Source organism: Eucyclogobius newberryi, unplaced genomic scaffold, assembly GCF_026437365.1.
Source record: "Eucyclogobius newberryi isolate DKJ021-1_F unplaced genomic scaffold, fEucNew1.0.hap1 SCAF_3, whole genome shotgun sequence".
Lineage (NCBI taxonomy): Eukaryota > Metazoa > Chordata > Actinopteri > Gobiiformes > Gobiidae > Eucyclogobius > Eucyclogobius newberryi.
The window spans coordinates 14,890,898-14,962,986 of NW_027315945.1; the positions used below are offsets into that span (position 1 = coordinate 14,890,898).

At 40.0% G+C, this 72,089-nt stretch overlaps 2 protein-coding genes and 1 long non-coding RNA gene across 4 annotated transcripts; 2 read left to right on the top strand and 1 right to left on the bottom strand.

The window, feature by feature from the left end:
- The first annotated feature begins 11,873 nt into the window (after positions 1–11,873).
- LOC140373680 (polycomb protein SCMH1-like) lies at positions 11,874–21,230 on the top strand. Its single transcript, XM_072460302.1, has 17 exons — positions 11,874–11,985; positions 12,436–12,618; positions 13,181–13,250; positions 13,365–13,442; positions 13,537–13,607; positions 13,676–13,910; positions 15,020–15,108; positions 15,257–15,503; positions 17,417–17,640; positions 17,726–17,914; positions 18,276–18,402; positions 18,490–18,690; positions 18,773–18,941; positions 19,070–19,212; positions 19,585–19,716; positions 19,940–20,067; positions 20,518–21,230. Exons 3-17 carry the CDS (start codon positions 13,226–13,228, stop codon positions 20,635–20,637), a joined length of 2,178 nt encoding a protein of 725 aa, XP_072316403.1. The 5' UTR covers positions 11,874–11,985; positions 12,436–12,618; positions 13,181–13,225; the 3' UTR covers positions 20,638–21,230.
- Positions 21,231–22,120: 890 nt separating this feature from the next.
- On the top strand, positions 22,121–24,919 carry LOC140373580 (uncharacterized). Its single transcript, XR_011929035.1, has 3 exons — positions 22,121–22,228; positions 22,540–22,621; positions 24,879–24,919. It is a non-coding gene; the product is annotated as an uncharacterized lncRNA (long non-coding RNA).
- A 10,190-nt stretch (positions 24,920–35,109) lies between these two features.
- On the bottom strand, positions 35,110–37,649 carry cited4b (Cbp/p300-interacting transactivator, with Glu/Asp-rich carboxy-terminal domain, 4b). Of its 2 annotated transcripts, none has more exons than XM_072460188.1 (2): positions 37,417–37,649; positions 35,110–36,692 (listed from the first exon to the last, which is right to left on the bottom strand). In XM_072460188.1, the coding sequence occupies exon 2, from the start codon at positions 36,681–36,683 to the stop codon at positions 35,859–35,861; it is 825 nt and encodes a 274-aa protein (XP_072316289.1). In that variant the 5' UTR covers positions 36,684–36,692; positions 37,417–37,649; the 3' UTR covers positions 35,110–35,858. The 2 variants fall into 2 exon arrangements, with proteins under 2 accessions (XP_072316289.1, XP_072316291.1); XM_072460190.1 differs by having other exon boundaries at positions 35,110–36,688; positions 37,417–37,632.
- Positions 37,650–72,089: the final 34,440 nt, after the last annotated feature.

A 72,089-nucleotide genomic window follows, 5' to 3' on the forward strand; every position in this document is an offset into this window, starting at 1 on the left:
TACTCTTGTTCCAATGTGCAAGCCCGTGACCCATCTCGCCCTCAGAATTAAGAAAATGTCCGTCATTTCTATACACCTAATATTCAATATATTTTATTTTATTTCCTTTTTGCATATGAGCGACTTTGCCAAAGGAGAAGCCTTGGTGTAATTCACTGCTGGTGCGTTCGCTGTCAGTCTGTTTGTTTCTGCATCTTGGCTGCAGTGCATTCAACTCCTGTCTTTGGTAATGAGTGACCTACAGAAAGCAGCTACCGGTGAGCCGCCCGGGTCAAAGCCGCAATGGAAGGAACAAATCTGCATTGACATTTTAGTTAATTTATGAAATAATAACAAGCCAGCTGGCGTTCATCAAAATGGACAAGGACATGTTTTATCAAAAGTTAACTTAAGGAAACCAGGGACACGTAATTCTGAACACTTTTTTGTAGTGTAATGAAGCCTGTGTAAATTCAGCCTGGAAGACCTAAGTCCCAACGTCCACTGCTACGCCAGGGCCGCCTGCCCCTCCAGCTCAACCCAAGCCGGGCTTGGGCGCCTGTCCGTCCGTCCGTCCGTCCGTCCGTGAGTCGGGTCCCTCCTTCGCGCGGAACTCCTCCAGGTTTCCACTTTTCCCAAGGAGATTTTTTTTTAGTTTTTCCTGGCCGAGAAGGAGGGTTTAAGTACGGGGGACTCCCGGGACATCGGCCCTCGCACCTGCTCCCCATCCTCAATCAACGCACCCAGTCACTCCTCCCCGTGGCACGGCACCTCCTCTGCTCCCAATCAGCGCACAGCCGGTCTCATTTAAACCCTCACTCAGTTGGCTCGGCCGCTTCAGACCGTACTGCAACCCACCACCTCCCCTCCTCCTCCTCTGCATCCCTCTTATCCTAATCATCTACCCTCTCACCATATCTACCACCACCAGTCTTCAGGCCCTGGGGGGAGACATCTAATCACGATCAGATTACGGAGCGCTCGTAATCACAATGTCTGAGCGCCAACTAACTTCCGCAATAAATCTTGCTAAACTGTCCTCTCTGTGTCTGTCTGAGTCTGTTATTATATAGCATAAAAATGTCACAATTTGTCTGCTCATCCCAAATGTTGTGGTTATCTCTGCGTTCGTGCACAGTTCACAGCTTGGACACAAAGGTATAATTAAAAAATAGAAAATATAATGAGTCTTCTTTCTAGTCTAGTTCTATATCCTTAATTGAAAGTTTACAGCTTGGTTCTTTTTGGTGATTTTTTTACTACAAACAATCCACGCAATATTAACATTTTTCATATCTTCAAAACAACATTCACGATATAATCTAAATTTTGATATATTGCCCACCTCTAAATGATTGAGTGCTCCTCTTTGTAATGCAACTATATGCGCTAACGTAGACCCATATCCCCACCCACTCCTCCTATTGGTCAGCCTCTGTCATTAAGCACGTTTGTGTTCAGCTGCCCCTCATCTGGATAGTTGAGTGTCCTGTCCAATAAGGGTATAGAAAAAATGCCCAGCAGCCTCGTGCAAACTTATAGAGTTAAACCAGAAACTCCAACATCAATTGACGACAGCGTGAACTCTCTGAAGAAGAAGAAAGCTTCCATTACTGTGTATGGATCGTGATCAAATCGTGACAGGCTCTGAGAATGTCATATATGTTCTTGTTTTTACTATATTGCAGAACACCTACAAAATTCCTTGGACACAGTAGTTCTGCTCAAACATTAATATAATGATAAAGGGCAAAACTAATATCATAACAAATGCTATAATTAAAGTAGCAAAGATTTGTATCTAGGCTATGAACAAGAGGTGGGGCAACATCCGCTACATTACAAAATTGTGGATCACCTCAAAGGGGTGTACAAAGTCATCCCTTCCTTTCAACACTCTCAAGTTCCTAAAAGTCACAAAGGACATTCTATAACTACAGGCTTATGTTTGTGTGGTCAAAATATGCTGTCCCTCTCGGTCCGATATGTAAACCACAAATCTGTCCACTGTCTTCTAGAGAATGGCATAGGAGGACCAATGACAAGGCTACCCCCAAACTGTGAATCTGGGCTTACGCCGCTAGCTCCACACCAGGTCAAGGGTCAACTTCTCTTCCTCTGTCGTCTCCAGTGCTCTAGGCCCCACTAGACTCACAATAAAGTCTTCATAAACAAGGTCAAACTGAGAAAGACATTGATAGAGAGAGATAAAGAGAATGAGAGAGGAAGCAACTTGGTTGGAGGAAAAAATTAATTTGACGGCAAAAAAGCGAGGGAGATTTGAGAGACAGAAGGAAAAGGCAGTATTAAAATTCACAGACTTGCAGCGCTTCCTAAATATTTTATTACTTCCAGCTGTTTGATGTTAAGGAGACTCGCCAGAGAGCCCCCCCCCTTCGTTCATACACACACTCTACCACACAAATAAAAACGGACGCCATCGACAAAGCCACATGCGGGTAAACAGAAGACCCTCTCAAAGTCACCCGCAACAACAAAATGGCAGACGCTTTAGAAAACAGTCACATAGAGAAGAATGCAATTACATATAGTTTGTGCACAGCGGGAAGCGAGCAATTACTACATGCATGTTTACAGCCGCGAGCAAGCACCGGGCGAGCCACATGCCGAGTCAAGACACTACCTGTGCACCAGGAGAGGGCTGCTGCTTCAACTGACACAGCTAAAGTGTTGGCGTAAAGGTATTCAACAATATGGAATTATTATTAATGATTTTGTTTTTAATGTCTAAGGTTTGATATTCATTTTGATTTATGAGGCCATTCAATTCCATAAAGTTACAGTATATACACATTTAATTTGTTGTTTTAAAATGATGCCACACTTGCAGCCTCTGTTTCTGTTATCTTTACAACTAGCCCACAATTACTGCTGCACATTTTTGGGTTAAAATGTGCCAATGAATGTCTTGGTTGTGGTTCAAGTATAACAAAAATATGTGATTGGACATTAAAAATCTATCACTTTGTTATGAAGATTACACATCTTTGTTATCTTAAGAGGTTTCTTTTCAGGCAATATACTTGATATTGAACATTTCAATATCTCCAAAATAATAATTGCAATATAAATTATTTGTCTATATCTCCCACCTCTACAACTACTATATAGTATATATATTTTCTGTTACTAATCACCTAAACTCACTCCAAATTTTCATTTAGAGATTTTAAGTACAAGTTCAATCATGGTAAAGGTACAATATATACCTTTTCTGGTGGAATTTTACATAGTACACCTTTTAGATTTAAACATTCATACAGGCCAGATGGATGGAAGTGTCTTCTACTGTTTAGAATACTGGTACTATTTATTCCCATAGATAATTATGGTATCTTGTATTGAACTATTAAGTAGTTTTACATTTTGTTAATTGTAAACTGGAATATTGATCTAAAACAACTTACGGTAGTGATAAATACAGGTCAGTTGATTTCCTGTTAAAAACTGCAGAACTGACGTTTCACGGTAACAAGCTGCGGATTTTCAGTGACATGTTTTTATTTTTTAAATGTGTTAAATGTAGCTATGTAACGTGACATTTTAGAATCCTTCATGTATCACTCGGAATCTATATTTTTCAAATAATCTAAATACAGGGATGTGGGCGGGCATAGGGGGAAGGTGAAAATACCACTTTAATAATGAAAAAACAGCACTGTAACAAGGTTAAAGGCTCATTTAAGTTGACTTTGATACATCTCCTTTAAAAGTATCCAGTAAGTTTTCACCTGTTGCATTAGCTTACATCTGACAATGAATCACCATTAAAAGTGTGTTGGCGCATTCACATTACTGGCTCTTGGATTAGTGTGCGTGGTAGTGGGAGTGAGAGAACATGTGTGTGTTACGAGAGCAGTCATTAATTCAGAACAGACTCCTCTTCTCCCTCTGTCAGCCTCTGTCCATCACTCTGTCTCCCTCCGTGTCCGGGTGTGTGCGTGCATATGTGTGTAGTGTGTCCCAGCCTGCACCACTATCAGCTCCACTCCTCACTCCTTCTGCTCAGATCAACTGACACTCCTGCTCTAAGTTATTCACTTGATAACTCTATTCCCCACACCTCTCTGGAAACATTTAACTGGTGTCATTCTGCCAAATTAATTATGGAAACTGTTTGGTCTTTCAATAGAGGTTTAATGCTCCAGCAAGCTACTCCTGATGATAGAAGGGACCTGGGCAAGTTTCAATGCAAAAGATCCAAAAAATAAGTGTATTTCACAGTAGGTTTTATACAGAAGGAACTAGCGCACCAGAATATGCTAAATGTAAGCAAAAAACCTAAGCAAATAATAACTATATGCTATAAACCATTAATACAGATAAGATAACCTTTCATTGTCCCACAATGGGGAAATTTCAATGTTGCAACACAGAGTAGGGAACAATCTTGTGTTACAATTATTGAGACAAAAACCAACACAATTTAACGATTATTCACGATTGCCGGTACCTTAGCCAAACAACAGATCAATCTTTCATTTTCATTTATTCCCATTGTCTAACACATTGCTCTTCCTCAAGTTTGTGACCAAGTTGATGAAATCACTTTCTGAATGTCAAAATAACACCCAGATAAAAAGCATTTAACAATCAGATGCATTTTTCGCACTTAAGATTGAATTAAAAAGAACTTCCTCCACTCTACTCTCCCGTCTCGTCCCTCCTCCTCTGATGCGCTTACCCCCCGTGTTCCCTTTCCAGGCCTGTTAATCAGCAGATTGTTAATGAACGCCCAAGTTCAAAGACACAGAAGAAATCTCCAAGCTCCGAGACACATACAAGGAGGCGGAGTCTTGGCCGACTGAAGAAAAAAAAAAGCATGTCCGCACGTCTGTCTTCTCTCCCCGTCCTCTTCTCGTCTGATGCCAGTCCCTCTCCGATCTCCCCACACGGACCACAACACAGCGCTCGCTCTTTTGGGCTTCCCTTTCATGTTCCATTAAACGCGCAATGGAAGGAGACAGCTAGAGAGGGCGAAAGAAAGATTAATTACACGTTGCTATAATGGAGATTAATTAGTATTATTTAAACATTGACGCTATCTAGTAGTTGACGAGTATTTAATTTATTTTTTTGCCAAGCGCACACAGAAGCCCCCGCGCTAATGGATAAAATCACGTCTCCTGATGGCAGCCCACAAAGAAATTCCATATTTTTTTCTATCATACTTTTGCCTCTGCTGCTGTGTCTTCAATACAGTGTGTCAACCCCGCTGGCACCCCAAATTGTTGTTTTCGTGCATATGATTTGATGTTTATTCCTACCTATATTAAGCTTGGCAGGGCTCGCGAGTAATCTTTGTGACATTTGATTTTTTGCCGTTTTCTCATTACGCAGACAAAGCACGGCGACTATGACAGACAGCGGCACAGTGGATATTCAAAGTGGTCATCAACAAGTGCTGGTGAATCACAAGCTTTTAGCAGTTTCTTTTGATGGGCTCTAGAACATACAACAGACACGTGGGGAAGGAGGGATGGTGAGGCTGCGGTGAGAGAGATGTCGCACGATTCTACAAGTATTTTAAGTGTCAGGGAGTCCATTTTGTTTTCTGCGAGGGATAGAAATAATATAGAGCTGTGGTTTCCAAGTATCTACATTAGTTTGAATACAAATATGATCTTACATTTGAGTAACTTTAACTACTTGGATTTAATTACTTGTTGAAAGTCAATTAAATGAGATGCCAGGCAGTTAAAATAGCAGCACTTGAACTAAATTTGCTTTACCCACTGATAATTTTACTAAAAATTAGAGAAATATGCCAGAAAAGCTGAATGAAATCAGAATATTGCCTTGTTTGATGTTCAAGTATCACACAAATGTGAAAGGACTGAAACCTGAACTGAAAAAGTGAAGATTTATTTTTATAGTTTTATCTTTACTCAGCTCTTATTGCAGCTTTTGGATGAATTTCTTATTTTAGATAATAAATCTTAAATGTGCCTATCTTCAAAAAAAACAAAAAAACGGCTTTAATATCCGCTTGTAGACAGTGTATGTGATATTAAACTTACGGTCTATTCGTTCTAAAATGTTTACTGGACAGTGATCTTTTCTTTTCCGACTTTAATCTGAACAATCTCTTATTTGGCCGTCCCCTGGAGGCTTGAAGTCTTACAGCTCTAACCACAGCATCCCTTTGTTTGCCAGAGTGGAATTAGCCATATAAACAGTGACATACCGTAATTCAAGGGACCTTAAACTGAAATAAAGACACTGACCGTTTGTAAAGTGAGCTTTGACATTGTGGTGTGGTGTCATGAAGTGTATGAGTGAAATGTCTCGCGATAATTAGAGCCGATGAAAGCCGCAACTTGCATTTAGAGCAGCACATTTTACCAATTTGCATCAGTGTCTGCCACAACCTTAATTGGAACTTGATGTAACCATGAGTGTCTATGTTTAGTCTTACTGTACGCGAGACAAAACGCAAACAAATGTTTAAAAAGAAAACAATAAGTGTCTTTTTGAGTAAGGAAAGAGAACATAGTTTTAGGAAAAATATAGCAGGATGCATCGTTAAAACAAAAAGAAACGTTGCTTACAGAGATTGGGTTTGTGTTGTCACGTTTTTCCAAAGAATGAAGATGTTTAGATGCCAAACAAACATTAAACTTAGTGTTCATCGAAAGGCATAATGATACTGCAGTGTGATGAATGTATTTACCAGTAGTGACTCAGCAGTCGGGTTGTTCCACGGTTCGTTTGAATACGTTTTCATATTGTTTTTGGCATTGCACTTCTTTGGACAGTTGACGCATTCTACCAGTAATACTACGTGTTTGTCACTCAATCTCAAGCTGTATTAGAACATTCTCAACAGCACGTATTATTCTAAAAAAGTCCATTTTATTCCAGTCTAATCCATCATCTCATACCAGCACTATTTACAATGCGGTGGAGACCCTCAGTCGACTCTTTAGGTTCCATAAAATCCCATAAATAAACTAAATCTAATTCTGTCAACTGGTCAAACGTTTTAAAGGAGACGTCTTGCCACTCATCCAAGTAGCTTCTTCATCTGACATCCGTTTGCTCAGTAAGATGAGTGTCGAAACGTCCTCACTTGCCAATATATACGGGTGATTTAGGTTTTATCAACTTGAAACAATGCACATGGAAGAAATACGCTTTTATACCCACCATTTTGGAAACAATACCCACCTACTGTGTACTGTCCACAGCCTTCACACAATACATTTTGACACAACACTGCACCACACACTACATTTACGTACCGTACCTTGCCTTATAGTCTGTCTGGCACTTTGGAGTCGCCTGGTCTTGCCTTGGGTGTTTTACTTCTCACCTGTACGGTCGTTTTGTCCACTTCCAGACGCCGCTGTACTGCTGGCATGGAGGCCAGTGATGTACGCCGAAGCAACACCATTCACTCGACGAAAAAGAGAAAAAAGAAATGAAGGGAAGTCAAGAAAAAGCAAGCAGCATGCATCCGGTTCATACTTGGCTCTACAGGGTGCAATGTGTGTGTGTGTGTCGAAATGTGCAGTGTGTGTGTGTGTGTGTGTGTGTGTGTGTGCGGTGCTTGTTTGTGCATCCCTTCTCCAGCAGGACCCGCAGATCAAAACCGCAAAAACCCACTCTCCCTCCCCATGCTTCCCTTTCTCCGTCTCTCCACCCCCTCTCTCATTAAAAACTGCAGGCCCCGGCTTCTAATTAAATCCCACTTGAAAAGTCTTAAAGTCAGCCTCAGATTGATTCAATTTGCATTTCTGAACAGAGAACATTGCCTAAAAGGATTAATAAATTGGACGAAAAAATGCCTTCTTTTTCAAGCGCTCCGTTGCCGTCAGAGCTTGTAAGACAACATCCAAAGTGAAATTTCCCCCCTCGACACATGTCAGTACGCGACATATGCCCGTGCTCTGTGGCTGTGAGGAGATGGGACGTCAGGATGGCCACTGTCCCTCTTTGAAGGGTTTCTGGCAACCTCAGAAGCAAAATTGAACATTCATTTTGACTGCCTGTGTGTAGTGGTCCAACCGGATAGGCAGACATGCTTGACATTATAGTATTTTCCTATTAAAAGGTTTGTATTTATTATTAATAATTTAACATTTGGCCATACAGTCTTATGGATGACAGTAATTTGTATGTACATATAGTAGTAGTAGTAATAGTAATTATACAGACCCTTTAAAAGTTTGCAAATAAATGTCAAACATGTTCAATTCTGGAATAGGTTATTGTCTTAGATGGTGGGCGGGGTCAATGTATATAACTCTATGGGAGATTCAGTGTTTTTTAAAGAAATATCGACATCAGAAATCCATAAATGTTGAACCTTTTCATTATTTGTTAAGGATTGGCTTGCTCCACAAATTTGTCACATTGATCTAATGTCTTGAAGTCCTTTTAACTGACAACAATCATTCCCTTGTAACTGAATAACTAATAAATAATTATTTCACATTTGTCCACTAGGGGGTGTGTAAACTGTGGCCCTCAGACCACTTTTTGTTGGCCCTCAGGCTTCTTGCTGAATTGGCCCAATGAACCAAAATAAGTACCTTTTACTGTAAAATTTGAACTATTTTGCTATAATAACCAGAAGTACAAACATTTTCCAAGCCTTATTAAAGTTATGGACACTCATCAAATCTATGTCAAATGCAAGATTTTGAATGATGTATACGTTTCAATATTCGACAGGCCTCTTTGAAAACGTGTGGACAGGCCTGACTTACACTGACAGAGAAGACATTGATATTTGTGCCAGTTTTTGTTCAATGTGAATAGGCCCAGTAATTACAGAGATATAAACCATAAACCAGGTCAACAAATCTGCAATCTGCCAGTCAAACAGCAAATTCTTCCAATAAATATTCTTAAAATATAGGGAGTCTAGAATGTTGTCATGTGAACACAATGGAGGCAAAAGAGAAGTGGAACACAATGTGATTTCAATTACACACTTCGATTAACCACAGAATCCTCAAAATAATTAAGGTGGTTTTGGCAAATGAAGACCTAGTTTTAAGACATTTATTTCTTTATTTTGCATTATTTGTTTATTTAGCAAGTCTTTTTCCATTCTTTGTAACAGAAAGCAAACTAACTGATATAGCGGCCTGGGAAATTAAATGCTGTTTTTTTCCCCCTTTGCGTTATAAAGACTTAAGACATTAGCATTTAGATTTTACATCAGTTAATCGCTGAATATGTACTTCACTTTGCCTCCATTCTGGCATTTTCAACCTCGTGATGACAGAGCATTTTAGAGGTCTATAATAGTTTGTGTTGTTCCAGCAGTGTGGTTTCAGTTTTAAATAGTCAAAGTAATAACAAAAGTGCATTATACCAGCCGCAGTAACTGTAGTACTTTATGGCCACAGTTAGGCCTGTCACAATCAAAAGAAATTTGAGCTACCTTATAGTGTTTCATAAGGTATTAACAAAAACAGTAATATGCAAGATCACGACAAGCCTGGTAGCAGTAGTTGTACTAAAAGAGGTGCAAACCAGCGGTCCTCCAATTACTCTATTACTTCCAGTTCTAGCAGTGGTCCTCTTTCCGTTAAAACCGCACAGATGCAGCAATAGACCGACTCCCTTCACTTAATACTAACAGCGGCACGTCTGCCCTGAGAACTTCATCCACCTCTGCATGTGTGCGTAACTCTGTCTGCGTGGCCACTTTTTTTGGGAGTGCAGCCATCCAGGAGTGAGAGAGTGCTGAAAGAACATCCTTGTCTGATGCTGAAAAAGTCCAGTGGTAGTGAAGCGCTTCTATTGGCTCGTAGTGGACACCTCCAGCGTCATGTCTGAAGATCAAAAAAACAAAAAAAAAACTGTTTCGCCAGCAACTTGAGCCAGATTCAATTAGAGTGATAAAACGAAAAGAGCAAAGACAACCAGCACAACAAACCAGGACTAGAATCTGCTGCCATGGAGAACTAATGTGAGATCTTCCTTTTGCATTGCCACAATAGACGGATCTCAAAAATTGTATGGCATTTATAGCTTTAAATGTGAGGCTGTGAATCTCCACTAACAAGATAACAGAAAATTACCTTTGAAATTCCTTCTGATGGCAGCTATCAAAGACATTTGCATCTGCGAATCAAGTGCTGCAGTTTGTATAAATTAATTTGCATGTATTACCCAGAGTGTAGCATAAGCTTTTAGCCAGCCTTTTCCAAGTGCATCTCAACTCTTAAGGAAAATCAGACGAGGCTTATCTTGCCTTTCTTATCAGCGATGCCTACCTTTTTACATATTTGTACTTATCATAGAGTCACAGGCTGCGTATGGTACATTTTCAATATTTACCTCTTTGAAGTGCTGCTGATTTGTATGCACTTGGATATCCAGTGTATCCTGCAAAATATTGTTTAAGATTGCATGAAAATCTTCTGAAAGTCTTTCTTTGCACTGCTGAAATATTAAGACAATACTGAATAATTACTCCTTTGGTCATTTTAAATAATACATGATTTATGGTCCCAATTATCTTTTGGTTTTCTCTCAAAGTGCATTGCACAATAGTTGCTGGTCAGTCTTGGCTGCTGGTAGCGCTGTGGTTAAATTCGTATTTAAAAGTGCGACCGCAGTGAGACACCCTGCAAAAACAAACTGCCACACAGAATATACAGGCTCACCACAGCACGTGGGTCTGACTCGCTGAGAGAGAGGGTTGCAAACAGAATGAGCCAGCCTAGAATTTCATGAAAGGAAAAAAAAAAAGAGGTTGAAAAGTAGTGCTCATTATTTGAATAGAATAAAAGTTTGAGGACTTTAAGAGGACGGTGAATGGATGGATAATAAGCAGCATAAGTACTGTGCAGCATTCGGAGGAAATCATGAATGTATTATAATGACATGAATGTGGAGAAGTTGAAAAAGGGAAGCAGGAAAGTCTAGGCTTTTTATATATCAACACTGACCCCTTGTGGTAATGGAGTGAATTAGACATAAAGTGCACATACAACGTCAACTAAAAAATACCATGTTTGAGGATGAAAGACTTCCCAGCAAATCTTTGTGTTTTCTTTCGATAATTTGAGTGCATATAACCCAAGCACGATTTTTGTCTCATGCTGTGAATACAATTGTGAGAAAGCCCATTTTAGGTACAGTGCCATAGTAGATACTGACCATGAGGTGTGTGTTTGTGAGCACACTAATAATGGTGCCTGGAGGACTGAGGCTTCCTTTGATGCGATGAAGGCCGACAGGCGTGAAACAGGTCCAATCAGGCGCGTGGGCGCTGCCAATTAACCCTTTTCACCGTGTGAAACCAAACATAATTGCCTGGGGTGCAGGGGGCCACTGGGCCATGGTCTGCCCAGCGTAGGCTGAAATGGGCATTAGCACTGCTACCAGGTGACCAGTACACAATTGAACCGCTGGGTGTTTTTCCAAATCACATAGTTACAGTTGCTACCCAGATCTAATTGGCATGGCATTACCAAATTGCCCTTTTTCTATTTTTCACACTACACAATTTATGGGTATTGGGCAATAGTCTTTTTAGAGTTTACTGAACCAGGTGTAGAGTCTAAATGTACTATTTCAATGGTTGGTGGAATATCACTTGCAATGGATCCATCACAAGACTGAGATGGAAAGGCTTTTACTGTCTTGACAGGCAGGTGAGGTGAAACTGTTATTTTGTCAGATTCACAAACTAACTTCTGAATTAAAGTTCAATTAAAAAAAAAAAATACTGCTCTCAAGCCAAGTAAAGCAACTTTTAAGTGTTGTGATATGAATATTCAGAATACATGGCCTAAACATTATTTTAATAAATGGAACCCTATGATGTATCTTTTATTACAGCTGTGGCATGGACTAAACCCTCTCCACTTGTCCGCCAGAGGGCGCCAAAGGCCGGTGTTCAGCCGCAGACCCTTCAGTCGCGTGTTGACAGCCCGAGCTGTGGGCACATCGCCCCCTCCTCATTGGGTACCAAAAATGGCGGACAATGTCTGAAACAAACACGATTAAACCACCAAGGTAACCATATTGTGCTGCATCGAGGAAGGGATTTATGCGTCATAGAGCCTGTACATGTTTAACCAAAGCTCTTCGTTTAGGAGGATAGTGATTTATTTTTTTAAATGAGCACAAGTAGCTAGCATGCTACGTTAGCTCCTTCCTCAGCAGTGGGCATGTGTGTGTTTAGCCTTGTGTAGCATCATGTACGGACACTGCATGATCTGTCTGCACGCTGCATCCTCCACTTCCACTCACCATTACATCCTCTGGCGCTTTTCATTAGTTTTACATCAAGCCTTTGTTCGTTTGGCACACACATGATTAGGGTCGGCAGGGGAGGACTTTGTGTACGAACCGACCTAGCAATGGAAAGGGTCATCTTTCCCAAGTTGGAATACGCGCCTGATCTAAGCTAATTTCGTGTCGCTAGTTGATGAAATCCTGACTATGGTCCTTGTGTTAGCCCAGGCGTGACCCCTGCGTGCCTGTGCCGGTCCCGGTCCCGGTCCTCAGACTGAGAGCGGTGCGCGGGTCGCTTTAACTCAGACGCCAGCCCCCTTCAGCGGAGGAAAAAGGCGCACTTCTGTTGAAAAGAAAATCAGCCGGACAGGATAAAAACCTCTGATGCGGCTATGAAGCTCCAGGTCTAAGGTATGAAATGGAGCTCATTTGTAATCAGTGAACAAGGCTTTTACGCACGTGTGCTTTTATTATCTGCATTGCTGCGTCTGTCAAACTTGACAATGAATCAACATTCGCTTGATACAATTTGCCCCTTTGTATTTGTCTCCATTGTAGCCAAATTACGCTTAAAACATAGACGTTTGACCAATCAACCCTTGTTCTTTACCAACACCCGAGGTTAATCCCACCGTGTTTTGTTACATTTAGCCTGTGAGTTGATTCATTTGAATTATTGTACAAGCCCATTTGTTCAATTGCCATCATAAGTTAACTTTGAGTGATGCCTGACTGCTGCTTCTATGAATTATGGCCATAACTTTATATGGCCATAACCTTAAGTGACCAGCGTAACCAAAAGAGCCAGTGAAAAATTACTTTGATGTCCACAACTTTCATTCTTGCCTTCACAGATACTATTTCACAAAATAACTTTTGAAGTGTAAAGTTAATTTAACTGTGATAACTTGGACAATTTGTATTCACAACACACACCCCTGAAAGCACTATTTTTTTTCTATCGTTGCCTCAGAGAGAGGACCACAGTCGTCGTGAACTCGGTCAGTCTTATTGGAGCATGAAGAAGCCGGTCCCACAAAAAGGTTGTTGATTTATTTCTATCTAATAAAAAGATCACTGTATTCTCCTCTGTCTAGCTGCATGTCAGTGCAGTGTGTCAAATACGGTGGTATGCTCTTTAATCCCCCCTCTTTTAGCTTTAGAGTGGCAAGATGTCAGAAGAATTAAACATCCCAGAAGTGGACGACCCTCCCGGCTTCCCCCACAATATCAAGGTCATTTGCTCTTTTAGAATGATGTTGTTTCACAATTGACACAAGCACTTTGAGAGTGTATTTCACAGACTTGCGTTTTGTTTCTGTTTTTAAGGTCATTTCAGTTGGGAGAAATACCTGAAAGAGACAGGTGGCATAGCTGCACCTACTTCCTATTTCAAACAGGTGAGGAACAATGCAACATGTCTTCTTACTTTTCAGAAATCTGAGACAACTGTATTGTTGTCACTTAGAGCTTAACTCCTCCAGTGAATGAGTTCAAGGCAGGGATGAAGCTGGAAGCCCAAGACCCAAGGAACACCACTTCCACATGTATTGCCACAGTGGTGGGTTTGACAGGGTCACGTCTCCGCCTCCGACTGGACGGCTCTGACAACAAGAATGACTTCTGGCGCTTGGCGGATTCTGCTGAGATCCAGCCGATCGGCAGCTGTGAGAAGAGTGGAGGCATGCTGCAGCCACCGCTTGGTAAAGCACAGCTTTTAGTTCTAATAACATCTTAGATAAACAGATTGTCATGTCAATAACATGCTGGAAACATTCTACACTAGGGATGTAACAATATTCCTTTCGTGGTATGATATTTATTGGGATATAAAGAATTAAGATTTAAAATGCTTAATGTTGTCTGCACTGAAATGGAGCAAAGGATCATGGTCTATAGAGTTTCCTCTGTTTCTTTAACTGATGCTGCAACAAAACAATGCATTTAAAGAGCCTGTACCCAATATTTTTGCATGTAATGAAGTAACAATTCAGATATATTGTAAAAGCATCTATTCTGGTGAAAATGAGTCCGCAGTGCTTTCTTTGCATTTAATTATAGAACATTTTACTCTACGCAAAGCAGCAAGTGCACTGTTGGCATGCTAATGTTTGTTAGCTTTACCATGATGGTCAGAGAGTTGTAAAAAGTGAATATTTCGGCTGCTGAGAAGGCATTCGGTAAGTGAGTTATACACGTGGACCGCTGCAAAGAGTTTGAAATGAACTAGTTGAGTGTCTGCGTGATGTTCTACTGTTTTTTATTATTATTATTATTATTATATTTTCCATGATTTTCCATTTAGCCAGTTTCAACTCCTTAACGCTTCAACCGATTTCAACATGTTATACCTCATTACGATCGCTTGCACAGTAGTACGTGTGCTATTACTTTTGACATTTGAACAACTTGTACGTTTAGCAGTATTTTTAAAAGTATTAGTACTTTTTCCCCATTTAAATGAATTTGGGCATTATGAGTGTCTGCGTAATTCGTTAGGCTTTATTCTTTAGACTTTTGTGATGGAGCCAGTCGAGCGAGACAGAGAGAAAGGAGGGGGAGAGAGGGAGGGGGGGAAGGGAGAGAGAAAGAGGGAGAGAGGGGGAGACACAGACACTCTAGAATGGCTTCAGCTGTTGCAAATGATCTAGTTCTGTTTGTCATTTTTACATGTAAAAATCAGGTACAGCGCCTTTAAGCAAAGGATCTTGTTATTTGCTATATTATCGCTTATTAACAATGTTATTAAAAGACTTGCAATATAATTTAACTTTCTTTTGGTCATTGTTACATCTCTACTTTACACTCACAGGTTTTCGTCTGAATGCTTCTTCGTGGCCCATGTTTCTTCTGAAAACTCTAAATGGAGCTGAGATGGCGCCCTCTCGCATTTTCCACAAGGTACTTACTCACTGCTCACAGCCTTTTATTGCTACACACACATGAATGATTAACCAGTGAATTTCTGCTTCTGATTTTAGATGATTGACCCATAATAGTGGGTAAATCTAAATTTTACCTTTTACCCTTTTATTTATGGTTTTCCCAGCAGGAGCCTCCCACTCCAGAGCAAAACCTGTTCCAAGTGGGCATGAAACTGGAGGCAGTGGACCGCAAAAATCCGCACTTCATCTGCCCGGCCACTGTGGGTGCACTTCGCGGCGTGGAGGTGCTGGTCACCTTTGACGGCTGGAGAGGAGCTTTCGACTATTACTGCCGCTATGACTCGCGGGACATCTTCCCTGTGGGCTGGTGCGCACTCACCGGAGATAATCTACAGTCACCTGGCACCAAAGGTATTACCTCTGAGCTTCCAGCTTACGAAAAACATGGCAAAAAGGAACATTTATAAGATAAGATAAGATAAGATAATCCTTTATTGTCCCACATGGGGAAATTCCATTGATGCAACGCAGGTAGATACAGAGGTAGATACAGAAGAAAAGAACAAATAACTTATAGGAAGTTTGAAAAACACTCTCAGTAGAAGATCTCTTATAAAAATCTCAGGATGTCCGCCGGGATAACGTGACGATCTCCGGGTAAGACGACTGTTCTCATGAAAGGTGATATAAAAAGGTTAATGATTTTTGAAGAATGGTTTGAGCACAAATATCTTCTTCATACATATCTTATTTAGAAGATTTCAGCTTGTAGGCGATTTTGGACTGGAGCACAGGTCTCTTAGTAACAGAAACACAAGCAAAAAGCTGACCAGGTGTGTGTATTTTCTCTTTTGACAAATTTGAAACAAAAACAAAAAGTTAACATAAGGAGTAAAGAATGGCACTGGGAAACAGACATATACATTTTATTACACACGAGGTAGCTCAAGTCTAAAGTGTGAAAGAGTCAAAGAAGTTTGTGGATGGGAGGCAGGATGGGGCCTTGTCGTTGCAGTTGTTTTATGAAGGCCTGGCGTTCACCCAATTGGCTGGGCTGGAGCGTGACGTGGTTTAAGTGGCTGGGTGCCCCGCTCCAGGCCTCTTGTTGGCAGCTAGTCTAACTAAGTCTGCTTAGACATCTCAGACTGAAATGAGTTAAGAAAAGAGAGAGAATGGAGAGAAAAGACAGACACTGTCAAAGCCAGACAGTTAACACTCTGAGCAGATGGTGGGAGGTGGAGAAAAGAGGAACATAAAAGGAAGGAGGAGCAAAGCAGTGGAAGAGAGGAAAAGAGGACAGGAAAAGAAGGTGAACGTCAGGACAAGGCCGAGCACAACAACATACTTTAGACTGTTTCAGCCAGCGGGGTGAGTAAAAATGAGCATGCAGAAATGTAAAATGGAGGATTGATAGAAAACAAGTGGTTTTCCTGTAATATGAGTGTGGAACCTCAGCCTGTGAACTCGGTGTACCCAGGGCACTCAGCTGAGTGGGAAAAACAAAGTGTGGCTTTTGGTTGCTGTGATTGCAAGTGTTTCTTCTGTGAGACACTTTCAATGGTGATTATCATAATTATGAATTATGTTTTGAATTGTGATAAGAATGTTTCATTGTTAACCCATAAGAACATCTCACCTCAAATGTTTCTGAGGCATGACGAAGTTAGCTTCTGCTTTGAGGTCATCTCCAATAATAGTGATGTGGTCTACAGTGTGGAAGTGAGTGTAATGAACTGACGAGGATGGCTTTGGTTTTGGCTTTTTCATGTCCTATTCTTCAAGTCAAGCCTTACTATTTAGGGTTAAAATATTAAAGTAGTAGTGGGGTTCCAGAGAAAAAAAAACTGCATGGTAAAACGTTAATTATGGAGTCTTTCAATTATGGTTTCAAGAAATCAATTTATTTCAGACCACCTCCTGCTGGTAGGACTGGGTACTGTGTTTGCGGGTATCCAGTACCCAGGTACTTTTTCAGTTCCTAATGCTCTATTAAACATTATAAAATAGTATTCTCCCACAAGGCATCAAAATCTCTTATTTACCGACCTTTGTCTTTGGCTTACTTTTTACCATACCGATACCCCGTGACATTTGAAACTAAATGTTTTAGCGCTCCTACTCCCATGTTCGACACAATTACATCCAATTGCAGTTTATTATTTTACCTACTGAAAGAACTACAATTCAAAACTGCATTTTGAATTGTACAATTTGAAAACACTTGCAATAGTAGCCACATATAATGACTTGGCGAATAGCTATGGCCCAAGCTGGTATGTGTTTATGTTATGATATATTTGTCTAAGCTGTTATGTGTCATGTAGTTGTGTTGCTGAAGAGCCTGGGAGCCACAACAGACGGCAGTGTAGACAGTCCAGCTATGCCTCCCAGCCCATCGGTGGGCAGACCTCCAGGCCAGAGGGGGCGAAGACCAGGACGCAAGAAGGCCATTGTCGAGCCTCTACAAGGACCACAGAGCATACAGACGGGCAAAGAGCTGGTGCCAGTCAAGATTCCCAAGAAACGAGGACCAAAACCAGGTAGTAGGGTAAGTATGTTGTGCTTATAGATGATAACTTAACACATTTTATTGGGCAACATTAAGTTTATGGCCCACACGTACCTCTTTGCAGCTAAGTTGGACCAAAAGAGCAGCATGGTTTGAAGATGTCATGACTGGACCAGGACGGCCTGTTGGTCCGGGGCGACCAAGGGGCAGGTTACCGACCAACTGGGCCCAGAGGATAGCTCTGCAGCAGGTCCATGCTCAGGCACTAGCAGTCAAGATCCCAAAGAAAAGAGGCCCAAAACCTGGAAGCAAGGTACCGCTATTGCTGAGCACACAAGTACTTTATGAAGACCTGGGAGGCATGACACGGTCTAAAGAGCTGCCTGTGCCAAAGACATAGAGACCAAACTGAGTGAGCAGGGATTGAGTAGTACTCTTGCAACCTGAAGCCGATTGATTGTAATATTTTGTTGCGGATCAGTTATTTATTTCAAGAGCCAGACCAATAAAGTTACTTGCATTTACCTAATTGTTTACCTACTGAAAAGCTCTCTGTACTTATTGAAATGTGTATCTAAATGGCCTCCACATGAGCTCACAAGCTGACTGAAACGCAAATCACAATTATAACAGACCATTAAATGCATTCACCTTTATTGTTCTTCTCTTACCAGAGAAAACCTCGTCTGATGCCAAATCCAGTCCCCACCTCTCCCACCCGCAGCACACCAGAACCTGACACCAGCACTGTGCCTCTGGACCACGCCACCATCCCCAGCTCTGCACTACAGGCCCCCACAGGTGCACAACTGCTTGGCTAAGATGGATTTCCCATACGTACACTTCCTGTGAAAAAACAGATTTGAACTCTCTGTTGTTTTTGTTTAGTTTGTGTGTATTTGAACAAGTACGGCAAAGTGGGCCCTCACTTAGACTCGCGACGGATTCAACATCTACCGGACCATTTTGGACCAGGCCGGGCCTCGTCTGTCCTGCAGCAGTGTGTGCAGGCCTGTGTCGACTCATCTCACAACCAGCGCACCGTGTTCTCCTGCCTCAAAGCTGGCCAGGGAGGAGAAGTCATTTCTGGTGCACATTAGACTGTTGTCATCTTCACTATTCTCTGTTTACATATGTAGAATGCTAACGTTGGATCTGTTTGCTCTGTTAGCTTACTTTGACCAGCAGCAGCACACCCTGACGCTGCCCACAGTCAGCAGTGTGACCTATGTTCTGCGCTTTCTGGAGAAACTGTGCCACAACCTCCACTGTGACCCTTTATTTGGAAGTCAGCCTGTGGCCCGAGGAGCCACGCACTTCAGCAGCATCTCACTTCAGCAGTACTCCTCAGGCCAGTGAATTAAATCAGAAATTAAATTAAACTATAAAGGCTTTTTGTATTGTCCTCGTAATATGCTGTGATATGTTACTTTTGTATATAAATGAGTATGTTTCATCAATTGAACAGATTTGTATTTTATGTCACAGAAAGAAGAGCTTTTGGGAACAGTGTAATTGCTGACCCAGACAGGGGCCGCAAGCGCCTTCAGGAGTCTTATAACGGCTCAGGACCCCAGAAGCTGGCCAAAATCTCCCGCCACTCTAGTGATGGTAAGTGGGCAATAACATGCTAAAAATGAATCTAAAATCACTAATCTCTTATTATTTGAGGACTCTCAGGCCAATGTACCTTTTTATGTGTGGTCGAAAAGGTTTTGGGCTACGCCCCAGATGTCACCTCTGTCTAAAGGCAAACAGCCTGGAGCATGTGCTACAGCTGAATATGGATTAGTTTGTATCAAATCACGCTTCAATTTCTCTTCAGTTCCACTGCTTCTTTAGTGATCTCTAAAACATTTAGTGCAGACAGGATATGTTCATGGATATGATTATAAACCAAAACATCTTTGTAAAATATTGTTAAAGTGTGTGTGGTCTTGGCTGGTCAGGTAACACCACTGGAGAAACTGTTTATCTTCATAGGTGAGTCTTTCAGTGAAAACGGTGTAGGAGCAGCAGAGCACTTGAAGAAGACTACTCTGTCTCCAAACTCCACACGCCACTCATCAGGCCTGAGGTCGCCCTCCAAACGGATGCAAAACCACAACTCACCAGGTCAGCAAGCAGATGCAACAATGAGCATGACGTTTAGTACTCCTTTGAGATTAATCAACTTAAATTAGTATTAAATATTGTCTTAAAGCTATCCTAACAAAATAATTATTGCTATAAGTAATATTTAAAATGGGTCACCATCAGTAAGATACGAGTAAAATAATTGCATAACATTTCCTCCTTATTTTAACTTTTTTTTTTTTTATTCCTCCTACTTCTTCAGGCAGCCTGAGGGAGAGCCCAAAGTCCAGTGGTCAGGACCCCAGTGTGTGGACAGTGGAGGAGGTGACGCAGTACATCAGGGACATCGACCCAGTGCTGGCTCCACACGCTGACCTCTTCAGGAAACATGTATGTATGACGTCCTGCTGATGCTCAAACATGACCCTATGGAGCGTTTCTGTAGTATAATGCAACTCGGTTTGAAAGTATTCCAAGTATTCAGAATACAGTTTTCTCTTTGGACCGTGTAAGGGAATATGTTAGAAAATACATTTTATTTCCGGCATGTATTCTGTAACTAAAAGTATTCTTCCCATTACTACCTCTTTACGACTACGGCAATCCATTACTTTTTTCTTACTTGTTCAAAGCTTTCTGATGAACAGCTAAAATGCAGCAGTATAATGTTTATGAAAGTGCTTAGAGGTTGTTTATATATTTCTTTACAAAATATATATTGTCTTTTCATTCTTGTAGATGGCTATTAAACACAAAAGTAAAGTTTGACTTGTTGCTTGTTGTCAGCCTTGTGAAGTTCTTGAGCATGTCTTTAAAAGGCTCCTTTCCTGTCTGCTGTAGGAGATTGATGGAAACGCCCTTCTTTTGCTACGCAGTGACATGATGATGAAATACATGGGCTTAAAGCTCGGTCCTGCCCTCAAACTCACCTTCCACATCGATAAGCTTAAACGTGCTTAAACTGTCAGCTCATACAGGAACATAAAGCACTGCACCCCAACCACAACGGTACTTCTGCACTACATGCTGAACTTTATTACATGTATTTTGTAGCATAATTCACAAAAGAACCATATTTGGTTTTGCATAAATAAATACTGTGTCCTGAATCCCCTAAGAATGTTTATGTAGCACAATCCAGCCTCATGGCAGCATGGGATTTTGTACAATAATCATATTTTCATTTTAAAGTAACGTAGAATCTGTTCATTTTTACTGTGAAGGCTCTTTGGCCTTGTGTTACATTTATCTACATTTCATATTTTCATACAGAGCTTTGTTTAAAGGATGATTTTATCAGCAGTGTTATTTAAAAAAAAAACAGAAAATGGGAACATAAATAAATGAATCCCAAAATTTAGAATATCAAAAGGTAAATAACATACATTTTTGTGATTAAAAAAAGATGTATTAATGAAATTAAGGTATTCTAGATATAAAATCTCATTGTACTGTTTTATTTACTGTGTTTTTGTATTTTTCAAATGTTTTATACTGTAAAGGTTTGTACATGGAGATTCCATACTTTGTTCAATAAATTATGTTGAACTTTATCATTGCTTTTTTTATGTGTGCTGCTGCTCTCGCCTAGAAACGTGAACTAGGCACTGCAACTTTTCCTTTGCCATCTAAAGCTTTGTACACATTTCTGACTAACCTGCTCTACAGCAGGCATATTGTATGAAGAGAATATAAGAACCTACTAAAAGCAATTTCATAAAGTTAATAGCTTAACACTGCTAACATTTGTCTGTTTTCTAGCCACAACCTTCACATTTTACCTCAAATGCACCCAGTTAAGACATGGACACCGATTCTCCAGCAGAGGGCAGCATCTTTCCAAATATTTCACTCCACTGTCACATCTTGCAGTTTCTCCTTGGGCCCAGAGACACACATGTCCACGGGTGTCCATCTCTCCATCTGTTTGTTTCAACACAATCCTCTCTGCTCTTTTTCCACTGCAACATCACCTGATCCACACCCTTTTCCTGTTACAGCTTTGACATTCTCACTGTTGTGCTTGGAGAGCTTAAATTTACCCATTATTTAAACTGCATTCCATTTATGTTAATATGAACTCATTGTCCCTTGCTGCTATGACTGTCATTATTCCTGTCAGTGGCTGAGTGGGCTATTAGGCTGGTGGGCGAAAATTACATGTGTGTAGTGAAGCGACTTAGGCAGATAATATTGCCTCTCCAAATGCAGCGCTGGGTTGCTAAATAGTGACCAAAAACAGCTTGTGAATGACTATGAATGCTGGTCTCTGTGTGCAACCTTATGACGCATGGACAATATGTGCACTGTTTGTGTTATGCATAGGCGCATGTGATGGGCTGGGAGCTCGTGGTTGCCTCTGCCTGCCTGCTTGTTTGCTTGTTGATGTGTAATAGTAGCCAGAAAGCTGTTTGTGAAGCCAAAGCTATTTATGGGGTGTGTTGTGTTTGTGAAGGTTGGCTGGTGAAATTCCACTTAAGCTCCCAACACTACATAGTGGGTTTTTCGATTAGGTGTCAGTCTAGTCATGCTGATCGCGCAATAGAGTAGGGTAGGCATTTGTTGAATACAAATTTAACAGTGTTGTTCTAGAAGTGGGTTGATATTTCTATCAGATATCAGACGAAAAGTGAGGCCGAGGTTTGTGCAGGCGTCTTTCGGGTGCTGCCGTTTCTGAATGTTGAAACTGTTTGGTGAATTGTTGACAAAGTTCCTGTTAGTCATTGAGTAATAAAGGTCATGTCAATACTGTGAACATTTCAACTTAGTGAGATATAATTGATGGACTGACTCTGGAGCTTCGATTCTTGTAAGAAGAATCATTTGTTATGTTTTGGTTTTTGGATATGTTATGGAAAATAGACACTGCTTGTGAAGATGTGGAGATGGAGAGGCTGATGTGGCCGGTGGTTCTGCTGCTGCGGTGGAGATAAGCAAGCGGAAGGTGCTCAGCTTGATGGTGCCAAAAAGTCAAATAATATAACAATAATGACATAAACATAATAATAATATGATAATAACAATAATAATAATGATGATGATAATAATAATAAAACATAATTTTAAAATACTAATGATGATGACAATATTTATGTCCTTGTATTGTTATGTTTATGTCAATATTTCATTTGATTTTTATTTTTTTTAAAAACAAATGCATCACTTTCAATATTATTTCATGAGCATAAACAAGTGCCAGTTCCATTTAGCACAAATGCGTCTAAACTCCACACCACATACTTTTATTACTCCAGGTTCTTCTATTTAAAAGACCCGCACTTATTCCTGATTGGATCTCGGCTCATTACAATTCAATTAATTGTATAGTCCTACAATAATCAGAACTGTGCAGAAGTGTATTGACCAAACACGATGAAAAGCATTGCAAGACGGGGTCAAACATGATTTATGAACTCCAGCCTAAGGGTCAGTAACGGCATGTGTGATAGTATAATTGTGCGGCTTTTGCTTTTTCAACCGTAGTTACTCGGGTCATTAGGTTTTCAAAGTCTGACATCATTGCCAGACAGGGTAAAGGATATTTTAAAGTCTTGTGTACTTTTGTCAGTGTACATCTTCTGCGTTTTACTGATATTTTACCGACATCACAGTAATAGTGTGGATTCCAGTTGGGCGTACTGTTGGGGAAATCCTGCCTGCTGTTTAGTTTAGTTTCATATAGACTCATTCAGGGCCAGTTTCACTAAATCTGAGAGGAAGTTCTGTGGCCAAAAGCAAGCACCAAGAACAGCTTTCTCACGTTCTAGTGTTTTTAGCAAAGGGAAGCAAGTCGAACACTGAAGCGTGCACATATCAGAAACCAGGCACATTTGTACTTGAGTAAACATAAAGGAGCTATGGCTACAAATACTACCAAAACTACTGCCACTATTACAATTACTTGCTATAATTCTACTGTTGTGGCACCGGAATCTGCTGTGATTAGTCAAACAAGTCCAAGTACAACAAATATGTAGGCTATCACTATTACTACTCCAACTGATGTCACTGCTACTTCTTTCTCATGCTATAATACTTAACTTGAGTTCTATAAAGCTGTTTAAGATTTGCTGAAGATACTGCAATTAAAATGAGAATCGAGCAAAAGAAAATGTTCTTGGTTATGACACAACGTGATTGAATAAGGCAACAAAAAGTAATCTGGCTTTCTTTTTCAGTATTCATTTAGAAGGAAACATAATATATTACTTTTACAAACTGAATCCTTGAATTGTCATGTTTTTAACTCATCATCGTTGAGTATAACATTTTCTCCCACCCACCAATTTTACCGATATATAATACTGTTAGTTATGAAGACTTTTGTATTACATAAAGCCATTTTGTAACCTCTAATAGACTAATAATGACATAAGTTTCCGCAAAGTAGCGTCTGTATAGCAGCACCACTTTGCTCCTGTGGTTTTAGATTGTTAGATAACACATTATCTACAAGTCATCATTATGTTCACAGATGGTGCAGGTCAAAGAACATTCACTGCAGCATATATCATTACATGTATTTGATTATGTACCAACCAGAGTAATTTTATGACACTGATTTGAATGTTTTGCATTTGTCTATAAAGTGTGTACTCAATTATTTCAGCCAATGCATCCTCATCGCAGTAGGAACCTGCAACTCCTGTCAGTTTCCATCTACCCCGCAGCAGCAGAACCATCAGCCTACTCAGACTCCGCCCTCTTCTTCACCACCAAGAAGAGGGACTATTTTTTTACTTAAGTCTATAATTATGATTTTCCTCCGACAAATCACTGCCGTTTTTATCTGCCAGAGTTTAAGCGCCATAGTTCATTCTGAAAAAATATGAAAAAATGTGTTCTTGCCAATAGTTGTGTCTATGTTTATTTATTTATGTCCTTCAGATGAAAAATAAATGTCATGATCTGATTAAAAGACAAGTTTAAGTGCATGATTCTCACTAATGTGTTTCCTGTCTTGCTAAACCACCAACATACACACATTGTATGGGGCTTTTAGCGGCAGGATAAGACTTGTAAACCCTGACATGCACTGCTGTAGCATTAATTCCACCCCCAGCCTGTAGCCTGTTAGTTGTGCCTTTGCTAGCATGTGCTTGCCACTGTCACCAGATTAACACTCCGGCTTAAAACCCTGCTCACAAAGACACTGTGTACAGAACACTGACTGTGCTAATACTTTTCCTCCTTTATTCCAGCCGAGCGGCACGTAACTCTCCTGGACCGGCCCCAAAAACTCTGACGGGGCGGTTGAAATAACTTTCAACCGCCCCAAGTCAAATAAGTCCTGCAAGTAAAGAAAACAATAAGAGCTTGTTCCCCATGGAGCAATCTGATCAAAAGGCTCTCTGATGTTATATTGCTTGAGTGAGCTTCAATTTTGTTGAACACATTAAGGAGAGTTCTGATTCAATAACAGGCTATTTTACACTGTAGAGTATTGTCCGTATTACCATATTCATATAGGCCTATAGTTATAGTCCTGCAGGGGTACTATGCTTTCCAATGCCTTTTTAAAACAACACTGCTCAAAAAAGGAGTTTATAATTTTAACTGACTCAAAAAAGGAGCAGACTGGGTGTGGAGGGCTTCTTAGTTGTTTGGTGCTTCCTGGGGCTGGAGTAGGAGGGGCCAAGACGTGTCATTTCCCCCTCAGTTCTGCCAAGATCCGCTTCCTCAACTTCTCCCAAAGCGCCACCCCTAACAAAAATACTCCTAAACCTAATCCTAAACCTAGCCTTAAAAGAAGATGTATTGTGTTTTCAGGCATTTAATATGAAACATAAATGCACATCATTATTTTACACTGTGTTATTGTAAATCACAGTATGGGTCTACGGCTTAATAATGGAGACAGCTACCCTGACTTCCTGTTCAAAACAATAGAAGTGGCATTCATTGTTGCAAGCCCCAGATTTTCACCTATCTTTCATCTTTTTACTTTTGAAAAATGGCCCATGTTTGAGCCAGAGTCTGTTTTTAATATACCGATAATTACAGAGAAGTCGGTGGGAATAGAGGGTAAGTGAAAACTGACCACTCAAGCCAAAGATGGACAGGATTACCCAAACATGCATGGATCAATCAACATAACTGTGTAAAATAATGATGAGGGAACACCAGTAACATGGTTAAAAATGAATAAAAGTCGATTTTGCATAATATGTCCTCTTTAACCTGATTAAGAAATTATAAATATATGCTAGCATAGCGCCAATGCAAAGTGGCTGTTGTACATATTACCTGGGTGTCTGAAGTTGAACCTACTAAATACAAAGTGAAAATACAAAACATACTTTAAAACTCAAATGATTGAAAAATAAAATAAAAAGTAAAGTAACCATGTATAAAGTCAACCTCTAAAGAAGTCATTCTACCATTAGTGATGTTAGAGCTCATTTATGTATTATTTACTGAGACCTTAAGTTAACCAGAAAAGTCCCACTGAGAAGCCTATTGTACATGTTTTAGTGGTAGGAAAACCTGCTGTGCGGCGAGGTCGCTAAGCGCTGCATCACCATGATAACCGCTGCTCCACCGTGTCGTCCCATGTGCACGTTAGAGACAGAAGTCAGATGATTTCAGACAGAAAAATGATTTCAGTTAGTGCGAAAAAGGCAAAATCATCATGGCTCTGCAACTATGCCAAGAAGTGATGAAAACTGAAGCTATCTAAGATGTCAAAGGACAGAAGAGTTGTAACAACCAGGGACAGGTGGTGCATTGGGCCGCTGCATGGCTCAAATTGAAGACCAGGTTAATACTGTTTCTTGAAAATGGGCTTTTTGTCAACACTGCATTAGTGGGCGGCGATAATATAGAGCAAGTGAACTGGTCAAATCTGCTTGCTTGAAGATCATGTAGACTTGATTGATCCCTAGAGATGTTTTCCTTTGTGTGCCGGGGACCCATCTCCACATCTTGAGCTAGGCCTGGTCAGGAAAAGCTTAGCTTGAGGATTGTGCATGTTTTGGTTGAAGGTGGGAGGCCAGAGTGCCTAGAGGACACCCACCCAGACACAACATGCACACGCAGAAACGTCCCATAGTGGCACACCTGGAACAGTATGGTGTGTCACTTTGCACCCATGAACTATCGATAATAAAGTAAATTCATATTTGTGTTGAATATTTGCAGACAATTGAACACTTGGGCAACACAGAGGTTGGTGTTTGATGCCCACAACTACTGCTCAGTACCATTTACTTGAGTGACCTGTTGAGGAAATGGCAGTTTTCTGACACCATGCTTTTACTTTTACTTTCATGTGAGTAATAGTTTGTTTGAAGTAACAAGATTTGAATACTGAAAATATGGTTTGTCTGTTTACAGTACATAAAAAACCTAGCACATAACTTTTTTTTCTAATGTAGAAAAACATTGTTTCCATTATGTTTTTATTTTCTTTGCTATAATATTGCACAGTATGGTATAAACTTTAGCTATCTCCCTAAAGAATGTTCAGAAGCATGACTTTAACTTTCTGTTTCCATGGAATCATGCAGTTTACATGCCATCTCCAGAATGTTACACACTGATGCTTTAACACAAAACAGATCAAATTTTAAATACATTTGACAATCAGTACTAAAGTAGTTTTTTTCCTGGATTAATAATTTGTGTAACTACTTTTGACTTCTGCTTGATTAATGCCATTTTGTTGGGAATTAGGAGGAACATTATTAGCTTGTGCTCATTTTGCCTTTAGATTTCCGCTCCCTGGAGAACCGTGCATGCGCTGTAACGCCATTGAACTGTATTGAATTGTGGTTTCAATAGAGTTGCGTTGCTGCAGATGGACATGTGCTGGCACAGAGCTTCTGCTGCCATTGTGAAACCACTGTTGCTCTCAGCTCTGGCTCCGCAGTGTAAATCTCACACATCTTAAATATTTACCTCCCTCAGACACTGTCGGGACACCTCCACGGGCCCCCTCCACGGGCCCCCTCCACGGGCCCCCTCCACGGGCCCCCTCCAACCATCCAAGCAAGCAGGCAGCCCAGACTGAGAAGTGTCATCTGCGCGCTCCAAAATAAATTATTTACTCCCCCTCCCTGCTCACTTCAAAAGGCTGGCAGACCATTCAGGCTCCACATTTGGGAGCGGAGGTGAGGTGGAGGAGGAGGAGGAGGAGGAAGAAGGGACGGCAGTCACTAGGCAACCTCTGGATCACCTGCCCCAACATGCCCCAGAACCAGCCACTTAACACTGCAGGCACAACGTAGGAAGGACATGTAGTTGCGTTTGAACACAAACGGTTTTAAGCAAGGAACATGTTACTCTCAACTGTAAGTAGGACACTGTTCAGGTTGCATGTTGATCTGCTGCAATGGCGAGTGGATAAAACGGACTATTATCAAAGTAAACTTACCCTTGATGTGACCCAATCAAACCTAGATATGCAAATTTGCAATTCACCGAAACATATCCAAACCATTTTCCGCTGATTGAATAAGCCTGAGGAAAAGTAATGCTCTGATGTTAGCTAAATTCATTTTATGCACAAAGATGACTTGAATGAAATGAGCAAATGAGCCACCATTGAGAAAAGGGAATAGAGTAAAAAAACATGATGAAGGTTAATTTAAAGGTGTACTGTGCAGCTGTTCTAGAAGGGTCTGCCACCTGCTTGTCTCCCAGGAATGTTCCACAGTATGTATCTGTTTTTCTTTTAAAAAAAAACAACCAAAAAAACTACTTGTCGTCATGGAGATGGGTACGGTTAACGCCATGCCAGGAAACATTCCAAGTAAAGCAAATCTCCATGAAGACCAACGGCACTCACTACAAGTTTGGTCTTTCATTCTCTGTGCGAGTCTCGGAGTTAATTTATTTCTTTTTGCATTATCTTAGCAAATGTTTATTATCATTCCACGACTAGAGCAAGGTTAGTGTTAGGGATGGGTTAGGAACAGATCCTTTGGTTAATTAGGTTTGTACTTATTGCCTTCCTGACAATATTTTGAATGTTTTGGTAAATTAAAATGCACAAAACAAAACAGTGGCGAGCCCTCTGTATACTGTAAGAGAATACATTGGGGAAGGATAGAGTTGCGATTGCTTCTTTGCCTGATGCATGCACAGCCCAGTTGTTATTTGCAGAGCAGAAATGGAATAATTTTGTGGAAGGATGAGCAGCTTTCAGTACATTGACAGTCAGGAGAAGACACTATAGGTTCAGTGGGTTAGAAAATCAGGAAGTTTGGCTCAAGCAACACGTCCACTTTCTGCATGAAGTCTAAGCCCCCAAGAGGTTATACATTTGATTTAAAGGCACACATTCTCATATCAACTTTTACATTAAAGCTGGTTTTAAAACTTGCCAAAATGCCTCTCTGGTTAGTTGTAGGAGACGTGTTGCAGCGTGTACCCTCTTTCTCGCAGTTTTCACAGATAGTAACATGCCCCTGTTGTCAATAAATTACTCCTCAAGTCATCAGGGAAACAACTTGTCTTCTCACATTATTCCACTTCATCATTCAGAGCTATTTTTATTTGCCAAGTTTTATTCAAGCAGCAAATTATTTCACTGATTTCCTAATGCTTGATTATACGTTTCTCATATACTACTTTTTAAACTGTTATTAACCCAGTTTTGACAAGTGGTGTTTTGTTCCGTGATGGAATGTGAATAAAATTGTGTGTATGAATTTGTAGTAAAATGTATTTGTGGTATTGTAAATATACACCTCGTCCCCTTAAGCCAAGGTGCCCATATAAAACTTTTCACAAACACTTTTTTTCCCATTTACTGTCGTTTCAGTTGGAAGGCAGTAGAGCTAAGAGGCTTTTGTCATTTTTTCGATGGATCAGTTGATATACGATGATAATAATGACATTTATTCATTTAGCACTTTTCAAAATCATCATTACAAAGTGCTTTCAAGTTTAAAAAAAAAAATACAATTACAGCGAAGATACCGTAATACATAAATAGAGACATTTAAAAGTTGCATTCCAAAAAGAAGCAAAGATGGTGTCTTAGTTCACCACCATTTTTATTAAACTATTTTTATTGGTCGACTAGTTTGTTTATTTCAGTTATAAAGGATTTATTAGCTGCAATTATGGGAGTGAATCATGAGTTTAATCTTGCTTTTTACACTTGCTGTTGATACTTCTGATCTCAGTTTGGGTCAGACAGTCGCCTACTTCATAGTTTTGAGAGCTTTTCCAGAGTCAAGCTCCTTAGTCAACTAATTGATGCATCGGCATGACTTTAGTCGACCAAGAATTCCTTTGGTGGACTCCTTTGCTGGAAGTGGAAATGCATGGACCAAAAATTCAAATTCAGAATACTAACTTTGAGTAACTGAGTGGTATTCAGAATAGAGGTACTTTCCTAAAATCAAAAGAATACATTGTGGTTATTGATGGTGCAATATACATGTAAGTACAATTTGTCCATCTATAATTAATGATAAATCAAGTCATAACAGGTGGTGCAACAAACGTAAAGTGTTTTAATCGTGTCACGTTGTTTTGCATTTTAATTGTATGCACTTCAACATAATTATTCAGAATACACTACGAGATAGACAGAGTTGTGTTACAAAATACATTATCGTCAAAGTTTGTTGCCGATTCAGATTTTTCTTTTTTTTTAAGAAATAAACAAACAAACAAAAAAATCTGAAAATGTTTTTGGGATCCAAAAAGTAAAATGTCCTTTTCAACTGACATTGTAATAGAGATGACGTTTAACTTTAATCCAGGTTTCCAGACAAGCCCAGTTTCCACAGAAATATTCATCACAGGACTGAATATGTGCATTTTAACAGTTAAACCGCTAATTATTTCATGTATTTCTCACCCGCCCTCATGCTCGACTTTGAAATATAAGCAGTTCAGAATGTACGATTTCAAGTGAACTCAAACTATCAGCCCCACATGGTGTTTTCACATTTGACTCTATCCAGGCGCATCTTCATCTCTTTACACAGTGTTAGGTGTATAGCTGGACAGCCTCAGACACAATGAACCTAAATCCTTTATCTTGGCCTGGCTCGGCTGATATTGAGGTATCCCTGTTAGTCTGTTTGATCAGGCTGTGTGCGTGTGTGTGCGTGCGTGTGCGTGTGTGTGCGCGTGCGTATATATATGGAGGGACCGACCTGGCCAGCCGTGACAACAGTAAATTACACCCTATCCGTCAGCAGGTCTACAGGAGCATCCCGGGCCCAGGCCTGGCACCAGCTGGGCCACGAGACAAGATGAGAAATAAAATGAGACTGCAGCCAATACATAGATACAAGGGTTATATCTGGGGGTACAAGGAGGACAGGCCAGAACAATATTGGCCACTGCTTAAGCCGGTTGGTGCTTACATTTGTCACTGAAGACTAGTCTGTTTTTCTAAGCAATACTTAAAGGTGCACTAAGAAATGTATGGCTGTGCAACATAAAGTAGACAGAGCAATAACATCTCCATGGAGACGAGCAGGTGGCGGACCCTTCATAAGAAAAGTGACATAGAGCATCTTTAAACAACTGCAATACTGGCAATGACCAAGCCGGTCTGGAGATGAAAAAGTCAATGAAAGAGTAACTGCACGGTTACTCAAAATGAGAATTCTGAAAATGCACTTTTGGTCTATGTATTAAGTAACCTCCCAACACTGGACATTCTGATTCTGTTTTAGAACTCAGCATCACTTCTTGTAATTTTCAACATCTATTTATGGATCGCTCTTTCTTTAACCAGGAAAGTCCCACTGAGATGTAGTATCTTTTTTCAGGGGAGTCCTAGCTCCAGAGGGGAGGAGCCTACCGTATTGTACATGTTTTTAATGGTAGGGGAAACCTACGCAGACACCTACGCAGACACAAGGAGAACATGCAAACTCACCCAAGCCGCAGTGGTCAAACCCAGAACCTTCTCCTTGATAAACTCCAACTTGGTTGATGTAAAACTTTGATAAACATTTACCACTTCAGTATTAGTATTCTCCACCATTTACCAAGTAATTATGTAAAAAACATTAAATCCTGTCATATGGCATTTAAACTTGAGTGTGACGTCATACAAATCTATGAGTTTCCTCAGCCAGTGTCACCCAACACATGGGCAGCACAATGATGGATGATTCTTATAATTCCCAGTTTTGTGTTATTTTTTTATTTGAGTGTTGTGTTCACGTGTTCAACAGATCCTCTTCACAATGAGATTGCAGTACTTCTAATACTTTAAAATACTATGAAACGTTACTAGAGAAGCCATTGTGGGTGTCATGTTTTTCACTTTGGACACAAGAACAACAGTTTGGTGAAGGTTCAAAATGCTCCAGTTTGTGGACAAAATGTTTAACCCACTGCTCTCCAAAACCAAAGCATGGACTGATCAAGGATTTGCATGTTTCAGGCCCAGTCCCATTAATTAGCCTATTTGTATTATCTCTACAGTTTTAAATAGAAATGGAGTTTTCTTATAGTCTTATGAGACCATTGCAAGTATTAAAATCAACTTTAGTTACACAATTTGGTAAGCATAATATGGCAACTCAACTATTATTACAAAATGCTGGCATAGAATTCTAAATGTTGAAGTCTGTGAAGCAGCTCTCATTTCCAACATGACATAGTTAGTATAAATGTTTAGGGAAGTCCCACTTGAAAAATCCCCTTTACTTTATTACCGGTAGTAATTGCTCTGCGTAGAAATCCTTACATTTGTGTCCTGCTTATCTTCAAACTTTGTGTGTGGCTTCTGGTCTGTGACTTATAACCAAAAACAAGCGAGTGCCACAGGAAGACGGCGCAGTGTCGACAAGCCGTGCTTGTGGGTGGGCTGTCTTTCAAACAACAGCGCTAACTGCTGACGTCTCCACCCAGCTTATGGCCCCGAGTCTAGACTGGCCCCTGTGAAGGTAGGCTGCAGACATAACAAAGGATTGAGAGAGCAAACAACCATGGCAATTCAAACTCTATGGCGTCACAATCAAAATACAAAACCTCTGCTTCTAAACGGGCCTAAACACTGCAGCGTACAATTATGAGATAGGCGCAGAGACGGAGATTTGTAAGGAAGCCAGCGTGCCCCATGTGCCACAGCGGAGAGGCAGCTCACCAGATTGGCAGTGGGCAAAAGGACCTGCGACCGTTACTAAGCAGTGTGCCAAGGCGGCTTCTGGCCTACTTACAAGCTATTCTCTCCACGAGCCGGGAAATGCACACTCCATAATGCACCGCCTCCAGCTAGACGTTGGTACTTGAAACTACACATGCATTTAGGCCACTAGTACTGCTAATACTGATACTGCAGTCTCTTTTTGGTAAGGTGCGAAAACCTGAGAAGCATACGTTCTAAAATGATGTCATTAGCTGCAGATTTTAAAAGGCATTTCCAAACTGAAAATTCATGAATGTTAAGTTGAACCGGATCATTCTTTGTTGGGGATTGGATCAACAAACTTGGTATCACTGTGTAGCAGTTATTTCTGGAAAAAAAAAGGAATTTCATCTTTATTTGTTTAAACAGAGAAGATTTTATGCCATTATTTGTTTTTTATGTGGATAGACCCAGTAATTACAGAGAAAATATTCATAATACAGGACAAAATACCTGCATTTCTAATGATATTAAAATGTCAAACTCAATTTCCAGACTATGAATAGGCTAAAATAAACCTTTTTTTTTTAACAAAATACTTTTTATTTCAACACTAAATAACAGTACTTTCTTTAAGTCACCTTTAAGTTTCTTTAAGTTAGTTTGGTCTTTTGCTAGTTCTGATAGGGAGGGTCAAATTTTGCCCAGTTTGTGATTTATTTTTTTATTTGTGATGTGTCAAATTAGATTCTCACAAGTATTTGATTTTTGATACTTTTGACAACTCTAATTTTGACACAGAACAACAGATTCTACCATTGAATTTGCACGTTTACGCTCCACCTCGATCTTAAACTACAGGCATTCTACAGTGTGATGAATGAAACTATTGATTTGCCTTACACTGTGCATAGCAGAATGGTAAAGTGTTCATGTACAGACACAGGGAAGAGTAATAAGTACATACTCGCCTAAAGCACTTTGTCACTTCAAACTCAAGATCATTTTGGTTACTCACTTACACTCTATAAACACAGTAAATAAATATTGGAACTTCTTGGACTCGTTTGTTGTTTAACTTGCCCTGACGACAATTGAATCCACATAAATTACTTTGAGCTGAATATTTTCTGCGGCTGTAGTTGGTATGAAAACATTGAAAATCCCATATTTGAAGCACTTTTAAACTTGTACCACCCTTAGCCACAATACGACAAACACAATTACATAGTGGGAGACGAGTGGAATGGAAAAGTGAGTAATCAGCATTACTCGCATTACCAGTGCTTCTCATTTTACCCCCCTTACTCATAATGTTGCTAAAGATGTTTTTGTTGACAATGTGGCAAAAGCTAAAGACCATGATGACATTCCCAACATGACCTCAATCAAGCGTTTTCATTGCTCGGAGGCACACAACAATTCGGCAAACTGCTGCGGAGAATCTCTTTGACCTCATTTCATAATGAACGCAATCATATCGGGAAAATTGTTTTACACCCGGCAAGTGGCGGCGGCTTTCCGGAGAGGACTTGTGAATCTGCAGATTGTTCAAAGTTATTGCGGGGAGAAATGATGGACCCAACAGAGACAATGATAATTGTTTTGAGAGTTTAACTAAATCTCTTTCAAAGGAGGCATTACATAAAGATTGGAAGCATTTTGATGTATATTGGAGGAGCACTGACGATATCTTGCAATGGCAAATACTAATACCACTAGTTGGACAACAGAGATTCTATGTTGACATTCTGATTGTAAACTCACCCTTTCTTGTGACAGGAGTTCGAATACAGGAGAAATGAGTCTGCTCTTTAAACATTTACATTATTTTGAAGAATCGGGTGCATCTGGATGGAGTCTTGCTCAGACTACAACCGTTCCATCACCTTTCTCTCTGATGCCAACATTGCCAAAATAAAACCCAAATGAACTTTTGGATACACAAAAACACATTTTAAGAAACAACCTAGTAATAGGAAACTAATTTGAAGGTAATTACTTTACCATTATCTTTAAAATATTATTAAAACTAATTTCACCCATTACCAATGGGATTTGTTTTCTGTCTAAAACTATTATTTAAGCAAAAGCACAATCTAAACTTGGGATATTCAAGTGTGTGCAATTATCACATGTCAGTCAGGTTGAACTCTGTTACCAAGTGCATTGAATCTGATCGAGAACAGAGCGCTCATGTAAAACCCAGGAGATTTGCAGTATGCCCTTCCCTGCACAGGAACACAGGAAACATGAATATTGTATTTGTTTAAATGTCTCCAAATCAGGCCGAGGTTTCGGCGCACCCACATGTTAACCCAAGCACTGAGAGCTCTCGCAGTGCCTGGGGGGAGAGCAATGAATGGGAAAGCAGGCCACACTTCTATCCAGGCCATCTTTATTGATCCTCCAAAGCCCTCTGACAGAATACACCCCCATCTTGACCACAAACAGGGGACAATATAAACAACCAATAAATAATAATCTGCAAAATTAAGGCGGTTCTACATCTCCAATAGAACACAACAGTGTCAACCTTGTGAATACAGCTCTGTAGTTTAGTACAGTACAGGCAGTAGACTCAGAGAACATCACATCTAAAAAGGCAGCGCTTCTCCATAAGTGAACCATTTATGCTTGATCTTCCCACTGCAATGAGATAACAGAGTGTGGTGGTCATACGCTGAACAAGCCAACATATACTCTAAACCCAACAGATAATGGCAGAGGATGCAGTTTTTTCAACTAAATATAATACTTTCCAACAACGTGGAAGCTGTTCTTTGTATCTGCTTTCTCCAATTAGAATAAATAAATACACCTTTTACTGTATGTTAATCAAGATGGAGTCCAGGCCTGGGGCTACACAGTGTCATAGCATTGTTCAAGTGGCATTTTATTACATTCAAGTCCAGAAACCTGGGCTGAAGCCGGCCTTGAGCCTGCACCTGTGGCCACTAGCACAAGTGAGACACTGTTCCGTGTCTCACAGTGGGCGTCCCGGACTGTCCTCAGTGTGTCCCGCTGCCGTGTGCAGAAAGGTGCTGTCAAAAATAAAAGCAGGACTGAGCACTCATCCATCCAAGAAAATCCATGCTCCTTGCGCAATTTGTGCCAAAAGCAGATCCTCTCAGCAGCTGACAGTACTAGGCTGCTGTTTGTTGACAAAGTCTGAAATAAAGTCAAACTCGTTCTGTCCCAGGAACAGTTCTGGTAGTTCCTGCACACGGTCGAGCCCTAGCTCCATGACCAGCGATGTGAGAACCTCCTCATCGATCATGTCTGCGTCCATACCATTGAGCGCTAGCGTGGGCCCGGCCATGTGCTGCATGTTGGCCAGCTGGGCCGGGTTCATGCGGTACTGAGCGGGGCCCATGTGGGCGCCAGCCATAGGTCCAAGAGGATGTCCATGGTACTGAGTGTTGAGTTTCTGCAGCTGCATGCTGGCCATAAGCTGCTGAGATGTGAGTCCTCCGTTCATAAACTGCTGCTGCTGCTGTTGCTGCTGCTGCTGTTGCGAGTGTTGCTGTGGGTGCTGGGCTTGGTGCTGGGATGGGTGCTGCTGAGGGTGCTGCTGAGGGTGCTGGGACTGGGGTGGGTGCTGGCCTGGGTGCTGCTGGGGGTGCATGTGGTGCTGCTGCCCAGGGTGGTGCTGCCCGGGCTGGCCGTTGTACATCATGTTTCCAGAGGTCATCTGGTGGTGGCCCATTTGTGCCCCGTTCATTTGTCCGTTCATGGGTGCACCCATGGCCTGCCGCTGCCTCATGGCCGTCTCCATGGTGGCCTGCCCACCTCCATAGTGTATCATCTGGCCGTTGGGCATGGGCCGCATACCCTGCTGGTTAGCATGCTGCTGGTGACCTGCCTGCAGGCCACCGTTCATGCCCATCCTGTAACCGTGGAGACCGCCACCTGCTGAGTTGTGATTCATGGGCATCATCAGATGGTCTGCCATGCCTCCTGTCTGAAGCAAAGACACGGATCAAGACAATGTTCACCAAACATGTTCACACACTACAACAACAACAAACGTGGATGTGTCTGACCAGTCATGAGCCAACCCAATGCGATTTTGTTTTCTTTTGTGAATGGTGCAACTTGACTTGAGTGAACGCTACTCTATCTCCGATAAAGAGATAATTCACTACTACACCTGCCGCCATAAAACGATAAACCCCCACAAAATACAACAAAGACGTTTAATTTCTTTGAGCGAATACTGAAAATACATTCCTGTAATGCTTAGTCTTCCTCAACCCTCTTTCTCTTTGTGCCAAGGAATGAACGCCCAGGTTGGTATTACAGGTTCACATCACATATTGTTTGGATACATTTTAGTTCGATAATCCGCGCACGAAAGTGCGAACATTTACGAGTATCTCTAAAACGTGCACCGTTTTCATCAAAATCGCATATTTGATGCGTGTCAGTTGTGACAGAAAAATCTGTTACATTTTACGCACGTATGCTGCAACAAAGACATTGACATCACACAACATCCCAAACAGCGGAATATCCACCTTTCTGTCCGGGATGTGGATTCAATAAACGCCACTTGTTTTATTGTATAGACTACTTTATGCAGAAATTATATCAATTTGGATTGCACGAGTTAGCGATTTAAACAATGGATCGACAGCACAGGACTCCTCTAATAATACTATCTCAAACAATAAAAATGCACTTACCCGAAACCGTTACGTCTCCACAAAGTTGCGCTACTTTGCTCTGGTTCCGTCCTTAGTTCCAGTTCCAGTGTAAAACGAAGCTCCGCTGTTTAGGCTCTGTATTCCACTGGGTAACGCTTCATGCTCAGCGAGAACGGTGTGCACAAAGACTGCCGCATCAGATCTTGAAACGACTGCCTATTTTCTGGGTCAACTCAGGGATTATGTACATCTAAAAAGCTCAGAGGAAGGCTGTTGGAAGAGGTGGAGCCTCCATCCTGCTCTTCTTTGTTCCTATTGGCCCCTCGGAACATTATTGTGTATGGGCGTAGAAAGAGCCTGCTGGGGAGTTGTGACACAGTCGCATGTTTTAATTCTCTCCTCCCACTGTTTCTTATTGAAATAATATTTAGACACGTTGTTTGCTTTTACAGTGCGAATGAGTTTTTCTTTTATAACTGATAAGATTCAATTATAGATGGATAAAGACATTGATGGATAAGATACATAGATGGGTACATACATAGATAGACTACACAGAGAGCACTGCTCCATGTGACCCGGGTGCTGCTGCTGGCTGGGCTGAGCAGTGGTGGAGCAGTGGTGGAGGGGGCACTGGAATGCAGTCTGCTATTCTAGGCCACAGAGGCTGCAGCAGCAGAGAACTAGAGCTGAGCTGGATGTGCTCTCCAGATGCCTACATGACCGTGTGCATGCACAGCTCTGATTGTCCACTTCAGGACAACAGCCTCTTGCCAGTGTTTGCAATTGAAAAGAAGCTCTTTGGAAGGCAAGTCAACCCATGTCGAGGAAACTTGTCTTTAAATGGCCAACCCCTGGCAGGCTTTGTCATTGTTTGACATTGCATTCTCAGCTGGTGCTAATAAGCCACTCCCAGGTGAAAGAAACTCACATAGCCGGTCAGGCCAAATTCGAAGAATCAACATCATCACAAGTTACCTCTATCCATGAAATAAATTTTAAAAAAAATGGCCATTTAACTAGTAAGGCAATAACAAAATCACAGGCTTATAATTTATATTACATAAAAAATACACAATCTGAACAATGCTCCAAATACAGTATCTTGTTTAGTCCACTGCAATTGTTAATAAGAGTCAGTTGACATGCAAGCTGCTAATACATCAAATAATTACGTAATAATCTCAGACATGTGTGTAAATATGTTATAATACACAACATTTTTGATCAATGGCCCATTGATAAACCCAAAGGGGGAAGTTCTCAGAGCATTTCTTATCAAATTATCCGTTGCAACAAAAAGGCCTTGTTTTGGCCAGTGCAGCTGACCCAATGTGCCAAAAGAGCAACAGTAGGATGCCTTTTGTCTCCGGCAGCTCCAGGCTGAAGCTTAACTGCTGTGAGCACACCTTCATGGTATAATGCTTTAAAGGCCTCATTGTGGAGTGTGCTGTCCTTTTGTTGCTGCCATGGCTCTCAGCTGAATAACAATAGCAGAAGTGACGGGCTGCTGCAGAAGATGACAGTGTATCTTTATTCGGCTCTCAGTCCTGTCAGGCAGGATGTCTGAGAGACGCACGCACCAAAGCATCAACTACTGTCTCCAATCTTTATGTCCACGCTGACCATTGTTCATAGTTAGTACTTCAACAGAGAGCGAGCTTTGAGAGAGCCTTCTGGAGCCGAGCTACACACTGGAATGGACAGTAAGACTGATGGTCCTGTTGTGTTCACTTCCCGCTCCTTTATTTGTAAAACCCATTGAAGGATAGTGAGGAAGTAGAGGTATTTGCTGATGACCTTCACTTTTATGCAACATTTGCTCTCCGGTGCTGTGTAGAATGCATAATTAAGTCTGTGAAAGGATGTTAGAAGGGGGTGAAGTGCTCTAAAAGGGCTGTGAAAACTTGCACTATGAACACTGTCGTAGCTATAAGAATTAGGAACGTCAAGTGGCACTACGAGCAAGGTTTAAATCTATAATAGCGAGATTAAATATAGTCTAATATACATTTTAGTCTGTAGAAATTGCCATACATATGTGGAGTAGATCATTGTAACTTTAAATATATGTTGAAATAGACTTGATGTGTTCAGATGTGCCTGGAAAACATTGCAGATTTATACACGGTCATTGAGATCAAAAGTACAAAAACACTGTTAATCTGAGGTGAGGGAAGTTTGACTTAGTTATAAATCATAGATCACCAAAGAGCACCTCTGGTTGATTGCACGGTTCTGTTTGCAGGCAAAGTTTGGCCTGAGACGCAGCGCAGGAGGCGGTGACCAGACTAAGATCTTCTGTATAGAATATGTCAAGGATCAGTCTGGATTCCCGGGCAACACAGTGCCTGTACAAACCAGAGAGAGGATTGTGGATAAACTGTCAACCTTATGCCATAGGCGGACTTTGTTGGAACAGCAGTGCTAAAGTTGTACATTAGCAGGCAGCCATGTTTTTTCACATGCTAAATAGCTGTCACTTCCCCCATTAGCTGTGTCATTGCTCCAGCTACCTCCTGCACCTTTGACTATTCGATGCTTCTCGTATATTCCAACAGTTAATGCACAGTGGGTGGGAGTTGACAGTGCCCTGACCCACTGGTTGTATTTTTATTCCAACCCCAGCCAAGTAATGACCACTGACTCAATCCGGTCTAACTGGCTAATCCCACTTGCTTAGGTGCTGCCAACGCATAAAGCTGTATAGTCGCTATAGGTTACATCTAATACTGTTTAGAGCTAGTATACAGACAGTGTTGCATAACAAATTGGATTTGCTAATTACATAATACCATCCATGAAAATAATGCAAAATTACATTTACAGATTGGTTATAAAGTAACTGTTTCCATTGCTATACGTCACAAAAACACAACAACATTTTCTGGGTCTTTCTGAGTTCATTTCCTCTGTGACGAGAAACCAAAAGTCAGTTTGTCACTCACTTCTCTGCTTGTGTGGGGGAGGGATGTGATTGTTCTACTAAATGAGAGACTTTCTATAAATACTAGTGAGGCTTCCTTCTTGGACCTTACCCTGCGCCAATCAACAGTCAGCACTGAGCCGAGCAGCTGAGAGCAGGGCAGTAAGCCTGAGTCAATGCTAACACTGGGGGTAGGGGGTGGTTGGTCATATGGGGGAGGGTATGACGCCGACATACCAGGCCCCGGGTAGACTTTTTGTCAAGCGACAAACCAACCAACCAACCAACCAAGGAGGAGAGAGCTGCTAACTACTGCTCCGGACCTGAGGCCATAACAGGGGGGTGAGACTGGAGTGAAAGTAGTGATTTGGTTGAGTGGGGGTGGACACGACATACCAACTCAAGCATGCTTTACTATGCATTTTTGGTCTTTCATGGTCTAGCTTTACATTTTATTTTTACACTGAAATATATAATTATTCATACATACCACATCAAGACACATAGAGTGAATAAGAAATACATAGAAAACTTGAAAGCAATCTTTAAAAAAAATAAATAAAAGATATACATGAATGATGCTTTGAAAATTTATATTTAAATTTATAATTTATATTTTGTATAATTTGTTACGGTATATTTGCAGATCAAAACAGCTGAAAATAGCTGTTGTTAAATAAAATGTCCCAGTTTACACGAACGCACCATCAGCACAGAACAGAAAGTTGTTCAGGCCCCTCTCATGCATGTAAACTCGGACAAAGGTTGAGAATTCCAGCTGTGGCTTAATCAGCTACAACCCATAGTCAGTATGTTTGCAGGGCTGCAAAGCCCTGGCTCATACACCAACATAGTGAATAAAAAGTCAGGCACAATAAACTCAACGCAATCATATAATGCTGTTGCAAAGTAATCTGAAACCAATTTAAAACAAAGTTGTATTTATAATGTGTATACTAACAAGCCTTATGTGTAGGAGTTTGCACACAGTCATTTGTCTTTTTGGTGCTTGTCTTATGATGTCGTATAATTACACAGCGCCTCTTTCAATTCATCATATAGTCCAGTAATTACTCTCAATTTGTTTAGTTCGGAGAGGTGCTGGAACTGGAAGAGGTGGATGGCACGCTTTATGAACAAGATTTAACTTTATTTTTTAAAGAGCTTGCCAATGTTTGCTCATTTTTGTTTTTGCATGTAATAAAGTAAAATCTGTTTTGTCACAGTGCAGATGTATTGTAAAAGCATTTATTTGGGTGAAAATGAGACCACAGCGCTTTCTCTGCATCTAAGAGTGTTTCTATTCTCAGGTGCGCCGTTAGCATGCTAATGTTTCTTAGTTTCATCGTGATGGCAAAACACGCTCTGGGCCAGGCTCAGAGAGTTGTGAAAAGCACTTTTAAACCCATCGCAGTGAATATTTCAGATGCTGGGAACTTGTGAGAATGCATTAGGTGAGTAAGCGATACACGTGGACAGCTACAAAGAGTTTAAAATGAACTTGTTAAATATAAAATGTTGGTACTACAAGACTATAGCAACTCTAGTGCGGTTACTGAAACCATTCCGTGGCATTAAGAGTACAAGAGGAGCTCGGACTGCGTACTGTGCAGTGTGGTGGTGTCGGTGGAGGTGTAGTGGCTCTCCAGATTCTTTCCATTGGATTGACTCTTCATAGGACGCCGGAGCCCACCGCTGGTAACTCAATTCCAGCTAAAATCCAGTGCACACTGCCATTGTGTCCATGGGCAAAACACTTGACAAACCGTACCTATGTGTGGTGGTGTTTGGAGGGATCTGTAGCACAAATTGGCACCTCAATGCAACTTCAGATGAATCGCTTATCATCAAGTTTGGGGTGGAAGAAGGGTAGAAGTATGTTTTCTTTGCCCCTGACTTTTTGCATGTCGAAAGTATTCTTTAATCTGTAATGTTATTACTATTGAGAATGGTGTCAACTCCTACCAACGTATCCTTATACTCTTAATTGTGTTGTTTCGGTACAAATTGAAATAAGCAGAGACAGAGATTGCCATATTGTATAATGTCTTTCATAATAATACAGCTTTTATGTATTCAAGTGAGCCCCATATCATCTCAATACTTACTTACTTAATTAATAGTATAATTATCAACAAAAATAAATACCCAAATAAAACTTGAATGTTTTACCGGTTCGCTTCTCCGTTTAATGTCTCAACTGCTTGTATAATTCTTCCATGTCAGTCCACCCCATGTTCTCAGTAATCCCAACTGCCTTACATTTCCCAGGCATCCCAACCACCTCCTCACTTCTCAAGCGTTTACTTGCCTGAGGTGATCATTGTCGACACAAACACTAATCATGTCCCCTCCACTACACTTCCTGCCCCTCAGCTGCCGACTCGCAAGTCACCACATCTCCGATTACCTCCAAAAACATGCACGGGGGCAGGAGAGCAAGGGGGACTGCGTGCATGCTAAACAGACAACAGGGTCCAGTAGAACCTGTTAGGCGAGTTCCTAATGGAAGAAATGGAGGTAGTGAGAAAAGCCATGATGGGGAATATGACCTATTAATCATTCATTATCTCCCCTGCACTGTTAATGAGGTGACGACTCTTAAATAATTAGCCATGTGAGTGGAACGTTTTTCCATTGCGCTTGCCTGAGGAGGTGGAGGGCATCAGGGACGAGCGGGGAAGGGAACATTGGAAGCGCTGGAGACAAAAGAAAATCACCCCCATGCCAGAGGAACAAACAAAAAATGTTGGGTTATGGCATGCATAAAGAGATATTTTGTAGATAAATTATACATAATTAATATCAGCTTATCCCAATACAGATATTCAGATAAAATTATGTCAGTCCATCACAGCTAGGCCAAATGTGCCTGTAAATGTCTTGGTTGAGGTTCAAGTATTGCAAAAAATAACAACAAAAGTGCAGAAATAAAATTTTATATGCTTGTTTGAAGGATTGGATTTTAGCTTTTCAGCTTTGCAGGCTTTTTAAATAGTTTTCATTATAATACATATAAAATATACTCAATATTATAATTTGGCATATCTCCAAATCAATAATTGCAATATTATCTATGTTTTGATATACCTCCGACCAATAGCACACAGACTATATATGACATGCAGAATATATTTGTATATTTGGTCTGTTCCATTTGCCTTGATAGATACTGAAAGTAGTGAAATACTGAATTTTTTTGGTTGACATTGAGTATGCACATAGCAAGTGAAATGCTGGTCAAATAGTATTTGACACTGTTCAGGAAGATCATCCAAATAAAAATATTAAGTGCAGGGTGGTTATGTTGATTCTTTGAAAGTTTAAACTTTTGAAGAGGCTTTTAAAAAACTTCCCGTTAGGTGAACTTGCCGAGGAAATATTTTCATAATTTTTATTGATGATTCATGATGTCACATCAACTGACGTAGGATTTGATGACTGGGGAAAGTTGATGACTCCCAGCCAGCCTGATACTACTTATATCTTCTTTGAGATATGAATAGCATTCCAAATATGCATGCATGTAGAACAATAAGAAGTACAGTATCATCTACCAACAATACATTTTTGTATCTATTGCATATTTTTAAGATCGGACTAGAGATCACACCTCATAGACTTTTCAGGTAACCCAAGTGAAACCAGTGGAGAGTTTATGATGTTAAATTCTAAATCTACCATAAAAGTTGGTTCAGAAGCAACTACTTTTTTCACACGCTATGAAACCTTCGGCCTAAATTACGTTGCAGCTAATTTATAGATTTTTATGGGCTAATGGCCTCTAGGGGCGATCTAGCAGGAAGTTCTTTCTCTCTTGCTCACTTGCTAAGTACATGCGCAGGAGAAGCGGACCTGGCTGAACCCCAAACTGGACTGACCTCACAACACAGACATACTGTACAGGAAGAGCCAGAGTCGGCTCTACCTCCTGAGGAGACTCAGGTCTTTTGGAGTGACAGGGCCACTCCTGAAGACCTTCTACGACTCTGTGGTGGCATCAGCTCCTATAGGTGTGGTCTGCAGGAACAGCAGCACCTCCTGGGCTGTGCTCTGGACTCGGTGCAGGAGGTGGGGGACAGAAGGGTCCTGGCTAAACTCACATCTATGCTGGACCATGAGTGTTGCCCCCTGCAATACTGTTGTACTCATGTGCAATACTGTGACATAATGTCAATCATCCCTGGTGCAATAGTTCAGACACAGGTAAATCAGCTCACAAAGAGTAATCAAGGACAAAGGGGGCAGTGCAGACTGTTTGGATGTGTTATCTGTTAAACTTGTTAAAGATTCAAAATGCTGCATGTTTTATTGCAATCCAACCCATATTCCATGATTAATTAGTTTAATGAGGGACTGAATTTAGACATGTCTAAACGCAAAGATACACGTTAAGCGTGGACATGCGATATGGTGGTCTGCATTTCTAACCTGCCCTAACAAACCCTACAATGAAATGAGGTCTCACCAGATACCCACGAGACCCGCGGGTCAAAAGACAACCCACGCATTACTGTACCATCTTTTATGTAAATATCTTCTGTTACAACATGGACACCTGTGGCTTATAGACAGGCGTTTATAGTATGTGTACTATTTTTTTTTTCTTTGTAAATTCCGTTGGTGTGGCTTATATTCAGAAGCGCTTTATAGTCTGACTTTTACGGTAACAGGTTGTTCCACTGCTCTTTTGTGTTGTTTTTGCTGATTTAATTCAATTCAATTCATTTCAATTAAAATCGCAACAGCGGTTGTCTCGGAGGACGACAGTGAAAAACGGATTACACAATGTTCATTGGGACTTGGCAATGTTCCAGCGTCCCATGTCCTTAGATAAATGTCCCAAGCTCCCCTGTCCTTAGACCCTCCTTCTCGGCCAGGAAAATGTGATGAAACTATGGACGTTTGGCACGTTTTTGAAATTCGACCCTCACCTCTGTTTCTCTTCAAAAGATTCATATATTCCTTTGTATTTATGGTTTTCAAAAGGAAAACTATTCCTTCCTTATTTGAAGAATTTGTTAGGAGTTATTGAGTATGTAATAACTTTAAGACCAGAAGGCCACCGCCATAGCTTGAAACATTAATATACAGAGAGGGATAGACATATAGATAGTCTTAGGCAATACTGAAGACTCAATAAAACCATTCTGACACAAACGAGAGCCATGTAGGTTACAGGACTTGAAATAGTTCTGTCTATACATAGTGGGCGTTAAGGTTGCTCAGCCGGCAGCCCTTATTATCACTCTGTCTTATTTCAAGAGCTGCAGTTCAGGGCCTTCAGGCTTTTCCCAACCCACAAGTCAACAGGGATCCTGCAGCCAGCTCGCAGCTCGGCCCGGCCCGCCATGCCTCCATTCATCCTGCTCAAAACGCACAAAAGAGCAGACCCTGAGCCACATTCTTGACATCCAACCTCATCACCCCCACTACGCCCCTCTCCTGCCTACCTCCCTTCCCTGTCTTTCCCTCGGCCCTGGCTAGTGTGGAGTCGCCCCTCCCCCCATTGCCCAGCAGCCTAGAGCACCAGCAGGGCAGACAGGAGCGGTTGTGCTTGTATACGCTACCTACCACGCTGCTATGGAGTTGTTTGGTTGGAGGATGGGAGACAGAAGGAGAGAGAGAGGGAAGGAAGAAGGGAGAGAGGGGGGAAGGGATGTTTTCTGTTCAGTCAGCTAATTGACTCACAGATGTTGGGAGGAGTCGGGTTGGTGGCTGTTTTGGGGCTGGAGCGTGCAGTGATGCTCCACATCTCACCATAAACAAATATCACACCTAAATAGGCTCGCCAAGGCACGTCCTGTGACCCTAACATTACTTGCATTCTTATGTCATTATGTAAGTTCTATCTTACGTAATACGTCTAATTTTCATGTCACAATTATTGTTTTTAGAGAAAGAGAGCACTTTGCACAATATGCACACGGTCTTCTAAAACCAAACTAAGGGATAAGCTAAAAAGAGAAGAAAACAGAACAGAACAGCATACACAATACATTAAAAATGCTTAGGCTGATTTAGATGACAGCCACATGTTACAAAAGTTGGGGAAGGGCCATGTTTGGCATTCTGTAGCACAGTCAGTAAATGTCTGTGCAGGGAGGAGACCAGCTGCTGGAGTTTGGGAAGAAGAATTTTGTCCTATTCTTGTCAGATAGAGCTGCTAAGTCCCCCAAAGTCTGGTCTTCCTTCTACGTTTATGATGTTCCCAGTTTTTTAGAATGGACAAACACAGTTTTTAAGACCAGTCAATCAAGAATGTCAAAATTAAAGTAGGTATTGTGCACGTGATCTACAACTGAACAGTGTTCAAAATACAACTAAAAATATATTTTTACAGATTGCGTTCGTACATACTTACTGTTGATTAGGATAAAGATCATCTGTCTCTGTGTTCTAATTATGTTTTTTGTTTTTCATGTCGCTTTTTAATTTGTTTTCTGTAAAGCAAATAAAGTGGGATTGAGAATCTGTCACTTGTGAAACGATTTGTTGAGGCAAATAGGGGAGTTCAGATAGGGACATAATTTTTTGTCTCGCATATTTAATAATAATTTGAACAGATTGTTTGGTTTGAAAAGGTCAGATTGAACCATTTCAGATGTGAGTGGACCCCAGAGCAGCATAACCACCTGTAAACTGGTCTGAAAGATTATGTAGTCCCACTGAAACTGGGCCTGTCAAACTGCCTTGTACAGCTCAATCTGGCTGTGAATGTAACCACACAAACCTACAAGGTGCCTTACGAGGAGGTCAACATAAGAAAAACTACCCTGGATGTAGAACTAAAAACATAAAACTGAACACATGTTTCACAGGACCCTTTTTCCATCACTGTTTTGGAAGAACCGTATAGTCTTCTCCAATTAAAAAAAGAAAGAATAAAAAGAGTGAATACACTGCAACAGGAGTATCAGCTTGGCAAGCCATCCAAGTTTTATCAGCACCATTCAGTAAACCCTGAATTCTCAAGTAAATGATACCCACCTCAAGACACATTCTCACGGTAGAAGGGATTTCACAAAGTCATGAGAATCCATCTTGAACTGGTCGCACTGCTGCATTTGAGCTTGAATGTTCTAGTGGATCAAACCACTGACAGGGCAGCATCACACCTAAACCATGCAAACACAAACAAGCAGACAGACAGACAACCCAAGCAGGAATACAGGCTCTATTTGTAAAAAAAACAAAAAACAGATTCAGATGTTTGTGTTTTTGTCACACTAGATTTAGCAAAAGGTTTGATTTATCAGTTTGATCCACTGCTTAGCTTGAAGTATTCAACTGAACATTCCAGATTTTATCCCGATCGCTTTCAGTGAGATTGGCCCCCAATTGATTTTGTGTAGAACTTCACTCCGAGGGCTACACAAATCAATCTGGATTTCCTCAGGTTAAGTTATATCAACAATGGCTATAAATTATTGGAGAATGTCCACATGGGGGGCAACCTAACAGGTTAAAGATTGAAAAAAGGGTTTCTGTTGCTTGCAACTATATTTAAATCACTTAAATTATCTCATCAGTGGGGGTCATTTGAAGTTTTGGTTTTCAATTATGGCAACACAATTTTGATTTGTTATTGTTATTTTCACAGTTTGGAATTGAGCTCGAATCATTATTTTATGCACTACAAAATTTGGGAAACAAAACTGAGTCAACATTCCGCTCCTAACAACAATAAAACATGTTTGTCACAGTGCATGGATTGTCTGTTGATTCTCTTAAATTAATCTTCCCACAGAATTATGACAGCAACTTGAAAGGCAAATCTGGCTAATGCTAATCCATATAAAAATACAGAAAGCAAACAGGCTCTTTTTCTGTGCACAATAAGAAGACACTTAAATGTCCTGTAATTTCATTTTTGTGTTTACCATCTGGGGAGCCTTTTATAGCTGTCAGGCAAAAAGCAGGACTCAACCACTGATAGATTGATGCAATAACACTAGCGTCTGTGGCTCAACCTATGATATGACCTATTTTCCGGGCAAAGATTCACATCACGCTATGTTCACCATTCCATCTCCTTCACACCTTATATGCACCGTTGAATTCAAATTCAAATGTCTTTCTCCCATCACTGCCATCTATGTGTGTGCGTACATGCATCTGTCTATCACGGTTCGTGTGCACCAAGTTGACTGCTAAACAGCTGAGGCCAAATTGAAAGTCGGGGCTGTCATTCTCTATATTTACCAAATGACTCACTTGCAGTACAAATGTGTTTAGGCAGACAGTTAGTATTCAGGCAGTTTGGTTACAACATCTCTGACAGCGGCAAAATAATTAGGAGGAAAAGGAAAAAGGAGAATGAGGAAAACAGTACAAGCGTATAAAAAGTGGACTGTCGTTGTGATGAAAGGAAAAGTTGGCTTTATTTGGGTTGGAAAAGTACACTGGAACAATGGAAAGAACAAAGTTATTACCTAATATTTTTGTGCATTAAATTGTTGATAACCCTTAATGAAACCCTATTGTACTATTTTATAATAACTGTTTATTAATAACTTTGGATAAAGAATAAATAGGTTAAATATCCCGAGTCAGTGGCCTTCAAGTTGAGTCCCAAGTCATCAAAATAGTGACTCAAGTTTGACACAACTTGCAAGTCCAAACCTCAGGTAAATAGTTACTACGCTTACATACAAAGAATACTCTGTTCAAATGCACAGAATACTATGTCGTTTACATGCACAGAATACTCGGTTTACATGCAGAGAATACTTAGCTTAATACACAGAATACACCATATACATGCACAGAATACTACACTGTTTACATGCACAGAATACTACCCTGTTTACATGCACAGAATACTCGGTTTACACGCACAAAATACTATGTCGTTTACATGCACAGAATACTCGGTTTACATGCACAAAATACTATGTCGTTTACATGCACAGAATACTCGGTTTACATGCAGAGAATACTTAGCCATTTAGATACACAGAATACACCATATACATGCACAGAATACTACCCTGTTTACATGCACAGAATACTACCCTGTTTACATGCACAGAATACTCGGTTTACATGCAGAAAATACTTAGCCATTTAGATGCACAGAATACACCATATACGTGCACAAAATACAACATGAAGATAAGTTTGTTATCTTAAGTTTGGGAGAAGGACCACGCCTCTTCCTGCGGCTACACTATTTAAACACCCAGATCACATACGGTACACCAGTGTTCATGACGTCGTGCCCTTCCCTCCAAACCTCCAAAACGGCATCCATATCTGTACATTGGTGTTCACAGTGGAAGGACTATAAATGTTGTCATTGCTGATCTAAAACCAGAGAATACAGCTCAAATCCTACAAGGTCAGGAGTTGGTTTTCTTGCTGTTTATGTAAACCTAGTGACTGGACAATTACATGCCTTGATAAAATGATGCTGGACGTTTACACCTCTTGCTGGGCTATTTTACACTAAACATCAATTATGAAATTGATCTGTCATATAGGTGAAGACTGGCAATGCTGTAAACATGCCTGATGACAGAAACATAATTTGAAACATAAAAGTTTGTTATTAAGTACCTTTGGAACACAAATTACAGTCAACAGACTTTACAAATTGCTCCTATAGCCTGTATCTTTTGAGCAATTTTTCATCATAAGACAAGTTTTCCTTTTCATTGTGCAAAAGGTTATTCAACAATATAACATCCTGGTTTATATTTTTTTCTATCTAGATATATTTATTTCACTCTCTGGATTCTTTCCTTTTTTGTAGCTATCGTAGTAAAATAAATTAACTGACTATATAGGGTCGCACTTCACTTCACCGTTAATCCTCCTCAAATGCTGCTTAACTAGTTGAACTTTTCCTCATGTTAGCCCTTCCCAGCAGACTCCTACATGGGCGCTGACAACTGGATGCCTTTGCCAGGAAGCTCTTCTCACTCCTCTTGTCTCCTTTACCCCCATGTCCTGGCCTGCACATGTCTCGCGGGTTAGCACATATGTTGTTTATACCATGGACACACGTCTCCGCAGACTGCCCACCAAGCTCTACCTATATGTCCCTATCCATCTATGTGCGTTTCCTGTTTTTCCACTCACCCACACTTGTTGTCACTGGGGCCAGGAAGCAATGAGAGAGATACGCATGACAAAGTCGCTCTTTATTAAATTGGCAAAGGGCTCTGTAGTGCTGTTGGAGTGAGTGTGTTTGTATGCATGCCTGTTTGAGAAGGAGACAGAGGAGAGGACTGAGGGAGCAACAGGGAGAGAGATGGGGGTGGGGACCTAAGCCAAGAGCTAGAAGCTTATCCGCGATCCACTCCAGGCTCATCCTGGGATATTGCAGTTTTCAAGCCCAGATTCATGAACAGAAGAAGAGAAAAAAGAAAACCTTTGCCTTATATTTGTTACATAGGCATTTTATTAGACATTTTATTATTATTATTAGATTATTAGCAAAGGATAGTTTGAGTTTAAAAGGGACATAGTATGCAAAATCAACTTTACTGACATTTAACATTGTTACAATAGTGTTTCCTCATAATTATATTACTCAAAGTTTGAGTGCTCAGAAAATCCCTGTGTTCACATATCCCTTATCTCCGGTCATATCCTTGTAGTACTTAGTTGCGATTATTAAAACATTTCCATCTATGAGTGACACATGTTGTATTCTAAGACATCACATAGCCATGTTTCAAAATTACAACGACAATCTGCTGTCTTCTGACAATCTTCTGTTCAGTTCTGCCGTTTTGAACAGGAAGTTTATTGACCAGTTTCTTTTACTGAGACATTTTAGATCAGTATTGGGGTTTACAATGACCAAAATATGAAATTACCATTTAGTTCAGCACTTCCTGCAACAAAGTACAATACCCCTTTGACACACATTTGCTGATTTATTTACAATATGCCCAGGAACTAATAACTTTCTAAATGTAATACCAGACATATGAACATATCTGTACATTTCAAGGTTTTACTTTAGGCTTTAGGCTATTAGGGTTTTGTCATCTGGCAATGTAATAAAGGACAGAAACACATGTTTACACAAAGCAGAAATTTAATAAACAAAACACACTTTCTTTTGAATGTTTGTTTCATTAATTTCATTTATTTATGAACTGTATTTATGTTGGTATAACAATTCAGAAGAAACAGTCAACTTTTATACATATTTATGCACTTTCAAAAATACACAATCAATCAACATTGCATAATCCATCTCCAAGCAGTTGTTATTGTAGAACTTAATCAATCCAATCCTAGAGAAATTTAGCAAAAAGTGAGTTTTGTATCACTCTATAACACAGTGTATGGTGTATTCTGATGATGTAGTTATCGACAGAACAGGTGTAAAATATTCATGTACCTGTCTGGTTTACCAACAAAAAAATACATCAGAGTTTGGCTTTGGAGAAGTCCACAGTGTGACACTTTGACAACAAAATATCGTTTGTGTGTGTGAACTGCATTAGTCATAACCTGCTGTGGGCTGCTGAATATTTGATCCAATGTGGCTCAGCTTACACTGACCGCTGTGTAAAATAGCGAGGCCAAGTTAACCATTTACCATAATTCATTATTTATTGAGTTAAGTCATTTGCATAGAACACATGTTAAAGTAAGGATTTTTACTATTAAGAAAATAGTGAAGCCTTGGTACATATACTGAACACCTGAGTACAAAACTGGCCCAGTATCTGTGTGAGTAACCTTTGATTTCTTGATAATACGGACTATTTATAACCCCTTTAATACATCTACGAAGCATGTAAATTGCAAAAATATGACAGGCCAGCATTGTGTCCATTTGTATGGGCCATGGGCAGGAGATAAGAGGGAAGAGGACAAGATAAGACTGTGGTGTGGTCAAAGAGTGAACCCTCCCCCCTTTCTCTCTCTGTCTATCTGAGCCTCTGTCCAACCTGCACCCGGCAAAGTTCAACCAGGGAGAAACCGGCATGGAACAGAACAAGAACATAGTCACATGTAGTTCACTCACTTGATCAAATCTGTACTCAAAATTGTATCAAGAGTTCATACAATTGTGCCGTTTGTAAAAGAATTAATAAGGGACAGTCAATTGGACACATTTTTGTCATGCTCGATAAACAGATCATGTCTATTGCCACTATAGATTGAAGACAACGAATTTAGTTAACTTCATTGTTTAGACTTTAACAATGTAAGTAATAGTCAATGTAATGGATTTTGTGATCATTACTGCCAGTGTACAATGCACTTTATCTTTTACCACACACTGTGAATTTGCATTGGCACATTGGCATTGAAAATGTCATTGATTGACAGCATCCGTGATTCAGGGAACACGAAGGATTTAAATATATCATCCAACTTATCATAACATAATAACTACTAGCTTTATATCAATGCTGTGTTATGATATAATTTAATTGGCTCTTCTTTAGGATAATCATGCATGAACCAGCCCACATTTGTCCAATCACAATGAAACTGTTTGATTTTATACTTTTCATAAGACAGTGAGAAAAATAAAAAGTATTTAAACTCCCCGCGATTTGCAAGTTCCACTTAGAAATGATGGACGGGTCTGAAATGTTCATCGTAGGTGCACTTCCACTGTCGGAGACTGAATCTGGACGTCACATTGTAAGATTTTAAAATAATGTATTTGGATGTTAATATTTGGTACAGAAGACTTTGTTTACAGTTACAGAGGTCAAACGTTTCCTATAGTTCTTGACCAGGTTTGCACACACTGCAGCAGGGATTCTGGCTCACTCCTCCACACAGTTCTCTAGATCTGTCAGGTTTCGAGGCTGTCGCTCAGCAACATGGAGTTTCAGCTCCCTCCAAAGATTTTCTATTGGATTTAGGTCTGGAGACTGGCTAGGCCACTCCAGAACCTTGATATTCTTATTATGGAGCAACTCCTTGGTTCTCCTGGCTGTGTGCTTTGGGTCATTGACATGTTGGAAAACCCAGCCATGACCCATCATCAATGCTCTGACTGAGGGAAGGAGGTTGCTCAAAATCTTGCAATACATGTCGTCCTGTCCCTTTTTCAGAAAAGTAACCGCAAAACATGATGTTTCCACCCCCATGCTTCACAGTAGGGATGGTGTTCTCGGGATGGTACTCGTAATTCTTCCTTCAAACACGGTGTGGAATTTATACCAAAAAGCAAAAAGTCCTATTTTGGTCTCATCTGACATCCTGACTTTCTCCCATGAATCCTCTGGATCATCCAGATGGTCACTGGCAAACTTCAGATGGGCCTGGACATGTGCTGACTTAAGCAGGGGAACTGATGTGCGATGCATCATTTGAAACTATGACAGTGTAGTGTATTGAAACTATGGTCCCAGCTCTCTTCAGGTCATTGACCAGCTCCTCCAGTAGTTCCAGGCTGATTCCTCACCTTTCTTATCATCAGTGATACCCCACGGGATGAGATCTTGTATGGAGCCCCTGTCCGAGGATAATTGACAGTCATCTTTAGCCTCTTCCATTTTCTAACAATTGCTCTAACAGTTTATCTTTTTTTCAAGCTGCTTGCCAATTACCCTGTAAGGCAGACTTTCAAATACTTTTTTTCCAGCAATCACATACAGATACATGATTTAAAAATCATAAAACGTGATTTACAGATTTATTTTTTAGATTCAGTCTCAAAGTAGAATTGCACCTACAATGAACATTTCAGACCCCTCAGGGAGAACTTGCAAAATTGCAGGGTTTTCAAATACTTACTTTCATCCCTGTATTTGCTGTTGTATTTTGGAATTTGTTGGCATATTTTAGAAAATTGCTCGTTGTTAGATTTTCTAATCTTCTGATGGTAAAGTTAACTGTTGTTGTGCATGCTTTTGTGTTTGGGTGCATGTTTTGCAGTTTATAGAAAGAAAAGGAAAGAAAAAACCTAAACATTCAGCTTCATTTGTCATGAAACATGAACCCTCTGTGTAAATGTATGTTTAAGAATAAGTTGGTGGATGACACAAAATGACTTCCACTTTGCAGCTCCACAAAATAAATGAGCAGGAAATAAAATTACTTCACACCTTCCACACACTTGAGAAGGTGTAAGGTTTATTCTGAGCGGTAATGCCAGGTCAGGTAGCCATTTCTGCAACAGGGAATAATACAACAGAAAACTATTTCCCAGTCATGGTGGGCTGTACTTTCTGGAGAATAAGCTGTGATCTGTCTCTTGTCAACTGCCATTTTCAACACAAGAAACACCCACCCACTGACAAACGTGTTGATGTGTTGCTAGATTTAGAAAGTAATTGTTGTTGGTTTCAACAATTCACAAGTTTTAAAAACACTTCTATCCCTGGTTGAAATATTCTCCGTATATAAAAACAAAATTACATTTTACCACAATTTTCTTTTACCATTTTCTAATAATGATACATGAGTGCATCATGATTTCATCACGACTTCAACACATTCTGTGTTAACCAAGACTTCACATGGATTCATGATGATCCATACATGAATACACCATGAACTCATCATGAACTCATGGTAACTCCATCATTATGACGAATTCCATAGTTTACATGAATTCATCCTTAATCAATCACACTTTATCATGAGAACAGGTTAAATCACTCGAGAGGCAATATACCGGTAGTTGGTGCAATGTTCCTTGATTTAAATGCTGCTTTTGTTTTGATACAGTCAACCATAATCTGCAAAATGTTTCCATCAAAAAAGCCCCAGTTACTCTCCTTCAGGTTCAACTTAATGAAGAATATATTTAGGAATAACGCACAGTTCAATTTCAAAGGTCAAGTTAAAAAAGTGTGTAAAAGTGTGTGAAATAATCATCATCATCTTCTCCTATCTGTCCTATGGAGCCACTATCTGGCTCCGAGTTAAACATCTTTTACACACGTAAGGCAAACATCTCCCAGTATAAAAAACTAAAAAAGACTGTAAACACTGGAGCAGAATAAATTAAGTACCCCTTAACAAGTAGTCTACGTCATATTCAGGACCTGCAGAGTAAGACTATGCTCAAGATTATCAAAAGCCTTTACAATAGGACTCTAAAACCAATTAGATATAACCATTGTAACATTTTATTGAAGCACACATTTTTATAATTCTAAAGGTTGATCAACTTTAGTATTTTTAGTTGTTTTTTAAATGTCTTAATGGTTTGGCTCCAAAGCCTTTGAGCAGCTGTATTTGTAAACTGCAGAGCTGTGGTAGGTCAAGCAGAGCAGGCTCATCTGGAGACTATAAAGTGCCATTTCATAAAACATGTTTCGGCCAAACAGCCTTTTCTGTGAAAGGTTCTAAGCTGTGAAATAATGCTCCCTGTTCATTTAAAATCTGTGACAAAACGTAGTATCATCAAAAAAGAAACTAAATCTTGGATGTGCCAGCAGAAGCACTGCGCTCATATTTAATGTGTTTCTAATGTATATTTCCATATGTTCATGTTGTACATATCTCTGTCTCTCTGGCTGCAAGCACTATGAGGCATGCATTGGACTGCTGTGCTACAGTTAGTCAATGTTTTTATCTGTCCCTATTCAAATAAACAAATAAATGATCATGATGAATTATGAGCTGCAAGAATAATCGGTCTGTGTACAAAGTATAATTTGTTCAAGTTGTCAAATGGAAATGCTCATCTTGTTTCTTTATTCAACTTCGACAAGACATTTGATTAAACAAGCTGCCTGGCATGAAAAAATATAGTTTGCCCTCCAAATAAAAGCTCAGTAATAATTAATAATAAAACTGACATTAAGTCAAAAGCCCAATGTCATGACTTTAGAGTATTAAAGATCTTATGGGAAGGATATATATTTTCAGAATATAAGTGGTAGAAAAATATTTGAAAAAAGCGCAATAACAGTTGCAGGCTAGCTAAGCTCAGCACTTTTATAATATTCAAGTTTATGAGCATTGGCGTGGAGAAGTGCCACTTCTGTCTGTGTCAATCGCTAACTTGGCCCTAACTAACACAAAGATGGGACAGATCTACATCTTTCTATGAAGACAGAACACAAACCGCAACTGTCCTCACTGAACTGGTCCAAGTAGGATCTGTAGCACTTTTCAGCACTTCTTTGAGATGTCAGACTGCCGACATAACCAGCTAAGCTCCTCATCCAGTCTTAATATCATGATTTGGTAATGGAGCATAAATCACCACAATTGACTCGTCTCCCTTATTACCTCTGTCTAAATCAGACAAAAAGGTCTGAACCCAAGACAAGAGAACCATTTTCCCATGAGCCATTACAACATTGTTGGCTTTTGACAACAGCTCATAATCTTGAATGTTTTAAAAGTCATCCACAAGAGCCACATCTATGAACTACAATTACAGGTCCAAGGCTGCTCACCTGCTGCTTGGCCTGAAAGAAAGTACAAGATCAAAACCAGTAGAGCTTAGATCTGTTTATCTGTCCTGGTGGAGATGTCAATTTGAGCTACTACCGGTACTCATCTTGACAAGATATCTCAATTTGACAGAATAAAAAGCCTTCAGCATTGTTTTGAAAATATGATTGTACCACTTTATTCACAAATAATTGTATTATTCTCATGTCTTTAATATTATAAAATTATGCCTTTGATGCCACTTCTATGACTTCATTCACTAATCCTTGAACCTTTATATATATATTTCAACATAAAATATTGAATTGCTTACATTTTGTCTGGGCTTGTTTGTTGCTTGTTTTAATATCCTGTTATAAATGTTTCAAAGGAATTCCCTGTCTACCATATCAGCCTCTCAGACAGGAGATTACAGGTTTTAACATATAGTCTCTAAAGTCTGAGCTGAGTCTGCTCACATTTCCACTGTGAAGAGATTCTATGTCAGTTAGCAAGGATTTTTTACTCCTTCAAAACCTTTGAAAATGCATGAAGCTAAAGAAGCAGAGGCCTAACATTCTGAGCCCTCTGAGCTACTGGGACGACAGTAGCTCAGTGTAGAGTGTTTGCTCTCTTATCCGAAAGGTCGGTGATTCCTATCCTACTTCCAGCTTAAACATCATCATATCATAAACAGAGTGGTCAGATCCACTGACCCATAGGGCCTGTTCGATCTTAACTCCCACAGGTGAATACTGTTGTTGTGTTCATCTGATAAACTGCTACTGCTGCTGTTGACTCACAGTTTTCTACTATGTGACAAATTGCCTTTTAAACCCAATTACTAATTAAGATTTTGACCTTATTAAACATATTTTTCAGTCCTTGCGATGGTTATGGTTACTGTGTGTGATTATACTGTCGTATTATGATAAAGAAATAAAGAAGAAAATGTGAAAGCTCCATTACCAGTGTTACTTAGTTCTGTGTTTAAAGGGAAACATTAAATAAACGCTTACAGTTAAATGCCGCTGGGGAAAGCTGTCAGGAGCAGTTGGTACCCAATTTCCAGATCTTGAGGGAGATTTAGTTAAGATCCTGGCAAGAGGATTTTGTGCATGTTTTGAGTTGATGGGGGAAACTGGAGTGCCCTGAGAAAACTCATCCGAAGACAGGGAGAAGCATTTAAACTCCACACATAAAGGCCCAGTCGGATTGAGAGAGGAACCCTGCGACCTTCTTACTGTGAGGTGAGATTGCTGGCCTCTCTGCCACCGTGCCGCCCATTTATTAAAAAAAAATATAGAATATTTGTTTGATCATCCATAAACAGACTTATGTTAAAGGAATTGCAGACACATTTGTTCTATAACCCCAAAAGACAACCATGCAAACAACAAACACAGCTCTTTACATAACTGCAGCTATTGTACCCTGGCTATTCACTGGATTGAGAGACAGGCGTGCTGCCGGGACACATGACTGACTGACTTGTGATATATCTGAGTCACGACCAAGATGACTGAGAACAATTTGTCACACTCCCCTCCATTTAGGCTTCAGAAGCAGACATAACGCTCTGTATGCGATAACCAGACAATCCCAGCAGTCATGTGAAACTGACCACAATTGTACGGCACAATGAGGCCTATTCAAGATGAGTTTAATGGTAGGTTCTGATTCAAAGATCTTTTACCGTTACACAAGCTAATTTATCAGAATTGTGCAGTATGTTGGAGGATAAGAAATAGCAAAAAAGAACATTCCAGGCAAGCAATAACATCTTCACGGAGACAAGCATGTGACGTACACTCCATCAGAAAATGTATTGCACTATTAGCATTTCCAATCATTCAGTTGACCTTGATCATCTAGAGTAGAGGATCCCAAACTTTTCAGGCCCCCAAAATAACCACACAACCGACTCAGGACCCTATAGAAAAAATGAAATCGAGGTCAAGTTGTAAATCTTAAGTTAGGTTGTATATATTTTAGAAGTTTCTTGCGTTATCATACCCAATTTCATTCAAACTGAATACAGTGTCATAACAACCACCTTCACTGACTCACATGCTTGTCTGTTAAGTAAATAAATCAAGAATGTAGTGAACTGGAGGGAAAACAACAGCAAAAGAATGGCAACAACAACAAACATCACAATTCAGACTCTACCTTGAGAAATCAATGTCTTCCGGAATAACCACAGCGGCACTGGAGGCCGAGAAAATCGATCGACTTCAGGGGAATTTCTTCGCTATCCAGCAATGGCTTCAAATCCACTGACTTATTAAACACACTTGATGACATGCTGATTATGATTTCCTTCTATTTGAGTTGCTCGTGCCATAATGGGATTCTAGCAGGCAAATCAATATATCGACAGTTGGCTTGTTTTCCTGCGTTGACCTTTTTTTTTTTAGTATTACGTTGCACAATGAGGAACAGGATTTAAGACCTACTTCAAATACTGTAGTTCAGTCTGTTTTCATACCTGCTTGGTCCATTGTATTGCAATGGGCTTTTACTGTGCATTGTGTGTTTTCTACTGATTCTCATGTTACCAGTTCATGGAGAAAACAGAAGCACCACTTTTTTTGGACTTCCTCAGTTTTAAAATTATATATATATTTTTTGTTAATCAAGCAAAGTTGCCTTACATTTTAATTGTTGTTTTAATTAGCATTTAAAACACAATCTTAATGGGCTAAAAGTATGGTTAAAAAATCAATCAAGAAAAACAAAACATTTGTTGTGATTTTTGGTTCATTAACTTGGGTTATTACCATGTTGTTGTTGTTGTTGTTGTTGTTGTTGTTGTTGTTGTTGTTGTTGAGGACTGAGGTCTGAGGTCTGTGATAGATTGTGAGCTCACAAAATCTGGCCACCTTTGAAAAGGATACTCTTACTTTTGCTTAAATGACCTGGTGGATAGCTCTCCAACAACACAAGACCAGGTTTCAGTTTCAAAGAGAATTCCAATTTTCCAATTGGCTCAAATAGTCTGTGTCCAGGGTGAGAAGGGTCAGCTGTGATCCGACCTGCACGTCCCAGAGCCCTGGAGACGTACAGGTCCTGCAGAGATGGAAGTCTGCAGCCGATCACCTTCTCAGCAGAGTGCACAATGCGCTGTAGTCTCTGTTTGTCCCTGGCTGTGGCTCCAGCGTACCACACATGATGGAGGAGGTGAGGATGGACTTAATGATGGCCGTGTAGACCTGCACCATCATCTGCGCTGGCAGCTTGGCTTCCCTCAGCTGCCGCGGGAAGTACATTACTTCACATTACTCTATCCTGCATTTTTATATATATGTGTGAGCGGTGTCGCCGCTCCACAGATCTGACCTGTCCTTTATTTATCTTGGTAGTATCTCCTTCTTGTTTTCATGGAAAGTTGAATGCTATATTCTGGTACATTGCAGACAACACAATAACATCTCTAGGGAAACAAGCAGGTGATGGACCATCCATCAGAAACCTAAAATCCAACTTTATCACTTTGACCTGAAAAAATCTAAATACTTAAATATTTTCTCATTCACACCCATCAAGCCATCTTAAAAATAATAATAACCCCCCATATTGTTTAAGTTAAGCACCAAACATTTCATTCATGACCATTTGAACTGCGCTTTTCCTGTCACCTCAGTGAAACCACTCCATCTCAAATAGTCGTGCCACCCCCAGTGTGCTTGGCCACTGGATGCATTTAATTCTGCTCGGCATCCCACGACCTTTAGAAAGTATTACTGCCTGTGTACACAATAAAACCACTGGTCCAGAACTGTAGCAATAGAACAAGCCGAGCAGCTAACACAGATTTAAAAGCTGTCAGCAGGCATAGGCTAATTGAAACTTGGACTTTTACAATGCAATGGAAATCCCTTGGCTTAACAGGACTATTACAGGAGCAAGCTGGCCATTTTATGTCAAGATGTTTCTACAATACATACTAAGCAGAGATTTGACAACACCATTTGGCAGTTATAATATGTTAGATGCCATTTTTAACAAGATTCACAAGGTTTGCAATAATGGCTCACTGCATGTGCTTCAGGAAACAAAAAAAAAGTATTGTATGTAGTTGTACAATCCTCAAAAGACTGTCTATTGTTGTGACCAGTAAACCAGATTCTCCTTTCTGTTCGATGAGTGATGAGGCACACTACAGTTTCATGAGAGCACACATTTCTCTATAAGATGCAGTAGGGTGGAACGGGCCCCAGAGACTTAGCCGCAGTGCACTACAGGCGGAGTCCTTCACTGGAGCAGATAGCAGTACACTACAGCAGTACTTTCATGTGTTTTTGTGAATACAGTAACCCTTCAGTGTGGTATCATTCCCAGTCATTTCTTCAAACAGTATTATTTAGTGAGAGAATGTGGCAAGTTTATTTTGGATATCTGTTTTCGCTTGACAATGTCACAGTGAGTAAATGTTAACCCACCAACTGGAAGGTAGCCAGTTTATGTCTTGGCTTTTCTAATTGAGGCTTATTTTAATGGGATAGTTAATGTAAATATTTATCAGTTTCACACAGATAATGGCATTTTTTTAAAAAGAAAATATGAAAATAAAAACAAAAGTTGACATCATTAGGCAACATTCCATCAAAAAAATATGAATTAATTAATTATTGGATTTGTATAGCGGCTTTCATGATGCTCAAAGCGCTTTACAATGTATTATGCAGCAGGGGCAAACACACACCTCTTTCATACTAGGGCAATGTGGGTGAAGTGTCTTGCCAAAGGACACAGGGTCAGTTTGGCCGCCCCACTGTGGCCCCTGGTGTTCCAATGGGCACTGACAAGCAGGTATGGCCACCTGAGGGACAATTTTTTTAAGCAAAAAAAAAGGTTTTACTTTTTATTTTTGTTAAATCTTAACAATTGTGTAATTTATATGGATTTTGGTCCTTTTGGTTTACATTATGGTTGCTAGGTAACAGTTATGGAATTACATCTACCTCTGTCACATCTGCTGCTCATGTCCAACTACTAAATTTCACGTCAAACTGGAGTAAAATAGGCAAAACATCTAGTGAAATTGGTTCATTATATTTTAGTGAAATGTGTCACTTTATTCACTTTAAGCCTCTGGTTGACACAGCAGGGATTTCCAACTTTTAAAGGTGAACTATTATAATCAGCTAATATGAGCGTACAGTACGATTAGTAATCATTCAAATTGTCATACTTACAGTGTTTCGGGGATGTATCCACAGCTCAATTTTGAGTGCCATGGCAACCGCTGTAACTACCTATGTACATGTGCTTTTTTGTTTTATAATTTTGAATACATTTGCAAAGAATTCAAACAACTTTCGTTCACGCTGTCATTATAGGGTATTGTTTGGAGAATTCTCAGGCAAATAATGAATTTAATCAATTTTGGAATAAGACTGTAAGAAAACAAAATGTAGAAAAAGTGACTATTTTCTGGATGCACTGCATGCTGCAACAGTAATGACTGAAACCAATACTAGTGTGTAAATGTTATTCAAATTAGAGGGAGCTGCAAATGTTATTGGATGTGTCAAATTTGTTTCTATTTTTTCCTTGGCTCATTTCACGTTCTAGCACATTGGGTTGATATGCATGTGTGGATTATTTTTTAACCAATACTATCTGGTGAACATGTCATGTCAGTAGCACCTTTGGATATACAGTACGACTTCTTTCCAAAACCATTTGCAGCTGCTGTAAAAGCTTTTCTGAAATGCCACCATTGCATTTGCTTTAACTGGGCTGACATAATAGTTTCTTAAAAGTTCAGCGCAGCATATTTAAATGAAAAGTGCTACATCATGAGTATCCTGGAGCAAAAGCCATTTTTAACCTTTGCTCAAAGACGCTCACTTTCTGCTTAGGCTGCCCTTGTGACAATCACCAGAAATCACAGCAATATTGATCTCATTTTTATTTCATTTTTTTTTTGTGTACAGAAAGCGAGCAGATTTCATTGTTTATTTATTTCCAGACATAATCTCCGAGGGAAACATGTCCACCGAGAGCACGACATACCCGAACAAAACAAGCCTGATGCAAGAGTGTCTGATTGTGGGAAACAATTGGCGCCTCTATGTAATCAATGGTATTTCTTGCAGCTTCAAAACAAAATGTTACACAAAATGGTGCAATCTACTGTGAAAGTGTGTCCAGCGCCGGTGAACAGGGGAAATGTTCCAGCCCAACCCCCCCCTGCCTCATCCCTCTCTCTCTCTCTCTCTCTCTCTCTCCCTGTCACCCAGATGCTGATTGCCTTGTCAGGGAGCGGGAGGTGGCTGGAACACTTTGTTGACATAGGGGCAGTTTGCACAACTATGTCTGGGTTTCAAAATTATATGTTCAGTTTTTGCGTTTTTGTTTTGTGGTTTTTGAACGTTGATGACGATAGCATTTTGGACACCTATAGCCGTAAATATTTCAGGTTTTATTAGAGGAATGCCCCAGTGTGATTGCAAGCGCTGTCAATATGTTTTATATTGTGGAGGAAGGTAACGGGCTATTGGTCGGGTGGGGCAGTGTGCACAGTGGTCATAAATGCTGACCTGACATCTAATATGAACAACTATATTAGTGTTTTGATACATAATGTTGAAACGAAAATGGAATGAATCTTCTATATTTTCTATCTATTCATCTTCTATCTTCTACATATGGCATGATTCGGATTATCATAATTGTGTAACACTCCGTTTCCACACTCATGGTTAGAATGCATGTTTTTCAAGGTACGTTTTATACAGTAATACACTTAAATGCAAGAGAGATGAGTTTAATGGTATACTGTGCACAATATAGGAAAAGTCTTCATGGAGGTGAGCAAATGGTGGACACCTCACCCAAAAAGTGACATATAGTGCACCTTTGAAACAATACAATACATAAACGTAAGCCGTCTTTTAGCGTCATCCTCCGCCAAGTTTCTATGTGAACTGGCCAGGAAAAAATAACTGAAGAAACAGAACAAAAAGAGGGAAGAGCCTCGTATGTAAATTCATAATGGACACCCAAATTGTTAAGCTGCCAATGTCATTCACAAAGTCACTTAACAATTTCTGTGAACGATATGTTCTTTAATCACATTTAAAACTCGGGTACATCATTTTCAAGCCACAAAAGGAATAAGTGGGTATTTAAACCTGTCAAACTTGTTCTCAGCTCTCACAAACCCTTTGTATTCACATACGTTTATTTTCAGGTGAATGCGTGATGGTTGTATTAAGAAATAGATAAATTACAAAATAAAAAATAAAAAAACACTGAGCACAGCCAATCAGTTTCCTCACTTCCTTTGACCTTTGACCAAAAATAAAATACTATATTATTAGAAGCAGACAGTGCGCAGTGGTCTCATTTTGTCACAAATTGCTCTTTCTACAAGATATTATTTGGGGAAAAACACAAAATTCACCAATTTACAGTTGTCAGGTTTTCAGCTTTTCTTTAACATACTGTAGTCACACATTTATACATGGACGGTATGTGAAGTTTTTTACCTGCGCTACTGCCATCCACTTTTAAGCAAGATTTAATAATTGTCATAAAACATTCTACAAAGACTGGATAAACTGATTGTTCCAAGCCTCTTTTTTTTTTAAACTATCCTATCAACAAAAATGAGAACTGACCATGTTACGTCTTATGATCCCTCACTCACATTGGAGAGTCAATATCACTCAACTTCCATCTTTCTGCTTTGTGCGTTGGTGTCAACAAGGCCATTAGTCGACGCACGGCCCTTGCCACTGCTCCTGACTTCAAGTGCTCGTAAATAATGTTGTAGCTTGTATTTTCTGAGGCGGGGGGATGGGCTACGGCATTGATCAGCACATGTGTTCATATAGTGGTACAGTAATTATATATGCCAGTGTGTAGCCAGCCTGTGTGATTATACGCACATGCTGTATTGTGTTACCCAAGCAGCCAACCTTCCTCTTCACTTGAGACCCCCCCGCCACTCCCACCACGTCACCCACCACTAGCTTATCTTGGCCCAGGCGCTCATTCTTGCGAGAGGCAGCGCAGGGCAGAAAGAGACATCTGCTCGGTGAGAGAATGGCCTAATTATTCATGACCATTTAACCATCCTGGATTTAGTCTGCGCAGCATATGTGGCATTTCTCAGGAGCTGCCATATTTGGGAATGGCAGATTCATGGCTGTCACATGGGATGGGGACCCTCAGAATTTGGGTATATTGTTAATGTTCGCAGCTGCGGTATTTTTCACCACCTGTTTTTTTTTTTTTTGTATTTCAATCAGGTAATTTCTTTGATCTGATTATTCTATTTTCCACAAACCGGTGGCAAATCCATAAAGCAGCATAGCAGCTCCACATGCCATTCTGCCAAGAAATAAAACTGGATGAATTTGACCATAAACAAAATGATTTTCACATTACAACAGAGTTTTCAAAAACCCAAAAACGAATATAATACTGAAATAGTATCAAAACAAGATATATGCTTTTCGGTATTGATACTGAAAAAAATCCTACTCATATAACCTGAATATGTTTAGAACGGTATGCCATCACTGAATAAATGGCACTTATTTTGTGTTGAAAATGGCCTTCTATATAAAAGGTGATTTTATTCACCATTGTGGTCTCAAAGTGAGTATTAAGTAAGCTTTTTCCTTAATCTCAACGTCGAGTTTGCACTGTTTGTGTCGCAACAACGCTACAATTAAGTAGCTTTAACCATGTGTTCAATGTTCCAAATTGGTGTAACATCAAAGTAATGATCTTGAAGGACTCCTGTGTGAGTTGTCCTAAAATGGTCCTGTGAAAAGGACAAACTATCAGCAAAGTATTGGTAGTAAATTGGGTGAAGCGCAATATACCTCAAATTAAGTCAATCAGAGCCAAGACTCTGAAGTTTGTGAATGTTAAGTATACCTTTAGTTTGGTAAATCCAAAACTTACTCAACTGGTCTGATTCAAACATGCTTTAGACCAATGGGCGGGTCTTACCACAGAACAGTATTAATATCGGAGTTCTCGATCTAAATTCAATTATAATATGGCTAAAAGCTTCTATTTTGCATAATCCCCAAAAAATTGTGTCATAACAACACTGCAATTAAAATTGCAAATTGGTGTAACATCAAAGTAATAACTGTCTTCTTGCAAATGGACAAACTTTCAGAGTATTTGTAGCAAATTGTGTAAAGCACAACTTACTCAAGATTTAACCAATCAGTGCTTAAAATGTAGCAACAAACTGCTTCTTTTTGCTGCATTTTCCTTTTTTAATCAGACACAACTGCCTCCCCCCCTCCCTCTTTCTCTCCCCCCTCTCTCCTGCTCGTCCCCATCACAACAGAGACCACGTCACCGCAGAATAGCCACAGCGGCGTAAATCAGCCTATTGCCGGCATCATCTGTTCCCAGCTGTTTACCTCAGGCCAAACAAAGGAGTCTGTTGCCTGCCTTTTTGTTGCGGAGGTTGGGGTGGAGTAGAGAGAGTCGGCTTATATTCAACAGGCCGGGCCCACTCTGAAAAGGCCGATTCAGCTCTCATTGGGAAGTAGTGGGAACACAGACAGGGAAGGGATGACCATGTAGGGGTTGTCGGATACACTGGAGGCAATCTTTCTTTCCCAAAAGAGCAGACAGACAGGGGAAGTGTGTCTGTCACTTTTGTGTGGAGAGTTCTATGGAGTTTGAGGTCCAGCTATAGGACTATTGTTGTTTTTAAATGCACAAGAACAAAATGAATATGTTCCCAATGGTCTGCTACGTTTGTGTCATTTTGAATGATACTTTACTTTCAGACGTTTGCCAGGTTGCAAAGTCAGAAAGGTGAAGCTTCTATGCTTGGTGAATATATTCATTCAAATAGGGATGTCACAATGTCATCTTTTAATGTTACGATTACAGTGAAAAGAAACATTATGATTTTACAATTATTTGCAATTCATATTTAATCCTTAACTTTCTTTCATTCCCAGCATTTAACATTCTTTGAGTCAACTTTAAGAAATCAAACATTCCGAACAATACAAAAATGTCAATGTGACAGTATAGTGTGAGATAAAAAACACTTAACATGCAGGTTTATTTTTTGTATTATAAATACAATTTAAATTAGATATAATTGCTTCTAAAATTCTCATGGTTATAATTGTTTAGTTCTTCCAATTGCAATCATGATAATTGATTAACCAAATTATCTTGAAATCCATAGATGTAAAATGATTAATCATTCCACACAAATATACTTTTATTACCTCTTTTTTTAATACAATTCATGCAACTTCTTGGAAGCGTTCCAAACTAGCACAATAATGAAAAACAAAGAGTTGTTTGGAAGATTCTGTTCCAATTAGATAACAAAACAAAACAATGATGTGGTAAGCCTTGAGACCTGCATTTGAATTGTAATAATAACTATACTTGCTCTCAATTGTGGTTTCACATTATTCTAAAGCTCAAATTGTACTATTGCTCCAGGTCAATTTTCCCTCACAAGCTTCCACTTTGACTAAATGTGTTGATTGCTGGATTGTCAATTTTGTTCCCAATGCAGGCAGCACAGGGCACAAAGGAGCAGCATCGCAGCCAAATGTGAAAAGCAAATACAGAGTTGAGTTTTGTTGTGTTTTGTGTTTTGTGTGTGTGTGTGTGTGTGTGTGTGTTGTGTGTGCAGACTTTGCAGGGAGGGATGGAGGTTTGGGGCAGAACTGAACTGCAGGGTGCTTCTCCAGAGAAAGCTTAGCCCTCGTCGGTAGGAGCCCTCGAGGTCTCGTTTGCATCTGCAAATGAGACAGAACCCGACTGCCCATATCACCTTGGCAACAGGCCATCAGCCCTCCCTCTCCCCGAGACAAGCGCGCTTCACTGTCTGCTTGTCAGTCTGCACCCTTTCTCTCCATCCCTCCATCCATCCACGGCAGCGCTCATCAGTCAGGGCCATCTCCCAAATCAAGTGCAAAACGACAGAGAATTTCAACAATCCACAGGGAGAGTTTGCAAACTGTATTTACATAGATACATGCATATTTAATATACTGCTGCAATGTAAAGCGTAATACCCAGGCAACCACAAAAAACAGTCATCAATACAGTTCCAAAACTAATCCAAACCACTGTTACTACTGATAGCAATTTCTCATTATAACTTCTAATTCAGCAAACAAATCACCAACGAGCTAACTTTGTTTTCTCGTGTGTAAGAGTAGGAACCATTTACCAGATTCCAGCACATATGTGTACTCAAATATGCATAATCCTTTGACTATTGGGGATTCTGTTTACTAGTGAAGGAGCCCTGCACATAATTTCAAAGCATTGGCTGTGTTTATTTGTGCCATTTACCACCCTCTTTCGGAACATGTTTTTCTCTTTTTCTGTCTGGCCAAATGAAAGTATTCCTCATTCTTGTGTTTAAGCATCAGCTAGTTTGCTTTTCTGCCACATAATGATCTAACATACATCCTACAAATTGTTACTTTATGCTGCACTGTGTATTTGTATTGAATGGTTATAAGTTTCAACATTGGGTCACATTATTTTCTTATGAAATTCCTGAAAATAAAGCCTGTTATTTGATTTCCTGGGATCGGGACTACAAACTACTCCAATTTTTTACAAACAGGGAGTCTGGTCACCACGCTAGAGCGTAGAGCCAAACTCAAACCAAACTGTGCAATCAGATTTGTTTATTTCCCCTGCGCATTTGAAACGGAGGAGCTCTTTGGTCATCTATCATTTAGAACAAAATCGAATTTAAGATTAACAGCGTTACATAGTTGGCTCACTGGTTCTGTAGAAATGTTTTTAGTAACCCGTGATATATCTTTTCCTCTCTAATTTCCGCGTAAAACGCCATATTTGTTTTGATACGGATGAACCATGTGTGTACCTGATTGGCTAATCCACCTGTAAATCATGCCCATCGGAATTTGCAGGGATTAACGCAGTGACCAGACCGGATATTGATCTGTATAAAAAATACAGAGAGCCATCATTCAGGACTTTCCAGGTTATAAGCTCTTGGACAACTGATGATGTAGTTTTTGCGATGTTTAAAAAATTCCAACTACTATATTGGATCTTAACTAAAAATTAACACAATTAACTATTTTATATACAAAATGACATATTTGTATTGCACATCAAAATAAATACCTGTTGTGTTTGGGATCTATGTAATTGACCATATTCTTCATTGAAAACAGAGCCTTCAGATTCTCCAAACAGCCTCCCTACATGTTATACAACGGTGTCTCAACCTAATACCTAAAAACACAACACGAATCCACCTGACAGAACCTATGGGACACGGCATCTCTCTAAATCTTTCATTCAGAGCGCTGGGATAGACACAAAGGAGGCAGTATAAAAGATGGATGCTTTGCCTTTTGTGCTTGTCCCTGTGAATCTCTCTCACCACACAAACTGGCAGCGCTGACATGCCGTGGTCATGAAATTTACATGGTGCAGTCGTGCCAGTCGATGACACTTTGGCAGCTGGGGTTCTCTGCTTTTTGCATAATGCGAGCAGTTAATCAATTAAGTGGCTGCCAACAAGTTGCAAGTTCTTCGTCTATCACAAGCAGCGTTAGGAGAAAGAATACAGGTTCTGGAGTTTCGTAGGAACTCAAAGTGCAGTGCCGTTTCGGGGACAAGTGTCAGACGGATAAACAACACAGCGTGATACAGCTTATTTTCCTCTTCCTCTTTTTATAGAAAACCACTATTTCAGATTCTTGCTGAGTTCTTGTTGCTTCATGACATAAATATTTGACTCCAGCTGAACCTTGTGTTCCCGGGTGAATGACTACTGCTGTATAAACTGATGCTACCAGAAGTTCTCAACTACAACAACAGTAAAATTGCTTAATGTTTAGAATATATCTATTATATTGTAAGTAATATTTTTTTCTGCTTTCAGCTTAAAGTTTTGTCTCAAAAACCATGTTTTGACTGGACCTGGTCTCCCAGATTGGTTCATTTTGGAGTGTCTCTGAACACTAGTCTGTGTTTCATCAGCTGACATCACATGACATAAACATGACTAATGCTTTGTCAGGAAACAACATCTAAATTGCACCTGAGTTGTACATTTCTTCATAAGGCCAATCTTGGAATTGATTTTTCAAAAGCATTTGATTCAGTAGATCATCATATTCTCTTGATTCAACCGGATTCTATTGGGTTCAATTCAAATGTTTTTTTTTTAAATGGTAGGCAAATTATCTCACAAATAGAGCTCAAGCTGTTTCTGCTGATGGCTTTCGGTCTTCTTATCTTAATAAAGGTCTTCCTCAAGGCTCTGTCCTTGGACCTCTGTTATTTACAATTTATATACAACACTGTGTTAATTTAAAATTGTTAATTCATTCAAATAAACAATGTATGCTGTTGTAGAATATGTATCATTTTTTTATAATTTGTTTTATATAATTTTATCACATAGTGTATGTGTAAATGTGTTTTTATGTTTTTGTTACTTTTAGTGAATGTTATATTTGTGTTTTAGTGTCCTATGTTTGTTTTTTGTTTATTCTGTGTTTTAACAGGGTACCCATGAAAAAGATAACTTTTCTCATTGGGTTTTCCATGTATAAATAAATAAAATCTAAATTAATCTTAGTAATCCACAAAAAGACATTTATTAATTGTGGCAATGTGAGACATACTTCTTGTACGTTTACATTTGGATTGGATTTTGGGTTAATTAAGCTGAGTTACGGCTCTTGAGAAGCCGTAATTTGCATCACGTCTTGAGGAAATTGAAACCAGATAATACTGCATGATGTAAAAACAGTACAAGTTGGATGCATTATTTATATTTTTGCAAAAGTTAACAAAGTTCTTCAGCCCCCTTAATATCAAAACTCCTCGACTTCTACAAACCCTCATTCTTCGCCCTCTCTATGCAGGCCTGTCTCCCCTCCCCCTTAAGCACATGCCACTCACTTCCTGTTTACTCTTAAAACAACTGGAAGAGAACACTCTATTCATTTGTTGCTCATTCTTCAATACTGTACATTTTATAGCCATACATTATGTAATTATTAGTTTTAGTTTTGATAAGCAGGCAGATAATCTACACTCAATATGTTTTTTAATATATGTTGAAATACTTTCATAATCTTTGTAAAACTTTTCACTTGAAAGACACTGGCACATTGAATTACTTTTCATACATTGAATGAAGTTGTGACGCATTGTGCATGTCAAATCTGCTTTTAGAACAGTTTGTGCCCTTCTCAAGGTCAACGATAACCCATCACTTGACACTTTTTGCTCTCCACCATTTAACCAGTATGCAGTCGGCACTCCACTCATAATTTAGTGTACGTGTAATACTTAGATGTTAATGGGACCTCATGGGGTACCTCAGTTAAAACGCAGCCTAACACCTTGTGACCTTTGAACTTTTGGACGGCAGGCTGCTTATGTTTGCCTTGGAGACGGCTGTAACGCTATAGCCCGAGTGCCGCGGTCGCCGGGCGTGTAACTTAATCACGTCCGGTGTGATTGGCAACACTGATGAATGTCCACTTTGTTTGCACAGTGCGTTCACCCCCCATCAGCCATGTAGCGACCAGGGCTAAATCTAATTAACAAAGGCCAGCGCTCCTCCCTGCCCCCCACGCTGAGGAGGGTTCTATTGGAGAAGTGGGTCAGTATAGGTATGTTGCTTTTAAAAATGGTGGAAAGAGTCCTCAAAGAGCGAGATGACCTTTCAAAATTACCAAGTGTATTAAAAGCATCTTGTAGTCTTGATCAGCCCTTGAGATGTACTTAACTATTTAAAGCAAGACGCAAGCTGGATCATTCTGTTAGCATACCAACAAGTCACAACAGAGCTCATGCACCCATGTGACAAAATTTGCAGTGGGTGCCATTATGAATTGCCATTCACTAACTGCGGTAATGAATGGCAATGAGCCTGAAATTTAGCTTTTGGAGTTGATCTTTGTCATTAAATGAAGCCGTAAATTACAATACATGTCTAATTAGCCCTTATCTGGAACAAGTGTGCTATTAACGAGTTTAGATCATGTAGATTGCTCCCTAAATTATACAAATCTGGACATCTGTTTCACTTTCCACCTTCTAATATCATCAAAAACGGCCTTTGGAAATTGTACTCCAGTATATGCAATCAGTGTTTTTGAAAAGCATTTGTGATAGTTTCTCTTTACTCTCTCTCTCGCTTACAGTAATTATGAGATACATAATTATTCAAATTGCCAATACACAATCTTAAAAAAGATTTTGAATCGTTATGAGACAATGAGGACCAGAATTAATGCAGAAATACATTTGTAGCTTCATTAATGTGAGGCTTATCTCCCCACTAGTCTGTTTAGTTGTACAAATCCACTTCTCTCGTCAATCTGAGGCTTTGTCAATCCGGTAAAAGGCTTTTTTTTTCTTTCTTAAAAGGCTTTACTTTCTTTCTTCTGCATGTGATTATTTGTACATTCCGGTGCAA

Bases quoted from the DNA above. Each gene is read 5' to 3' on its own strand.
- LOC140373680 (XM_072460302.1), top strand. From the start codon at position 13,226: ATGAAGAAGCCGGTCCCACAAAAAG. The intron at 18,942-19,069 runs GTACTCCTCAGG...TCAATTGAACAG, and splicing joins AGCAGCATCTCACTTCAGCA to ATTTGTATTTTATGTCACAG. The intron at 20,068-20,517 runs GTATGTATGACG...TGTCTGCTGTAG, and splicing joins CTGACCTCTTCAGGAAACAT to GAGATTGATGGAAACGCCCT.
- cited4b (XM_072460188.1), bottom strand. From the start codon at position 36,683: ATGGCAGACCATCTGATGATGCCCATGAATCACAACTCAGCAGGTGGC.